General features: G+C 37.9%; 1 protein-coding gene across 1 annotated transcript; it reads left to right on the top strand.

Moving 5' to 3' along the window:
- The first annotated feature begins 33,437 nt into the window (after positions 1-33,437).
- LOC115483022 lies at positions 33,438-44,395 on the top strand. Its single transcript, XM_030223758.1, has 2 exons — positions 33,438-33,737; positions 44,339-44,395. The coding sequence occupies exons 1-2, from the start codon at positions 33,439-33,441 to the stop codon at positions 44,343-44,345; spliced, it is 306 nt and encodes a 101-aa protein (XP_030079618.1). The 5' UTR covers position 33,438; the 3' UTR covers positions 44,346-44,395.
- Positions 44,396-72,089: the final 27,694 nt, after the last annotated feature.

Here is a 72,089-nt window from a genome sequence, read left to right as displayed (position 1 = left end):
TTCTTCCCTTTCAGTAAAGTTGTCAAAGATCTTGCAATCGTGGCAAAATATTAAATAAAACACCTGCAATAGCTGCCTTGGGCTAAAATAAAAGACATAAGTTTAATCTGGGTTCTTGGCTCAAGGCATTCCTGAATGGCTTTTACATTTCCTGGCTCCGTTTTTGCGCCTACCTTAATTACAACGAAACTGATTGAGTTTTTCCCTTGAGACTATCATGTTGGCCTCGTATAGGCTCTTGATCATCTACGTTTCTGACGTGATCTTCATTTTGAGAAAATATTATGACGTCATCAACGTATATATTTACCGATTTATTCGCGTAGGACGTTAGTGCGTCGATTGCTCTTTGGAAGATGCTATCCGCATTCTTCAGCCCGAACGGCAAAATTCATACTTTCCTGCATTTACAGAGAAAGACGTTTTCTCTCTGTTCTGCTCGGCAACAAAGAATTGAGTGTAATCTGACATTAGGTCCAGTGTTGTGAAATTTATGGCCTTGCCTAGGTTTGACAATATGTTTGTATGTTTGTATGTTTGTATGTTTGTATGTTTGTATGTTTGTATGTTTGTATGTTTGTATGTTTGTATGTTTGTATGTTTGGCAGTGGCCATTATTAGCAACAGTCCATTCATTTAGCTTCCTGAAGTCTTTGACGAGACGTACCTTTATCGCATTCACCCTCATGAGTAAGCGCCCCTTGCACTGTATTCTTTACCCGCTGGTGCCTCTGACCTGCGACTCTTTCGCCTAAATCTACCTTCTTAACTTTACCTTCTGTGCACTGAGGGCTATTAACCTGATTTAAGTCCGAGTCTGCTTCCCACGAAGTATGCGATAGAAGTACAGCAAAGCCATAAGCTGAAACTCCTGCTATTAGGTCGAAAGGATTTCGAAAATTAGGATAGCTAAACTTCTTCTTCCCTTTCAGTAAATTTGTCAAAGATCTTACAATCGTGGCAAAATATTAAATAAAACACCTGCAATAGCTGCCTTGGGCTAAAATAAAAGACATAAGTTTAATCTGGGTTCTTGGCTCAAGGCATTCCTGAATGGCTTTTACATTTCCTGGCTCCGTTTATGCGCCTACCTTAATTACAACGAAACTAATTGAGTTTTTCCCTTGAGACTATCATGTTGGCCTCGTATAGGCTCTTGATCATCTGCGTTTTTGACGTGATCTTCATTTTGAGAAAATATTATGACGTCATCAACGTATATATTTACCGATTTATTCGCGTAGGACGTTAGTGCGTCGATTGCTCTTTGGAAGATGTTATCCGCATTCTTCAGCCCGAACGGCAAAATTCATACTTTCCTGCATTTACAGAGAAAGACGTTTTCTCTCTGTTCTGCTCGGCAACAAAGAATTGAGTGTGATCTGACATTAGGTCCAGTGTTGTGAAATTTATGGCCTTGCTATGTTTGTATGCGATAGAAGTACAGCAAAGCCATAAGCTGAAACTCCTGCTATTAGGTCGAAAGGATTTCGAAAATTAGGATAGCTAAACTTCTTCTTCCCTTTCAGTAAAGTTGTCAAAGATCTTGCAATCGTGGCAAAATATTAAATAAAACACCTGCAATAGCTGCCTTGGGCTAAAATAAAAGACATAAGTTTAATCTGGGTTCTTGGCTCAAGGCATTCCTGAATGGCTTTTACATTTCCTGGCTCCGTTTTTGCGCCTACCTTAATTACAACGAAACTAATTGAGTTTTTCCCTTGAGACTATCATGTTGGCCTCGTATAGGCTCTTGATCATCTACGTTTCTGACGTGATCTTCATTTTGAGAAAATATTATGACGTCATCAACGTATATATTTACCGATTTATTCGCGTAGGACGTTAGTGCGTCGATTGCTCTTTGGAAGATGCTATCCGCATTCTTCAGCCCGAACGGCAAAATTCATACTTTCCTGCATTTACAGAGAAAGACGTTTTCTCTCTGTTCTGCTCGGCAACAAAGAATTGAGTGTAATCTGACATTAGGTCCAGTGTTGTGAAATTTATGGCCTTGCCTAGGTTTGACAATATGTTTGTATGTTTGTATGTTTGTATGTTTGTATGTTTGTATGTTTGTATGTTTGGCAGTGGCCATTATTAGCAACAGTCCATTCATTTAGCTTCCTGAAGTGTTTGACGAGACGTACCTTTATCGCATTCAACCTCATGAGTAAGCGCCCCTTGCACTGTATTCTTTACCCGCTGGTACCTCTGACCTGCGACTCTTTCGCCTAAATCTACCTTCTGAACTTTACCTTCTGTGCACTGAGGGCTATTAACCTGATTTAAGTCCGAGTCTGCTTCCCACGAAGTATGCGATAGAAGTACAGCAAAGCCATAAGCTGAAACTCCTGCTATTAGGTCGAAAGGATTTCGAAAATTAGGATAGCTAAACTTCTTCTTCCCTTTCAGTAAATTTGTCAAAGATCTTGCAATCGTGGCAAAATATTAAATAAAACACCTGCAATAGCTGCCTTGGGCTAAAATAAAAGACATAAGTTTAATCTGGGTTCTTGGCTCAAGGCATTCCTGAATGGCTTTTACATTTCCTGGCTCCGTTTTTGCGCCTACCTTAATTACAACGAAACTAATTGAGTTTTTCCCTTGAGACTATCATGTTGGCCTCGTATAGGCTCTTGATCATCTGCGTTTCTGACGTGATCTTCATTTTGAGAAAATATTATGACGTCATCAACGTATATATTTACCGATTTATTCGCGTAGGACGTTAGTGCGTCGATTGCTCTTTGGAAGATGCTATCCGCATTCTTCAGCCCGAACGGCAAAATTCATACTTTCCTGCATTTACAGAGAAAGACGTTTTCTCTCTGTTCTGCTCGGCAACAAAGAATTGAGTGTAATCTGACATTAGGTCCAGTGTTGTGAAATTTATGGCCTTGCCTAGGTTTGACAATATGTTTGTATGTTTGTATGTTTGTATGTTTGTATGTTTGTATGTTTGTATGTTTGTATGTTTGTATGTTTGTATGTTTGTATGTTTGGCAGTGGCCATTATTAGCAACAGTCCATTCATTTAGCTTCCTGAAGTCTTTGACGAGACGTACCTTTATCGCATTCACCCTCATGAGTAAGCGCCCCTTGCACTGTATTCTTTACCCGCTGGTGCCTCTGACCTGCGACTCTTTCGCCTAAATCTACCTTCTTAACTTTACCTTCTATGCACTGAGGGCTATTAACCTGATTTAAGTCCGAGTCTGCTTCCCACGAAGTATGCGATAGAAGTACAGCAAAGCCATAAGCTGAAACTCCTGCTATTAGGTCGAAAGGATTTCGAAAATTAGGATAGCTAAACTTCTTCTTCCCTTTCAGTAAATTTGTCAAAGATCTTACAATCGTGGCAAAATATTAAATAAAACACCTGCAATAGCTGCCTTGGGCTAAAATAAAAGACATAAGTTTAATCTGGGTTCTTGGCTCAAGGCATTCCTGAATGGCTTTTACATTTCCTGGCTCCGTTTATGCGCCTACCTTAATTACAACGAAACTAATTGAGTTTTTCCCTTGAGACTATCATGTTGGCCTTGTATAGGCTCTTGATCATCTGCGTTTTTGACGTGATCTTCATTTTGAGAAAATATTATGACGTCATCAACGTATATATTTACCGATTTATTCGCGTAGGACGTTAGTGCGTCGATTGCTCTTTGGAAGATGCTATCCGCATTCTTCAGCCCGAACGGCAAAATTCATACTTTCCTGCATTTACAGAGAAAGACGTTTTCTCTCTGTTCTGCTCGGCAACAAAGAATTGAGTGTGATCTGACATTAGGTCCAGTGTTGTGAAATTTATGGCCTTGCTATGTTTGTATGCGATAGAAGTACAGCAAAGCCATAAGCTGAAACTCCTGCTATTAGGTCGAAAGGATTTCGAAAATTAGGATAGCTAAACTTCTTCTTCCCTTTCAGTAAATTTGTCAAAGATCTTGCAATCGTGGCAAAATATTAAATAAAACACCTGCAATAGCTGCCTTGGGCTAAAATAAAAGACATAAGTTTAATCTGGGTTCTTGGCTCAAGGCATTCCTGAATGGCTTTTACATTTCCTGGCTCCGTTTATGCGCCTACCTTAATTACAACGAAACTAATTGAGTTTTTCCCTTGAGACTATCATGTTGGCCTCGTATAGGCTCTTGATCATCTACGTTTCTGACGTGATCTTCATTTTGAGAAAATATTATGACGTCATCAACGTATATATTTACCGATTTATTCGCGTAGGACGTTAGTGCGTCGATTGCTCTTTGGAAGATGCTATCCGCATTCTTCAGCCCGAACGGCAAAATTCATACTTTCCTGCATTTACAGAGAAAGACGTTTTCTCTCTGTTCTGCTCGGCAACAAAGAATTGAGTGTAATCTGACATTAGGTCCAGTGTTGTGAAATTTATGGCCTTGCCTAGGTTTGACAATATGTTTGTATGTTTGTATGTTTGTATGTTTGGCAGTGGCCATTATAAGCAACAGTCCATTCATTTAGCTTCCTGAAGTGTTTGACGAGACGTACCTTTATCGCATTCACCCTCATGAGTAAGCGCCCCTTGCACTGTATTCTTTACCCGCTGGTACCTCTGACCTGCGACTCTTTCGGCTAAATCTACCTTCTTAACTTTACCATCTGTGCACTGCTTCCCACGAAGTATGCGATAGAAGTACAGCAAAGCCATAAGCTGAAACTCCTGCTATTAGATCGAAAGGATTTCGAAAATTAGGACAGCTAAACTTCTTCTTCCCTTTCAGTAAATTTGTCAAAGATCTTGCAATCGTGGCAAAATATTAAATAAAACATCTGCAATAGCTGCCTTGGGCTAAAATAAAAGACATAAGTTTAATCTGGGTTCTTGGCTCAAGGCATTCCTGAATGGCTTTTACATTTCCTGGCTCCGTTTTTGCGCCTACCTTAATTACAACGAAACTAATTGAGTTTTTCCCTTGAGACTATCATGTTGGCCTCGTATAGGCTCTTGATCATCTGCGTTTCTGACGTGATCTTCATTTTGAGAAAATATTATGACGTCATCAACGTATATATTTACCGATTTATTCGCGTAGGACGTTAGTGCGTCGATTGCTCTTTGGAAGATGCTATCCGCATTCTTCAGCCCGAACGGCAAAATTCATACTTTCCTGCATTTACAGAGAAAGACGTTTTCTCTCTGTTCTGCTCGCCAACAAAGAATTGAGTGTAATCTGACTTTAGGTCCAATGTTGTGAAATTTATGGCCTTGCCTAGGTTTGACAATATGTTTGTATGTTTGTATGTTTGTATGTTTGGCAGTGGCCATTATTAGCAACAGTCCATTCATTTAGCTTCCTGAATTCTTTGACGAGACGTACCTTTATCGCATTCACCCTCATGAGTAAGCGCCCCTTGCACTGTATTCTTTACCCGCTGGCACCTCTGACCTGCGACTCTTTCGGCTAAATCTATCTTCTGAACTTTACCTTCTGTGCACTGAGGGCTATTAACCTGATTTAAGTCCGAGTCTGCTTCCCACGAAGTATGCGATAGAAGTACAGCAAAGCCATAAGCTGAAACTCCTGCTATTAGGTCGAAAGGATTTCGAAAATTAGGATAGCTAAACTTCTTCTTCCCTTTCAGTAAATTTGTCAAAGATCTTGCAATCGTGGCAAAATATTAAATAAAACACCTGCAATAGCTGCCTTGGGCTAAAATAAAAGACATAAGTTTAATTTGGGTTCTTGGCTCAAGGCATTCCTGAATGGCTTTTACATTTCCTGGCTCCGTTTATGCGCCTACCTTAATTACAACGAAACTAATTGAGTTTTTCCTTTGAGACTATCATGTTGGCCTCGTATAGGCTCTTGATCATCTGCGTTTCTGACGTGATCTTCATTTTGAGAAAATATTATGACGTCATCAACGTATATATTTACCGATTTATTCGCGTAGGACGTTAGTGCGTCGATTGCTCTTTGGAAGATGTTATCCGCATTCTTCAGCCCGAACGGCAAAATTCATACTTTCCTGCATTTACAGAGAAAGACGTTTTCTCTCTGTTCTGCTCGGCAACAAAGAATTGAGTGTGATCTGACATTAGGTCCAGTGTTGTGAAATTTATGGCCTTGCTATGTTTGTATGCGATAGAAGTACAGCAAAGCCATAAGCTGAAACTCCTGCTATTAGGTCGAAAGGATTTCGAAAATTAGGATAGCTAAACTTCTTCTTCCCTTTCAGTAAATTTGTCAAAGATCTTGCAATCGTGGCAAAATATTAAATAAAAACCCCTCCAATAGCTGCCTTGGGCTAAAATAAAAGACATAAGTTTAATCTGGGTTCTTGGCTCAAGGCATTCCTGAATGGCTTTTACATTTCCTGGCTCCGTTTTTGCGCCTACCTTAATTACAACGAAACTAATTGAGTTTTTCCCTTGAGACTATCATGTTGGCCTCGTATAGGCTCTTGATCATCTACGTTTCTGACGTGATCTTCATTTTGAGAAAATATTATGACGTCATCAACGTATATATTTACCGATTTATTCGCGTAGGACGTTAGTGCGTCGATTGCTCTTTGGAAGATGCTATCCGCATTCTTCAGCCCGAACGGCAAAATTCATACTTTCCTGCATTTACAGAGAAAGACGTTTTCTCTCTGTTCTGCTCGGCAACAAAGAATTGAGTGTAATCTGACATTAGGTCCAGTGTTGTGAAATTTATGGCCTTGCCTAGGTTTGACAATATGTTTGTATGTTTGTATGTTTGTATGTTTGGCAGTGGCCATTATAAGCAACAGTCCATTCATTTAGCTTCCTGAAGTGTTTGACGAGACGTACCTTTATCGCATTCACCCTCATGAGTAAGCGCCCCTTGCACTGTATTCTTTACCCGCTGGTACCTCTGACCTGCGACTCTTTCGGCTAAATCTACCTTCTTCACTTTACCTTCTGTGCACTGAGGGCTATTAACATGATCTAAGTCCGAGTCTGCTTCCCACGAAGTATGCGATAGAAGTACAGCAAAGCCATAAGCTGAAACTCCTGCTATTAGGTCGAAAGGATTTCGAAAATTAGGATAGCTAAACTTCTTCTTCCCTTTCAGTAAATTTGTCAAAGATCTTGCAATCGTGGCAAAATATTAAATAAAACACCTGCAATAGCTGCCTTGGGCTAAAATAAAAGACATAAGTTTAATCTGGGTTCTTGGCTCAAGGCATTCCTGAATGGCTTTTACATTTCCTGGCTCCGTTTAAGCGCCTACCTTAATTACAACGAAACTAATTGAGTTTTTCCTTTGAGACTATCATGTTGGCCTCGTATAGGCTCTTGATCATCTGCGTTTTTGACGTGATCTTCATTTTGAGAAAATATTATGACGTCATCAACGTATATATTTACCGATTTATTCGCGTAGGACGTTAGTGCGTCGATTGCTCTTTGGAAGATGCTATCCGCATTCTTCAGCCCGAACGGCAAAATTCATACTTTCCTGCATTTACAGAGAAAGACGTTTTCTCTCTGTTCTGCTCGGCAACAAAGAATTGAGTGTAATCTGACATTAGGTCCAGTGTTGTGAAATTTATGGCCTTGCCTAGGTTTGACAATATGTTTGTATGTTTGTATGTTTGGCAGTGGCCATTATAAGCAACAGTCCATTAATTTAGCTTCCTGAAGTGTTTGACGAGACGTACCTTTATCGCATTCACCCTCATGAGTAAGCGCCCCTTGCACTGTATTCCTTACCCGCTGGTACCTCTGACCTGCGACTCTTTCGGCTAAATCTACCTTCTTAACTTTACCTTCTGGGCACTGAGGGCTATTAACCTGATTTAAGTCCGAGTCTGCTTCCCACGAAGTATGCGATAGAAGTACAGCAAAGCCATAAGCTGAAACTCCTGCTATTAGATCGAAAGGATTTCGAAAATTAGGACAGCTAAACTTCTTCTTCCCTTTCAGTAAATTTGTCAAAGATCTTGCAATCGTGGCAAAATATTAAATAAAACACCTGCAATAGCTGCCTTGGGCTAAAATAAAAGACATAAGTTTAATCTGGGTTCTTGGCTCAAGGCATTCCTGAATGGCTTTTACATTTCCTGGCTCCGTTTATGCGCCTACCTTAATTACAACGAAACTAATTGAGTTTTTCCCTTGAGACTATCATGTTGGCCTCGTATAGGCTCTTGATCATCTACGTTTCTGACGTGATCTTCATTTTGAGAAAATATTATGACGTCATCAACGTATATATTTACCGATTTATTCGCGTAGGACGTTAGTGCGTCGATTGCTCTTTGGAAGATGCTATCCGCATTCTTCAGCCCGAACGGCAAAATTCATACTTTCCTGCATTTACAGAGAAAGACGTTTTCTCTCTGTTCTGCTCGGCAACAAAGAATTGAGTGTAATCTGACATTAGGTCCAGTGTTGTGAAATTTATGGCCTTGCCTAGGTTTGACAATATGTTTGTATGTTTGTATGTTTGTATGTTTGGCAGTGGCCATTATAAGCAACAGTCCATTCATTTAGCTTCCTGAAGTGTTTGACGAGACGTACCTTTATCGCATTCACCCTCATGAGTAAGCGCCCCTTGCACTGTATTCTTTACCCGCTGGTACCTCTGACCTGCGACTCTTTCGGCTAAATCTACCTTCTTAACTTTACCATCTGTGCACTGAGGGCTATTAACATGATCTAAGTCCGAGTCTGCTTCCCACGAAGTATGCGATAGAAGTACAGCAAAGCCATAAGCTGAAACTCCTGCTATTAGATCGAAAGGATTTCGAAAATTAGGACAGCTAAACTTCTTCTTCCCTTTCAGTAAATTTGTCAAAGATCTTGCAATCGTGGCAAAATATTAAATAAAACATCTGCAATAGCTGCCTTGGGCTAAAATAAAAGACATAAGTTTAATCTGGGTTCTTGGCTCAAGGCATTCCTGAATGGCTTTTACATTTCCTGGCTCCGTTTTTGCGCCTACCTTAATTACAACGAAACTAATTGAGTTTTTCCCTTGAGACTATCATGTTGGCCTCGTATAGGCTCTTGATCATCTGCGTTTCTGACGTGATCTTCATTTTGAGAAAATATTATGACGTCATCAACGTATATATTTACCGATTTATTCGCGTAGGACGTTAGTGCGTCGATTGCTCTTTGGAAGATGCTATCCGCATTCTTCAGCCCGAACGGCAAAATTCATACTTTCCTGCATTTACAGAGAAAGACGTTTTCTCTCTGTTCTGCTCGCCAACAAAGAATTGAGTGTAATCTGACTTTAGGTCCAATGTTGTGAAATTTATGGCCTTGCCTAGGTTTGACAATATGTTTGTATGTTTGTATGTTTGTATGTTTGGCAGTGGCCATTATTAGCAACAGTCCATTCATTTAGCTTCCTGAATTCTTTGACGAGACGTACCTTTATCGCATTCACCCTCATGAGTAAGCGCCCCTTGCACTGTATTCTTTACCCGCTGGCACCTCTGACCTGCGACTCTTTCGGCTAAATCTATCTTCTGAACTTTACCTTCTGTGCACTGAGGGCTATTAACCTGATTTAAGTCCGAGTCTGCTTCCCACGAAGTATGCGATAGAAGTACAGCAAAGCCATAAGCTGAAACTCCTGCTATTAGGTCGAAAGGATTTCGAAAATTAGGATAGCTAAACTTCTTCTTCCCTTTCAGTAAATTTGTCAAAGATCTTGCAATCGTGGCAAAATATTAAATAAAAACCCCTCCAATAGCTGCCTTGGGCTAAAATAAAAGACATAAGTTTAATCTGGGTTCTTGGCTCAAGGCATTCCTGAATGGCTTTTACATTTCCTGGCTCCGTTTTTGCGCCTACCTTAATTACAACGAAACTAATTGAGTTTTTCCCTTGAGACTATCATGTTGGCCTCGTATAGGCTCTTGATCATCTACGTTTCTGACGTGATCTTCATTTTGAGAAAATATTATGACGTCATCAACGTATATATTTACCGATTTATTCGCGTAGGACGTTAGTGCGTCGATTGCTCTTTGGAAGATGCTATCCGCATTCTTCAGCCCGAACGGCAAAATTCATACTTTCCTGCATTTACAGAGAAAGACGTTTTCTCTCTGTTCTGCTCGGCAACAAAGAATTGAGTGTAATCTGACATTAGGTCCAGTGTTGTGAAATTTATGGCCTTGCCTAGGTTTGACAATATGTTTGTATGTTTGTATGTTTGTATGTTTGGCAGTGGCCATTATAAGCAACAGTCCATTCATTTAGCTTCCTGAAGTGTTTGACGAGACGTACCTTTATCGCATTCACCCTCATGAGTAAGCGCCCCTTGCACTGTATTCTTTACCCGCTGGTACCTCTGACCTGCGACTCTTTCGGCTAAATCTACCTTCTTCACTTTACCTTCTGTGCACTGAGGGCTATTAACATGATCTAAGTCCGAGTCTGCTTCCCACGAAGTATGCGATAGAAGTACAGCAAAGCCATAAGCTGAAACTCCTGCTATTAGGTCGAAAGGATTTCGAAAATTAGGATAGCTAAACTTCTTCTTCCCTTTCAGTAAATTTGTCAAAGATCTTGCAATCGTGGCAAAATATTAAATAAAACACCTGCAATAGCTGCCTTGGGCTAAAATAAAAGACATAAGTTTAATCTGGGTTCTTGGCTCAAGGCATTCCTGAATGGATTTTACATTTCCTGGCTCCGTTTAAGCGCCTACCTTAATTACAACGAAACTAATTGAGTTTTTCCTTTGAGACTATCATGTTGGCCTCGTATAGGCTCTTGATCATCTGCGTTTCTGACGTGATCTTCATTTTGAGAAAATATTATGACGTCATCAACGTATATATTTACCGATTTATTCGCGTAGGACGTTAGTGCGTCGATTGCTCTTTGGAAGATGCTATCCGCATTCTTCAGCCCGAACGGCAAAATTCATACTTTCCTGCATTTACAGAGAAAGACGTTTTCTCTCTGTTCTGCTCGGCAACAAAGAATTGAGTGTAATCTGACATTAGGTCCAGTGTTGTGAAATTTATGGCCTTGCCTAGGTTTGACAATATGTTTGTATGTTTGTATTTTTGGCAGTGGCCATTATAAGCAACAGTCCATTAATTTAGCTTCCTGAAGTGTTTGACGAGACGTACCTTTATCGCATTCACCCTCATGAGTAAGCGCCCCTTGCACTGTATTCCTTACCCGCTGGTACCTCTGACCTGCGACTCTTTCGGCTAAATCTACCTTCTTAACTTTACCTTCTGGGCACTGAGGGCTATTAACATGATTTAAGTCCGAGTCTGCTTCCCACGAAGTATGCGATAGAAGTACAGCAAAGCCATAAGCTGAAACTCCTGCTATTAGGTCGAAAGGATTTCGAAAATTAGGATAGCTAAACTTCTTCTTCCCTTTCAGTAAATTTGTCAAAGATCTTGCAATCGTGGCAAAATATTAAATAAAACACCTGCAATAGCTGCCTTGGGCTAAAATAAAAGACATAAGTTTAATCTGGGTTCTTGGCTCAAGGCATTCCTGAATGGCTTTTACATTTCCTGGCTCCGTTTTTGCGCCTACCTTAATTACAACGAAACTAATTGAGTTTTTCCCTTGAGACTATCATGTTGGCCTCGTATAGGCTCTTGATCATCTGCGTTTCTGACGTGATCTTCATTTTGAGAAAATATTATGACGTCATCAACGTATATATTTACCGATTTATTCGCGTAGGACGTTAGTGCGTCGATTGCTCTTTGGAAGATGCTATCCGCATTCTTCAGCCCGAACGGCAAAATTCATACTTTCCTGCATTTACAGAGAAAGACGTTTTCTCTCTGTTCTGCTCGGCAACAAAGAATTAAGTGTAATCTGACATTAGGTCCAGTGTTGTGAAATTTATGGCCTTGCCTAGGTTTGACAATATGTTTGTATGTTTGTATGTTTGTATGTTTGGCAGTGGCCATTATTAGCAACAGTCCATTCATTTAGTTTCCTGAAGTCTTTGACGAGACGTACCTTTATCGCATTCACCCTCATGAGTAAGCGCCCCTTGCACTGTATTCTTTACCCGCTGGCACCTCTGACCTGCGACTCTTTCGGCTAAATCTATCTTCTGAACTTTACCTTCTGTGCACTGAGGGCTATTAACCTGATTTAAGTCCGAGTCTGCTTCCCACGAAGTATGCGAAGTACAGCAAAGCCATAAGCCGAAACGCCTGTTAGCTAAACTTTTTTTTCCCTTTCAGTAAATTTCTCAAAGATCTTGCAATCGTGGCAAAATATTAAATAAAACACCTGCAATAGCTGCCTTGGGCTAAAATAAAAGACATAAGTTTAATCTGGGTTCTTGGCTCAAGGCATTCCTGAATGGCTTTTACATTTCCTGGCTCCGTTTTTGCGCCTACCTTAATTACAACAAAACTAATTGAGTTTTTCCCTTGAGACTATCATGTTGGCCTCGCATAGGCTCATGATCATCTGCATTTCTGACGTGATCTTCATTTTGAGAAAATATTATGATGTCATCAACGTATATATTTACCGATTTATTCGCGTAGGACGTTAGTGCGTCGATTGCTCTTTGGAAGATGCTATCCGCATTCTTCAGCCCGAACGGCAAAATTCATACTTTCCTGCATTTACAGAGAAAGACGTTTTCTCTCTGTTCTGCTCGGCAACAAAGAATTGAGTGTAATCTGACATTAGGTCCAGTGTTGTGAAATTTATGGCCTTGCCTAGGTTTGACAATATGTTTGTATGTTTGTATGTTTGTATGTTTGGCAGTGGCCATTATAAGCAACAGTCCATTCATTTAGCTTCCTGAAGTGTTTGACGAGACGTACATTTATCGCATTCACCCTCATGAGTAAGCGCCCCTTGCACTGTATTCTTTACCCGCTGGTACCTCTGACCTGCGACTCTTTCGGCTAAATCTACCTTCTTAACTTTACCTTCTGTGCACTGAGGGCTATTAACATGATTTAAGTCCGAGTCTGCTTCCCACGAAGTATGCGATAGAAGTACAGCAAAGCTATAAGCTGAAACTCCTGCTATTAGGTCGAAAGGATTTCGAAAATTAGGATAGCTAAACTTCTTCTTCCCTTTCAGTAAATTTGTCAAAGATCTTGCAATCGTGGCAAAATATTAAATAAAACACCTGCAATAGCTGCCTTGGGCTAAAATAAAAGACATAAGTTTAATCTGGGTTCTTGGCTCAAGGCATTCCTGAATGGCTTTTACATTTCCTGGCTCCGTTTTTGCGCCTACCTTAATTACAACGAAACTAATTGAGTTTTTCCCTTGAGACTATCATGTTGGCCTCGTATAGGCTCTTGATCATCTGCGTTTCTGACGTGATCTTCATTTTGAGAAAATATTATGACGTCATCAACGTATATATTTACCGATTTATTCGCGTAGGACGTTAGTGCGTCGATTGCTCTTTGGAAGATGCTATCCGCATTCTTCAGCCCGAACGGCAAAATTCATACTTTCCTGCATTTACAGAGAAAGACGTTTTCTCTCTGTTCTGCTCGGCAACAAAGAATTGAGTGTAATCTGACTTTAGGTCCAATGTTGTGAAATTTATGGCCTTGCCTAGGTTTGACAATATGTTTGTATGTTTGGCAGTGGCCATTATTAGCAACAGTCCATTCATTTAGCTTCCTGAAGTCTTTGACGAGACGTACCTTTATCGCATTCACCCTCATGAGTAAGCGCCCCTTGCACTGTATTCTTTACCCGCTGGCACCTCTGACCTGCGACTCTTTCGGCTAAATCTATCTTCTGAACTTTACCTTTTGTGCACTGAGGGCTATTAACCTGATTTAAGTCCGAGTCTGCTTCCCACGAAGTATGCGATAGAAGTACAGCAAAGCAATAAGCCGAAACGCCTGTTAGCTAAACTTTTTTTCCCTTTCAGTAAATTTCTCAAAGATCTTGCAATCGTGGCAAATTATTAAATAAAACACCTGCAATAGCTGCCTTGGGCTAAAATAAAAGACATAAGTTTAATCTGGGTTCTTGGCTCAAGGCATTCCTGAATGGCTTTTACATTTCCTGGCTCCGTTTTTGCGCCTACCTTAATTACAACAAAACTAATTGAGTTTTTCCCTTGAGACTATCATGTTGGCCTCGCATAGGCTCATGATCATCTGCATTTCTGACGTGATCTTCATTTTGAGAAAATATTATGACGTCATCAACGTATATATTTACCGATTTATTCGCGTAGGACGTTAGTGCGTCGATTGCTCTTTGGAAGATGCTATCCGCATTCTTCAGCCCGAACGGCAAAATTCATACTTTCCTGCATTTACAGAGAAAGACGTTTTCTCTCTGTTCTGCTCGGCAACAAAGAATTGAGTCTAATCTGACATTAGGTCCAGTGTTGTGAAATTTATGGCCTTGCCTAGGTTTGACAATATGTTTGTATGTTTGTATGTTTGGCAGTGGCCATTATTAGCAACAGTCCATTCATTTAGCTTCCTGAAGTCTTTGACGAGACGTACCTTTATCGCATTCACCCTCATGAGTAAGCGCCCCTTACACTGTATTCTTTACCCGCTGGCACCTCTGACCTGCGACTCTTTCGGCTAAATCTACCTTCTTAACTTTACCTTCTGTGCACTGAGGGCTATTAACCTGATTTAAGTCCGAGTCTGCTTCCCACGAAGTATGCGATAGAAGTACAGCAAAGCCATAAGCTGAAACTCCTGCTATAAGGTCGAAATGATTTCGAAAATTAGGATAGCTAAACTTCTTCTTCCCTTTCAGTAAATTTGTCAAAGATCTTGCAATCGTGGCAAAATATTAAATAAAACACCTGCAATAGCTGTCTTGGGCTAAAATAAAAGACATAAGTTTAATCTGGGTTCTTGGCTCAAGGCATTCCTGAATGGCTTTTACATTTCCTGGCTCCGTTTTTGCGCCTACCTTAATTACAACGAAACTAATTGAGTTTTTCCCTTGAGACTATCATGTTGGCCTCGTATAGGCTCTTGATCATCTGCGTTTCTGACGTGATCTTCATTTTGAGAAAATATTATGACGTCATCAACGTATATATTTACCGATTTATTCGCGTAGGACGTTAGTGCGTCGATTGCTCTTTGGAAGATGCTATCCGCATTCTTCAGCCCGAACGGCAAAATTCATACTTTCCTGCATTTACAGAGAAAGACGTTTTCTCTCTGTTCTTCTCGGCAACAAAGAATTGAGTGTAATCTGACTTTAGGTCCAATGTTGTGAAATTTATGGCCTTGCCTAGGTTTGACAATATGTTTGTATGTTTGTATGTTTGGCAGTGGCCATTATTAGCAACAGTCCATTCATTTAGCTTCCTGAAGTCTTTGACGAGACGTACCTTTATCGCATTCACCCTCATGAGTAAGCGCCCCTTGCACTGTATTCTTTACCCGCTGGCACCTCTGACCTGCGACTCTTTCGGCTAAATCTATCTTCTGAACTTTACCTTCTGTGCACTGAGGGCTATTAACCTGATTTAAGTCCGAGTCTGCTTCCCACGAAGTATGCGATAGAAGTACAGCAAAGCCATAAGCTGAAACTCCTGCTATTAGGTCGAAAGGATTTCGAAAATTAGGATAGCTAAACTTCTTCTTCCCTTTCAGTGAATTTGTCAAAGATCTTGCAATCGTGGCAAAATATTAAATAAAACACCTGCAATAGCTGCCTTGGGCTAAAATAAAAGACATAAGTTTAATCTGGGTTCTTGGCTCAAGGCATTCCTGAATGGCTTTTACATTTCCTGGCTCCGTTTTTGCGCCTACCTTAATTACAACGAAACTAATTGAGTTTTTTCCCTTGAGACTATCATGTTGGCCTCGTATAGGCTCTTGATCATCTGCGTTTCTGACGTGATCTTCATTTTGAGAAAATATTATGACGTCATCAACGTATATATTTACCGATTTATTCGCGTAGGACGTTAGTGCGTCGATTGCTCTTTGGAAGATGCTATCCGCATTCTTCAGCCCGAACGGCAAAATTCATACTTTCCTGCATTTACAGAGAAAGACGTTTTCTCTCTGTTCTGCTCAGCAACAAAGAATTGAGTGTAATCTGACTTTAGGTCCAATGTTGTGAAATTTATGGCCTTGCCTAGGTTTGACAATATGTTTGTTTGTTTGGCAGTGGCCATTATTAGGAACAGTCCATTCATTTAGCTTCCTGAAGTGTTTGACGAGACGTACCTTTATCGCATTCACCCTCATGAGTAAGCGCCCCTTGCACTGTATTCTTTACCCGCTGGTACCTCTGACCTGCGACTCTTTCGGCTAAATCTACCTTCTTAACTTTACCTTCTGTGCACTGAGGGCTATTAACATGATTTAATTCCGAGTCTGCTTCCCACGAAGTATGCGATAGAAGTACAACAAAGCCATAAGCTGAAACTCCTGCTATTAGGTCGAAAGGATTTCGAAAATTAGGATAGCTAAACTTCTTCTTCCCTTTCAGTAAATTTGTCAAAGATCTTGCAATCGTGGCAAAATATTAAATAAAACACCTGCAATAGCTGCCTTGGGCTAAAATAAAAGACATAAGTTTAATCTGGGTTCTTGGCTCAAGGCATTCCTGAATGCCTTTTACATTTCCTGGCTCCGTTTTTGCGCCTACCTTAATTACAACGAAACTAATTGAGTTTTTCCCTTGAGACTATCATGTTGGCCTCGTATAGGCTCTTGATCATCTGCGTTTCTGACGTGATCTTCATTTTGAGAAAATATTATGACGTCATCAACGTATATATTTACCGATTTATTCGCGTAGGACGTTAGTGCGTCGATTGCTCTTTGGAAGATGCTATCCGCATTCTTCAGCCCGAACGGCAATATTCATACTCTACTGCATTTACAGAGAAAGACGTTTTCTCTCTGTTCTGCTCGGCAACAAAGAATTGAGTGTAATCTGACATTAGGTCCAGTGTTGTGAAATTTATGGCCTTGCCTAGGTTTGACAATATGTTTGTATGTTTGTATGTTTGGCAGTGGCCATTATTAGCAACAGTCCATTCATTTAGCTTCCTGAAGTCTTTGACGAGACGTACCTTTATCGCATTCACCCTCATGAGTAAGCGCCCCTTGCACTGTATTCTTTACCCGCTGGCACCTCTGACCTGCGACTCTTTCGGCTAAATCTACCTTCTTAACTTTACCTTCTGTGCACTGAGGGCTATTAACCTGATTTAAGTCCGAGTCTGCTTCCCACGAAGTATGCGATAGAAGTACAGCAAAGCCATAAGCTGAAACTCCTGCTATAAGGTCGAAATGATTTCGAAAATTAGGATAGCTAAACTTCTTCTTCCCTTTCAGTAAATTTGTCAAAGATCTTGCAATCGTGGCAAAATATTAAATAAAACACCTGCAATAGCTGTCTTGGGCTAAAATAAAAGACATAAGTTTAATCTGGGTTCTTGGCTCAAGGCATTCCTGAATGGCTTTTACATTTCCTGGCTCCGTTTTTGCGCCTACCTTAATTACAACGAAACTAATTGAGTTTTTCCCTTGAGACTATCATGTTGGCCTCGTATAGGCTCTTGATCATCTGCGTTTCTGACGTGATCTTCATTTTGAGAAAATATTATGACGTCATCAACGTATATATTTACCGATTTATTCGCGTAGGACGTTAGTGCGTCGATTGCTCTTTGGAAGATGCTATCCGCATTCTTCAGCCCGAACGGCAAAATTCATACTTTCCTGCATTTACAGAGAAAGACGTTTTCTCTCTGTTCTTCTCGGCAACAAAGAATTGAGTGTAATCTGACTTTAGGTCCAATGTTGTGAAATTTATGGCCTTGCCTAGGTTTGACAATATGTTTGTATGTTTGTATGTTTGGCAGTGGCCATTATTAGCAACAGTCCATTCATTTAGCTTCCTGAAGTCTTTGACGAGACGTACCTTTATCGCATTCACCCTCATGAGTAAGCGCCCCTTGCACTGTATTCTTTACCCGCTGGCACCTCTGACCTGCGACTCTTTCGGCTAAATCTATCTTCTGAACTTTACCTTCTGTGCACTGAGGGCTATTAACCTGATTTAAGTCCGAGTCTGCTTCCCACGAAGTATGCGATAGAAGTACAGCAAAGCCATAAGCTGAAACTCCTGCTATTAGGTCGAAAGGATTTCGAAAATTAGGATAGCTAAACTTCTTCTTCCCTTTCAGTGAATTTGTCAAAGATCTTGCAATCGTGGCAAAATATTAAATAAAACACCTGCAATAGCTGCCTTGGGCTAAAATAAAAGACATAAGTTTAATCTGGGTTCTTGGCTCAAGGCATTCCTGAATGGCTTTTACATTTCCTGGCTCCGTTTTTGCGCCTACCTTAATTACAACGAAACTAATTGAGTTTTTCCCTTGAGACTATCATGTTGGCCTCGTATAGGCTCTTGATCATCTGCGTTTCTGACGTGATCTTCATTTTGAGAAAATATTATGACGTCATCAACGTATATATTTACCGATTTATTCGCGTAGGACGTTAGTGCGTCGATTGCTCTTTGGAAGATGCTATCCGCATTCTTCAGCCCGAACGGCAAAATTCATACTTTCCTGCATTTACAGAGAAAGACGTTTTCTCTCTGTTCTGCTCAGCAACAAAGAATTGAGTGTAATCTGACTTTAGGTCCAATGTTGTGAAATTTATGGCCTTGCCTAGGTTTGACAATATGTTTGTTTGTTTGGCAGTGGCCATTATTAGCAACAGTCCATTCATTTAGCTTCCTGAAGTGTTTGACGAGACGTACCTTTATCGCATTCACCCTCATGAGTAAGCGCCCCTTGCACTGTATTCTTTACCCGCTGGTACCTCTGACCTGCGACTCTTTCGGCTAAATCTACCTTCTTAACTTTACCTTCTGTGCACTGAGGGCTATTAACATGATTTAATTCCGAGTCTGCTTCCCACGAAGTATGCGATAGAAGTACAGCAAAGCCATAAGCTGAAACTCCTGCTATTAGGTCGAAAGGATTTCGAAAATTAGGATAGCTAAACTTCTTCTTCCCTTTCAGTAAATTTGTCAAAGATCTTGCAATCGTGGCAAAATATTAAATAAAACACCTGCAATAGCTGCCTTGGGCTAAAATAAAAGACATAAGTTTGATCTGGGTTCTTGGCTCAAGGCATTCCTGAATGGCTTTTACATTTCCTGGCTCCGTTTTTGCGCCTACCTTAATTACAACGAAACTAATTGAGTTTTTCCCTTGAGACTATCATGTTGGCCTCGTATAGGCTCTTGATCATCTGCGTTTCTGACGTGATCTTCATTTTGAGAAAATATTATGACGTCATCAACGTATATATTTACCGATTTATTCGCGTAGGACGTTAGTGCGTCGATTGCTCTTTGGAAGATGCTATCCGCATTCTTCAGCCCGAACGGCAATATTCATACTCTACTGCATTTACAGAGAAAGACGTTTTCTCTCTGTTCTGCTCGGCAACAAAGAATTGAGTGTAATCTGACATTAGGTCCAGTGTTGTGAAATTTATGGCCTTGCCTAGGTTTGACAATATGTTTGTATGTTTGTATGTTTGTATGTTTGGCAGTGGCCATTATTAGCAACAGTCCATTCATTTAGCTTCCTGAAGTGTTTGACGAGACGTACCTTTATCGCATTCACCCTCATGAGTAAGCGCCCCTTGCACTGTATTCTTTACCCGCTGGTACCTCTGACCTGCGACTCTTTCGGCTAAATCTATCTTCTGAACTTTACCTTCTGTGCACTGCGGGCTATTAACCTGATTTAAGTCCGAGTCTGCTTCCCACGAAGTATGCGATAGAAGTACAGCAAAGCCATAAGCCGAAACGCCTGTTAGCTAAACTTTTTCTTCCCTTTCAGTAAATTTGTCAAAGATCTTGCAATCGTAGCAAAATATTAAATAAAACACCTGCAATAGCTGCCTTGGGCTAAAATAAAAGACATAAGTTTAATCTGGGTTCTTGGCTCAAGGCATTCCTGAATGGCTTTTACATTTCCTGGCTCCGTTTTTGCGCCTACCTTAATTACAAAGAAACTAATTGAGTTTTTCCCTTGAGACTATCATGTTGGCCTCGCATAGGCTCTTGATCATCTGCATTTCTGACGTGATTTTCTGCATTTTGAGAAAATATTATGAGGTCATCAATGTATAAGTTTACAAAACTGATCAGCGGAACATAAATATTAAAGCTGACCATGCATTCTCAGCATAAATGCTTACGACATTATCAACTAACAACCTGGATCTACCCGACGGCATCCCCTTACGAGAACTACTGGAGCGGATAGCCTTAAATAACTGTCGCCCAACGGGATTAACATCTAAGCACCCACACCATAAGAACATGTAAGTGACTGTTCAGTGACAAAAGAAAAAAATTGAAAATTCCAATAAATATAAAACAAAGTGGCAGCGTGAATGTAAGCGCAAGGTAACGTAATAAATAAATCTGTTGAATTATTTCAAACCAAAGTGTCCATACAAACCGCTTTATATAACTAACTCTATAAAATATAAACTGTGTGCGGGTTTATTGTCATTTCGATTGTTTTCTCTCTTATTGTTGGATTTTCGCCAACTGCTTATGAGTTGGACCTATAGGAATATTAAAGTGGAAATCGATAGCGACGAAGAATATAGTTTAGGCTTTGCACCCCTTACATCAAACCAAACAGAAATGGACCCAGAAACAGTTAAAGCTTTCATAGATAACGCTATCAGCAGCGCACTAGCACGCGAACAACAAATTAGAAATGAAATGCATGCCGAAATTCAAGCATTGAGAGATCAAGTGAGCTCACTTAGAGTAGAAACACCTCAAGTTCAAGTATATGAAAGCGTAACGATCGATCCCAACATTAGATGAGAAGTTAGACTAGACGTTACTAAATCGGTACCGAATTTTAGTGGTGACCACGAAGAATATGTGTCTTGGAGACAAGCTGCCGTAGAGGCATATCAAATTTTCAAACGATATGATGGAAGTGAAACCCATTACCAAGCAGTGGCTATATTAAAAAACAAAGTGTGTGGCGCAGCACGCTCAGTGCTCACATCCCACAATACTGTGCTCAACTTCAATGCAATCATTGCTAGACTTGATTGCACATACGCGGACAAAACATCCCTGCGTGTCCTCAGACAGCGATTAGAATTGGTTAGGCAAGGTGACCTAGACATAATGCAATATTATGACGAAGTCGAGAAAAAACTCACGCTCGTTACAAACAAAATTGGCATGACACATAATGAACAGGCAGCAGCTATCCTCAATGCAGAAATTAGGAATGATGCCCTGCATGCTTTTATGGCAGGCCTTAGGAGGCCTCTCAAAGCATTGGTCATACCGGCACAGCCTAAAGATTTGCCATCCGCTTTAGCGTTGGCTCGCGAGGCTGAGAACAGCATAGAAAGAAGCATGTTTGCTGCGACCTATGCCAAAGTAATCGAAGATAGGAACCACTCGAGGGAGCCTAATAAGCAAGGAAATAATCATATACCAAAACAGAGAAAATATTTCGAGAAAAATCCACACTTCAAACAAAACCAAAATAAAACCCAACAAAGCGAACCCGGACCAAGTTCAAGCAACAGGCCCAACAACTCTAACCAAGGTCAGAGCCAGGCGCAACCCATGGACATCGATCCATCAACTTCAAAGTTTAGATAACCGACTAATTGGGGTAAACCTCAGAGTAACCCCACATACGGCGAAGCTCAAAAGAGACAGAACACGTCAGAACGTGTGTCAGGGCAAAGACGCGAAAGAATCAATAATGTAACTCAACAGAACTCTAACCAAGAGGATCAAGACTACACAAGTGCAGCAGAAGCTGCAGTTGCTGAGGCCTCCGATGAGAGTGATTCGCTAGAAGACAATGAGCTATTGAATTTTTTAGGGAACGCTCCAAATTGTCGTTCGTCGAGCGACAATTGGCTGACATTGAAAATCCTAATCGACACTGGGGCGGCAAAAAATTATGTAAGCCCCGTAAAGGAGTTAAAAAACATAACACCTGTCGACACCCTATTCACTGTGAACTCCATACACGGGTCCAGTAAAATTAAAGAAAAATGTTCTATGATTTTTGGAAAAAGTGCCCCATTTTTTATTTTAGACACTCTTGACACTTTTGATGCTATAATAGGCTTCGATTTATTGACACAAGCAGGGGTAAATCTAAATTTAAACAATAATAATATCACCTACGGCAATACGACGGAGGTGCTGCAGCACCACCTATGCGATAATGTAAACTTTACACGCATAGATGACATAGTAGTCCCCGATAATGTAAGGGACAAGTTTAAAAATGTCATACTGAAAAGGATTGGCACATTTTCGACCTCTAACGAGGCGTTGCCGATTAACACATCGGTTGTGGCCACAATCCGCACCATTGACGACAAAGAGGTATACTCAAAACTATACACATACCCGGCAAGTGTAGCCGATTTTGTTAACAACGAAATCGCTCAATTACTAAAAAATGGCATTATGAAACCATCACGGTCTGCATACAGCAGCCCTGCATGGGTTGTTGATAAAAAAGGTACAGACGCAAACGGCAACAAAAATAAGCGACTCGTCATCGATTTCCGAAAGTTAAACGAGCGAACCATCGCCGATAGGTACCCAATGCCGAGCATCCCAATGATTCTAGCCAATCTTGGAAAAGCGAAATTTTTCACAACACTAGATTTGAAATCTGGATACCACCAGATTTATCTAAATGAAAGAGATCGCGAAAAAACGGCATTTTCGGTAAATGGCGGAAAATACGAATTCTGCCGGCTACCCTTTGGGTTGAAAAATGTGGGAAGCATCTTTCAAAGGGCAATCGATGATGTATTAAAAGAACAAATCGGAAAAATATGCTACGTCTATGTTGATGACGTGATAATATTTTCTGAAAACGAAACGGACCATGTCAAACAGATTGACACAGTTCTCCAACAGCTTTACGACGCCAACATGAGAGTCTCTAAAGAGAAGACTAAATTCTTTAAAGAGAGCGTTGAATATTTGGGTTTCATTGTCTCAAGCAATGGAGCAAAAACTGATCCCGAAAAAGTCAAAGCGATCCAAGAATTCGCTGAACCAAAAAACCTCTTCGCATTAAGATCGTTTTTGGGACTTGCTAGTTACTACAGGGTGTTTATTAAAGACTTTGCGTCAATTGCGAGACCTTTAACTAACATGCTTAAGGGCGAAAACGGCATGGTAAGCAAACACATGTCCAAAAAGGTTCCAATTGACTTTGACAATGCACAACGCGACGCTTTTGACCGCCTAAGAAATATTTTGGCGTCAGAAGACGTCATACTCATGTACCCGGACTTTAAAAAATCTTTTGATCTAACGACCGACGCTTCCGCTAATGGTATCGGTGCAGTACTGTCTCAAGGGGGAAGGCCGATCACAATGATATCTCGATTATTAAAGAAAGAATGAAAGAGAATTATTGGCCATCGTATGAAAATTACAGAACTATCTGTATGGCACCAGAGAACTTCACATTTCCACGGACCATCAGCCGCTCACCTTTTCAGTGTCAGAAAAAAACACTAACGCAAAGATTAAAAGATGGAAAGCATACATTGAAGAATATAACGCACAGATTCATTACAAGCCTGGGAAAGAAAACTTCGTGGCAGATGCCCTGTCCCAGCAAAACGTTAATGCCCTGCAAGATGAAACACAATCATGTGCTGCTACCATCCATAGTGAGATATCCCTGACCTACACAATCGATACAACAGACAAGTCTGTTAACCTTTTTAGGAACCAAATCATCCTAGAAGAAGCACGCTACAATTTGTATCGTAGACTCATCATATTCGGCAGAAAAACCCGCCATGTGATACAATTCACAGACAAGAATAACCTCCTCGAATCCATAAAGCATGCAGTAAACAGTGATGTGGTAAACGCATTCTATTGTGATCTCCCGACCTTGGCAGTCTTTCAACACGAACTCGTATCACTCTACCCTACAACGCGATGTTCTGAGGGACACATACAAGTAGACCTAGGGACGGCTGTACTTATTAAGGGGAGGGTGGTCCATAAGGACAATCTTAAATAAACTACAAAATTTTTTTGGTTCCACACAGTTAATATAACTTCGCTTCACATTTCCTACAGGTTGACCATCATTATACTGTCAATTCTAACCGCAGCGGGGGCGCGCATCACCGACTTCTCAAATGCGAAATACATTCCTGTGCTAGACGGTAGTGTTTTACTATGGGAGCAAAGTAAATTCATACGACACTCGACTAACTTGACAGAATTCTCAGCCATCATAGACGATACCATAAAATTATCCGAACTATTTCCCCTCTCTCACATGCGAAAGCTTTTAGAAGTAGACATAGAACATGTCCAAAACTTATTGTCCACTCTAACAATGCACCACAGGATAGCAAGAAGTTTAGATTTCCTAGGCACAGCACTAAAAGTAATAGCTGGAACGCCTGACGCGTCTGACTTGGAGAAAATTCGAAATTCGGAAACACAATTAATAGAATCAAACAATAGGCAGATTGTAATCAACACAGAAACTCAGAAACAAATCAAACTGCTCACAGAGACAGTTAATAGAATAATCAAAGCTAAAAAGTCTGAAACACTTTTAGCAAGAAATAGAATGCTTATGACAGAAATTCAAAACCTTATGCTTACAATTACGCTTGCCAAATAAGATATAATAAAGCCAACTATTTTTGATCATGAAGACTTAAAATCTATTTTCACTGAACAGCTCACAGAGGTCTCCATAGTTAGTTTAATGGCAGTATCAAAAATTAAAAAATTTCAATCCGACAGCACCCTTCATATAATTATAGAATACCCTAATATAAGATTTGTTTGTAAAAAGATCATAATTTTTCCGGTGGCACATCAAAACACTGTGCTACAATTACATGATAACATAGTAGCTGAATGCAAGGACGGAGTAAAAGCTGCCACCGATTGCGTCACAACTAACCACGCGACATTTTGCAAGCTACCCGCGCATTATACATGCGCCCACGGATTACACTCAGGCGAATCAGCCATATGCCGAACGCAGCCCAGTCACCTGGAACCTATTACAAGGGTTGACGAAGGAATGATCATTATCAACCAGCCTGCGAGCGTTAGTATAGATGGAGGCCCCACAATATACGTCAGGGGAACTAATCTCATAACGTTTGAGCGCAACGCCATGGTAAACGACACCACGTATCTCAACCACGATAAAACTGTCGATATGGTTTCTGGCATTCCGACTTCACTTTTACTGAACATTACGGACACGATCACGTGCTAAGCCTACCCCTACTTCAGCGAATGAATGAACACAACCTGCACGCCATTAGGGAATTAAGCGACGACATGTCATCTAACGGATCTCCCAAGTTCTGGTTCGGCATTGGAGTAATTATCAGCCTCCTGTTCTGTAGCCTCATCGTAGTTGGCCTATGTTGGTATCGGAAGAACACCTCGATTAAGTTGCAGAGATTCATCCAGGAGTTGCGCATCACCGAGGACGGCAATGAACTTAAAGGGGGAATAGTTAACAACCAAGTTAACGAACAACCCTCGCGTTAAGTTCGGAGCAACCCACGCAGCTAGAACATCAACGTATCGGATTTCGGTTGCACTGTGAACGCAACGTCTGCAAAATATGCTATTGCGGGCATTAGCAGTTTCCGATATATGTCGCAATCGCAGACATTGTAGCGCTAACATAAATATGCCGGCATAGCTCCGCGCGGTCGACAGCCCATGGCGTGATCTTTATATAATATGTATTTAGGTTTATATACATATTTCCCTTTTATGTACTTAGCTTTAGTCTTTTATTCATTTCATTGTCACGATCAGTTCTGTTCCAATAACGTAAGCTAACGCACGTTGAATAAACATTGCTCCGGCAATTGGCCGTATAATCTTGACTTATTAATTAATAAATCACTGAGCCACAAGGCCAGTGATCTGATACTTAACCGTATCTCAACCTAATCTACATTATCAACTAACAACCTGGATCTACCCGACGGCATCCCCTTACGAGGACTACTGGAGCGGATAGACTTAAATAACTTGCACGCTAATAACTGTAAATTTGCGAAATATTTTGGCAGTTCTTTCTTCTGATTGAAGTGTTTATAAAGAAATTTTTGAGAAATTCTCTTTTGATTTCAGAAATCCGTATATTTATTTCATTTTCTCGGGTTTTTGATATTAAAAAGGTTTAAAATATCTGAGTTAAGTCAACAAACAAGAATAGAAATTGTGACATAACTTGGGTATTTCGGTTATAAAGATCGCTAAGGAATACAATTTGTCACGTCTGACTATTTATTATCAGATTAATAAATATTAAAAATTAAATGAACTAACCAATGAGGCCAGAAGTCGTCGCAAACGAAAGACAAATGCTGATGAAGACCATCTGATCCTGCGCCAATTCAAATGAAACCCTCTCATTACACCAAGGGCTGTGGCTTTGGAGTGGAATAGGATCGCATCTAATCCCATAAGTGAGAGGACTATACGTAGGCGAATAATTTTAACAAATATGAAAACATATATTGCTAAACCAATACCATTTATCACCATTAAAGACAAACTTAAGCGTCTTACTTTTGCGGAGAAGTATTTTGACAACCCTAAATTCTACTGGCGCAATGTACGGATGAGAGCACTTTTGAGTTCCACTCATCGCAGAAGAAAGTTTATGTACGCTTGGACAAAGAAGTTCGCAAAAGAAACGCGCCTGTGTGTCAAAAAGTTAGTCATGGGGGTGGGAACGTGATGTTCTGGGGATCCGTCTCATACAATGGTGTGGGTGACTTGGTTCCTATTGACGGCTTTATGAACCGGGGTCAATATTTAAGAACCTTAACGAACGATTTTGCGTTCCCATCTGGCAACAGATTGATCGGAGAAGCATTTATTCTGCAGCAGGACAACGCCAATGTAGAGTATATTTTCCATTAATTTAAAATTTAAATTGCGTTTTTTACAATAATATTATTTTGTGGATAAACATAACAATGTCAAAATATATATGCCACTATTGAATTTCTTTGTTTTTAGTTACAAAAAAAATTAAAATCAATGTTAAGCTTGAAAATATTTTTAATTAATATTTTCTACATTACACTGTAACCATAAAAAAATAAAATTAAGAATTTATTGCTTTTGAAATAAGAAATATTAAGAAAATAAACTAAGGCAACGCTATATCAAAATATATATGACGACCAGTGTACAAGTTATTGTATTTTTGTATTCTGGTATTAGGGTGGATTAACACGTAAGAAGTAACGGCGTTAACACTTGTTATAAAACCACTATGTTGCGTGAAATGAGAAGACTTGGATAATTCCGTGGCGACGACCGATGTTCTTTATTTCCAAAAATCAACTATTTCTAAGTGACAATAATTCTTATAATCGATGCTAGCCCTAAGCCGTGAAAACGCTGGCATGGCATGTAGTGCGAGGGATCATATATCGCTGGGCAGCAACACTTTTGCGCTTGGACGCTTTCGCCGTTGTTGTGCAATATCCGCTTGAGATGGCTGGTGGCGTAAGCATTCATGCTGAGAATGCATGGTCAGCTTGAATTTTTATGTTCTGCTGGTCAGTTGTGTTCACTCCTCCCCAACTTAGGTGAATGACGTCCTCGGAGTTCTTGAAACTGTTAATTACCGCTTGAAGATCACGTTGACGTTTGTTCCTCTGATGTCTTTGGCAAAGTTTCATCAAGGCGTAGCAGGAAAGTAGAAGGATGACCACGGCTATTCCAGATATTATTGGTCTTCTTACCAGTCGTTCTTCTAATTGGGAAATGTCCCGGAGGCTTCTTATGCTTAGCTTCTGTAGGTACGGCAGGCTTGGTATTCCTGATGATCCGTTATATTTAGAAGCGTGGATGCCGCTGGTCTCGGGGATTTAGTCACGTAGTTTTTAGGATTTCTATATACGGTGTCGTTTACCTTTATCTCGTTGTCAAAGGTATGGAGGAATGTCCCTTTCACCATTTGCTCGATATAGGTTCAAGAGGGCAGGGTCGAGTTGAACAATGTGCAGTTTTCCGCAAACAGCTATATTGTAGTATTCGGCGAAATTTATTATAATGCCATTGTGTTGGACAGGGTATATTGTTAATTTCTTACATACTATGTTAGGCTTAGGGAAATCTATAACAAAGTGTAGAAAGTTGTTAGCAAGACTTTAACTTGAGATACTTCTGTTCGAGTCCATGTGTTCTAAGAAAGGACGCTTTTCAGAACTCACCCTACATTATTCATAATGCTTATCAGCCTGACCAGATGACATGCAGATGTGCCATCTGGTCGCTATCTACATGCACATGTTAGTTTTAAGAGAACCCTTAACCGTCATAAAACCTTGAATTTATGTATTTCTAGGCCACTACATTAGGACATTACATTACATGTCATAAATCATTAGTGATCCTTAGAACCTAAGAAAACTGTAAATAAGGCCATACAATTTACAAAATAAACCGGTATGAATTTAGCACTTGAAAATATAGCACCGTGTCTCGCCCTTCTCTAATTCAACTCATCTCCGTTGTCCAACTGGTTCAAGTATTAGTTGCGACGCCCGTAGTCACTGGTTCTGTTCTAGAGACTTACAATAAAGATCATAAACAAATACTTAGTCTTGGTTCTGTACCAAGGACTGAAATAAACACACAACATTTGGTGACCCCGACGTGATTATTACAAGCATTCTGTAATACAATCACAAGCACTTGGTCAACTTGACGACCAATCTCTTCAAGGAAAATATTGGATTCATTTGGCGAACCCTATTTGTCTACATTGATCAACGACGAAATCAACGGGTAACTCTGGCACCCAGATCTATCAACCCATCAATCTTGTCATTTGGCGGCAAGGCGGCATCTTCGTCAGCTTTATATCATTGTCATTAAAAAAAAAAATATAAAGAAATAAATAAAATGGAAAGATTAAGTCATAATCAGACCTCGATTGGTGAGGAGATCCAAGTTCTTATTAGAAACTACAAAAAGGATACTCAGGAACGGAAGTCACATCCAAAATACTTCCGAAATAAGGCTGCGCATTTAAGTCAGCTCTGGAATAAGGACCCTTATGGCTGTGAATCCCATTGAGAATTCATATTCAAATGAAAATAACTTCTCAAAAATCAAGGAGATTGTTGTAAAATACCAAGAGGAATTTTCCGAAAATTTGATCGAAGTTGACCATATGGAGACAGCACGTTTGGAAATGCTACCTCTCCAAAGGCAACAAGCTGCTCTACTGGCAGCATTGAAAAGAATGCTTGACCAGATTACACAAGAATCACAGGCCCGCTTCAGGCCTCTGGTAAAGGAATTTTGGGAAAAAATTAGCCAAATTCATTTTGAGATCTTCCGAATGTTTGAAGAACCAATCGCGCTTGTGTACAATATGTCAAACTACCTGAATGCAGAGACAGCCATATTCCAAATCCAAGGCACGCCAACTGATGAGAAGCCAACAGTCACTACTTCAACTACGCATCCCCAAGTGCAGCTGTCAAAGGTATCCATACCAAAATTTGATGGATGCTATTTAAAATGGCAGCAGTTTCATGATCTATTCAAGAAAATGATCCATGAAACAATATTGCCAACAATACAAAATATGTAGTATTTAAAAACAAACCTCTCTGAAGATGCAGAAAGACTGCTCAGACATTTGGAGTTGACAGAATCCAACTACAACCAACCGCCTGGACTATGTTGAAGGAGCGCTTCGACAACAAGCGAGTACTGACGACAACGATCCTGAACAAACTGCTGGATCAACCGTCAGTAACAAACGAGGCATCACCTATAAAGAACTTTCACGACAACGTTAAAGAAACGCTTGCTGCACTAAGAAGCATTGAGGTAAACACAAACAATTGGGATGCACTTTTGCAAGTGCTACTAGCAAATAAGTTAGACAGGATGACTCATGTTCTTTTGAGCAATCCATCAAGGAGACTAAAAGAATGCAGCCAATTAAGGAGTTCTTAATCTTCTTGGAACAAAGATTCCTTGCGTTGGAAGCCATCGGATAAACGGATAAACGCATAAGGAAAGGCAAAAAATATGTGCATCTGCCGCATTCGAAAAGGATCAGAATTGTCAATTCTGCAACTCACCAGATCATCGAATTTATCGATGAAAACTTTGCGTCTAAGTCTGTAGACGCACGTTATAAATGGGCACAAAGCCAAAAATTTTGCTTAAATTGTCTGCGGTCAAATCATATGGCAAAATCATGTTTCTTACGCATCTGCATGAAGTGCAATAAAAAACATAATACATTTTTGCCCTTCGAGAAGACACCAGACGTGAAAACAACTGCTACAGCAAACACTGCAAAAAACAATTATGTTCTACTCGCTACTGCTCGAGTTGAAGTACAGGGAACCAACGGCCGAATCGGAGACTTCAGAGCACTTCTGGATTCAGGATCCCAAATCATTATGATTTCTGAAAGAGCCGTAAAGACATTAGCATTAGCAGTCAAAAATTCACACATGCGAATTGAAGGCATCGGAGGAAACTCAAATTCATAAAGGTCTAGGGTAAATATCCTCATCAAATCCAAGAACGGAAACTATACGACACTCGTAGAAGCATTCGTATTACCAAATATTGTGGCGGATCAACCAACCCACAAATTAAATGACGTATCGTGGGTACCAAGCAATCTACCACTGGCGGACCCAACATTTGAGAAACCTGGAAAGGTTGACCTACTACTCGGAGCAGAGCACTATTTCGAGCTCATTCTGCCGGAGCAAATTAAAAGGAGCCCAAAATTCCTAATGATTAAAAACTCCAAATTGGGCTGAATAGTAGCTGGAAAAATGCGCACCACAGCTCCAAGAACTGCTACTTGCTCTGTAGCAACTACAAATGTCATCATTTGTTTCCAGACGATCTATTGGAACGTTTCTGGAAATTAGACATGTTGGAATCAGCACAACCTTTTCGGACCCAGCAGATCCATTTCAAAAATAATCTACAAAAGGCAATGGATGGAAGGTTCATTGTAAAACTGCCATATTCTGAAGATGTTTCTCCTCTGGGAGAGTCTCCTGAGTTGGCTACAAGGCGTATTCTTTCGTTAGAAAAAAGGCTCTGCCGTGATACAGATCTACAAGACAATTACGTAGAGTTCATGAAGGAATATGAAAGACTTGGCCACGTGAAGGATATAACACCGCAGAAGATCCCAAGCTCTCATTACTTCATTCCACATCACTGTGTATTGAAACCGGACAGCAGTACAACGAAACTACGAGTTGTATTCGACGCCTCTGCCAAATCGTCATCCGGCAAGGCCCTAAATGACATCTTGTACGCTGGTCCGACGGTACAAAGTGAACTGTTGTCAATTCTGCTGCGTTTTAGGACTCATAAATATGTTTTTACCGCCGACATCGAAGAGATGTATCGTCAGATATGGATGAATCCGGCAGACCAATTCCATCAGATGATAGTTTAGAGAAACTCACCCCAGGAAGAACTGAAATACTACAGGTTAAAAACTGTCACATACGGCACAACGTCAGCCCCGTTTCTAGCAACAAAATGCTTGGAGCATTTAGCAACTGCTAACAAGCTGCAATATCCATTAGGAGCAAAGACAGTGAAAAATGATTTCTATGTCGATGACTGTCTAACCGGAGCGGATTCATTAACAGAAGCCATGAAAATTCGAGATGAAGTCAACAAAATACTTCTACCAGCAGGATTAAGACTTCGTAAATGGTTCGCTAACCATGACAAACTGTTTCAAGGAATCTCAAAGGAAGACACAATACCACTGGTAAAACTGAATGACGCAGAAGACAACAGCATCAAGACATTGGGTCTAACATGGAGTCCAAAAACTGACAGCTCAAGCAACAGAAGCAACTAAAATTACTAAAAATACTTGACCCACTAGGCCTATTTGCCCCAGTGGTGGTAAGAGCCAAAATATTTATGCAACAATTATGGGAATCAAACCTGGATTGGGATGAGGAGCTATCCACAAGCCTACAAAGGGATTGGAAAACATATCGCGACGACCTGCAAAGCCTTAATAACATCAAAATTCCTCGACACATATTCGATGGAAAAATGCCAGTAGCTAAAGAGATACATACATTTGTTGACGCCTCCGAAAAGACATATGGAGCTGCAGTCTACATCCGAGCGACATACAACGACAACACAACAACCGTCCGGTTATTATGTGCAAAATCCAAGGGTTCTTAAAGCGCTTGTAACTGCGCCTTCTACAATTGCTCTTGACTGTTCGTTAGATAGACATTTTTATTTTTTCACCTGTATCTATACTTTGAAATTGTATTACTAAGTCCTGTATCTCACTATCACTTATAACATGCAAATAATATATGTGTAGTGTTTTTTTATAATTAAAATTTAATTGAGAGGTTGGAATTGTATTTGAATTGGATTTTAACAATTTTTATTAATTTTTTTTTTGAACACCCTACTCACATGTTCTTATATTATGTTAGTAGAGCTGCTGTTTTGATGAACTGCTTCCTCGGTGAACTTTTGCCTAAGTTTTGTATTATTTATAATTTATAATGTCTTTTTTTTTTTCAAATTTATTCGTTGAATATTGGTTTAATTGAATTCGGTTTTTTTTCGATTACGTTGGGCGCCAGTTTTTGTATTTTTGTATTCTGGTATTAGGGTGGATTAACACGTAAAAAGTAAAGGTGTTAACACTTATTATAAAACAACGATGTTGCGTCAAATGAGAAGACTTGGATAATTCCGTGGCGACGACCGACGTTTATTATTTCCAAAAATCAACTAATTCTAAGTGACAATAATTCTTATAATCGAAGCTATCCCTAAGCCCTGAAAACGCTGGCGAGGGATCATATATCGCTGGGCAGCAACACTGTTGCGCGTAGACACTTCCGCCGTTGTTGTGCAATATCCGCGTGAGACGGCTGGTGTCGTAAGCATTCATGCTGAGAATGCATGGTCAGCTTGAATATTTATGTTCGGCTGGTCAGTTGTGTTAACTTACATACATTAATAGAAACTCTGGAGTATATTTAAAAACCCAGATTGGTCTAGTTAAACACACCACACTAAGCTTTTCATAGTCGTTTATTTTAAATTTGGTAACTATGGGAGGAAGTCACCATAATCCGAAATATTCAAAATATGTATCGCATTCCCAGGAAATCTCATTTGTTTGTGGTCTTCGAGCTACCCTTGTAAAATCAAGTTAAACTTTCGATTATTATCGGTATTGAGGTGAGTTATCGAAAAATAGTTAGTATTGCTATATTCACAAGAATCATTTGATTTTTCAACTATTATTGGCTATCTCTTTTATTAGTTTTATATTATTACTTATTTTTGAAACGACTCATATAATGCAATTTAAATTTTTTCTAGGTTTGATGGAAAGCAATCGAAATTTGACGACAGCAGGTGAACAACTTACCAACATTGGACGTGATGATAGCTCATGTAGTGATGACGGAATCGACAATCAATCAGCCCAATTTTATTTTGGCAGGGTAACGCCTCCCAAATCTTTAATAGCAACTGATCGTTTAAAGGCAGCGTGCATATTGGCAGATAATAAAATAGGTAATCATGTTGGTCAGACCAAAGCAGAATTAAGCTCGGATTCTCTAGACGAATTATTAACTGGCTTGGATAAAAAGAAAATGGATATGACAACTTTAAGCAATAGGTAAAAAATATCCCATCATACAATGTTATTATTTCAAACCCAAGTCTTGGCTTTGCCCATTCAACAAAATAAATAGTTGGGCTTTACTATTAGCGTAATGCTTTACTCGAAATATAATGATAAATATCGCGAATAAGAGAAGTTTTTATGGGCGCAACTCTTTCGGCTTGTGGGATGTGGATTTGTTATTTTTATTATATAAAATTATATAGAAATACGTTTTGTAATATAAAAGACCTCCATATAGTCAAGCTCTTTGATTAATAGTTTAATGTGTCAAATGGCGTTATCCATTTAAGGTGCAATATAAGCCAATCAATTATCAACCACTTAACTTGCTAAGTTAATGTCTACACAAACTTATGTGAAACTCTGTGTATTTCGGGAGAACAGTTAGATTCTCGAAAGAACGTCGATAGTTTTAAAGAAAGGAAACTTTTTAACTATACCTATCTGATGCTTCTTGCTCATCTCCTTTATGAATCAAACATTGAAACTACTGAAGCTAATCAAGTGATACAAATTCTTATATTACCATAATCGTTATGGTATATTATGGTATATTTACAAGCTGTACGACATATGATGATATAGTAACAATATGCTGACAGTGATTCCACATTACAGATATCTCTTACCTGATACGATGGGTCGCTACACTTACGATACACAAAGGGTAAAAATGAATTATTGTTTCTCCCATAGCCTTTCTAGTAACAATTATTTATGCAGATTTATTAACCAAGCTAAAGCTGTTTATATATCAATATATCAATAACTGGCTAAAAGTAGGTAAGAAATTTTACAAAATACTTTAACTTGTCAACTTATTGACGCTTGAGACTTTAATATTACAATTATGCTAATCCTAAAAACATATGTCTTGTCCACAGTGAAGCTGTCGCGCAAGTGGTCAGTATTCTGGGTTTTACGCTGTGATTAATCGGTCAGAAGAGATTTATGATGTAGAATTAAGCCAAAGAATCCATCAATTAAATAAAAAGTGACGTTTCGCTAAATCATATTTTGAAGTTCTTGACTACACATTTTGTTTTATATAAGCAAAGAATATTTTGTTATGATAACTCAGATAATAAAATACCCTATAACTTACACATTTTTGGTTCCTCAGCCTACAAAATTATACAGTTACGCTAGTGTAGACTATTAATGATTGACTAAAAATTATATGCCCACGCTTACTGAGAGAATCTCAAATCGGGAAAAATGGTATATTCAACAATTTTACAGTTAGAAACTCAAAAGTTAACAACAAATTTGCTGTTGACTTCCTCCATTCATCTACCAACATTTTTAAATAAGCCTCTTGAGGGTGTGCCAAATTGGAAAAAAAAAAAAACCAATCTTTCAAAGTTTTGGAACTATCAGAGCTTAGACTGCAAATGCAGCCAGAACCGCCCCACTGAAACGTTCTTACTTGTTTTTATTTTAAAACACCGAATATTAAATTACAAGTCACAATTTTCTGTTTACATAATTTATGTCAAACACAGACAAACAGTGGTAGGTACCATATAACTATAAACTACTATAAAGTTAATTTGACCATTCTAACTTTATATGTATGTACTTCCAGATTTAGGTTCCATATGGTGCAATTTAATTTTGGTTAAATATATTTATATATGTATATTATATATATATATATATATATATATATATATATATATATATACAAACTTTAAAAATAATGGTTAAGCGATTATCGATTTAATATTAAGATGACCGACTCTGCATAATTTAGTGAGATCGGTTACAACGATATTGTACTATTTATATCGTTCTAGGTGAGAGTAAGTAATTAACTCTACTAACAATTTATGATTACTCATAGCTTATATCCAATTATTCCATGTAAGTAAGTATTTAGTTAGAATCACCTTTTAATACAGATTTACAAAAGATTCATTCCTATAAAAAAATTTCAATTGTATTTTAAATTGTAATTGAATAGCAATTATAAAGTGAAGAAAAGGAAAAGAAATAAGATTTTAAAAGCGTTTTACTTTGGTATGTATTCGCATGCTCAGCTCAAAGCAGTTGCAAAATTTGGGAATGTACTGTTGTTTTCCGTTGTTTTCTTGTCGCGGTTGAAAATTGAAATAAGGGTATAATGGTTTTGTTTAAATGTACGTAACCGGCAAAAGGAGGCGTGGCACACCCCCTAAAGCTTACAAATTCTTGAAAAGGTCGATGGACTGAGCAGATTTAGTTCCGACTATTTGTCTGTCCACCCGTCCGTCCGTTATTTATTTTTAAAAGATCCGCCTACAGCTTGCGCATATAAAGTTTCTTTCTACTCGGTCACCCCAAAAAACCCTCCTTAATAGTTTTTTTTCTATCTGTAGAAAATAAACAAAATAAATTATTTTGGGGCTTTAGCTGTAAAACTGTGGAAGATAATTTTATCCGATTTTCCAAGCCTGCAATGGCTGTAGATATATATACTATATATTTTTGGTCTCCGGTTAAGTATGTATCAAATTATCAGATAAGATAATCTTCGTAGATTATTATATATACATTCAAATTTTAAGTATGTAGCCTTAATAATGGCGAAATGGTTTGCGTTCATACGAAGAGACGGAGAAATAGCAATACCCTACTTTAAATATGAAGATTTACAAATTATTCATTTCAAATTTAAACATCACAGTCAAGAAAAAATTATGAGATGAAATAAGCCTAATATCTTTAAAAAGGAATTCTGTGAGACCCTAATAAATAAATAAAAGAGTTGTTCTAAATATTGTAGGTACAACATATAATTAGCTTTTTAGACTTATAGACGACGAAGAAAGACTGCATCTTACCACGCCTTGGAATAGGTTAAAATAATCATAACATAATTTATATATTAAAATATGAACCGTTAAAATATTATAAACTCCAATTTTAAGCCTTTTAGGTGTCGGTAGGGTAATGATTAATTAAATACTAGAGAGTACAACTAGTAAGAACAGGAAAATCATGATGGTCGAACGTTGGCTGTGAGACTGTCAACAGTAAAAAGTAAACGAGTAAAATATTTTATTTTATTTAAATTATTTTGTGTTGCTAAGATAAGCTCTTCGAGATCGGTCGCGTCGCGCATTGTAAAGAACTCACTGATCCAATACTATTGCTAATTCGCTTGCTAAAAATAGCACAAGTCATAAACTTTTTAGGCGCTGCCTTGTGCAGTGTCGGCAGCCAGATAAAAAAAAAAAAGTGTACTGAGACAAAACTGCACTCGTTGCCCGTTTGGGCTAAACATTCATCATATTCTAAATTATATTATCATTATATAAATCAAAATGGATAAAAACACTCAGCTTCGAAACAAGCCGATTGATTACGAAAGAATGTACCAAATAGCTGGTAAAACTCCGTTGGAATTAAGGACTGAGTTTAATAATAACCAACGCCTATCACGTGCTGACGCTCAGAACCTCAGCACGACAACAACAACCACTGCAACTTCTGCAATCTGTAGCGCGATCCCTAGCGGAAGCATGACTAGTCATGCAGCCCGCTTCCCAACTGCCTCCTCAAAAATTGACGTTCCAAAGCTCACAGGAGCTGCTACAAAACTGGCGGCGGCCCAAAAAATGCTAAAAACTAAGAGGAAGAAGCCTCTTTCTCCCCATAATAGTTGTAAAAGAGCAAACAGAGATATGGTCTCACACTCCGCTTCAGCTAACATGGCAAAATCCTCCAACAGATTTGCTTTACTAGACACGGACATGGATGTTACTTCCGAAAGCGATGATGAAGTGAATTCCAAAACCACAAGAGCACCCCCAACGTCTGATGCAACTGATGCAGTCAACAACCCTCAACATGAGGAACCGAGCAATAACAAACAGCCTATCCGCTCACCAAAGCCACCGCAAATTGTTGAGAGTATCACTGATCTTAATGATCTATTTGAGGTCATTAGTGAAGTCACTAGTATTGACAACGTGGCAGTCAAAGTCAACCAAGGAGTTACGGCAAGAATATTTCCAAAAGACAGCGACACTTACAGAGCTATTGTAAGTCATTTTGATACAATAGGAATTGAGTTCCATACATATCAGCTGAAGGAAGAAAAACCTTACAGAATTGTGGTAAAGGGGCTTCACCATAGCACTTTGAACAAAGAAATAATTGCCAGTTTTAAAAAATATGGTTTTGATGCTCTGCAAGTACACAACCCAAGATCAAGGACAAACAGGGATGAAAAACTAAATATATTCTTTATAAATATCAAACCATGCAACAAAATTAATGAAGTATATAATATAAAAACACTTTGCCGCCAAATGGTGAGAGTAGAAAGGATGCGCAAAAGTTCTGAAATCGTCATATGTACACGTTGCCAGGATTATGGACATACAGCCAAATACTGCCGCCGACATCCTAACTGTGCGCGTTGTGGCGGGGACCATTCCACAAACCACAAACTATGCACACGTTCAAAAGATGAATCGCCTACCTGCATTCACTGTGGAGGTAGCCACATGGCAAGCTACAAAGGTTGCCGGTGGTACCAGGAGTTCTATAGACGATCAATGGGCTCTTCAATGATCAAGAAGAAGCAAGCAAGGACGCAACAGCCACAACGAAAACAACAACCAACTCACTCGCCAGCAACCGCAACCGCTTCCTAATACTTCCAGAATCGGAACAGGTGGATTATCCTATGCCTCGGTAGCAAGAAGTGGAAATGCATCTGTTCAGAGTCGCATACATAACATTCAAGCGCAAGTCCAGATAGCTAAACCTACTGGAAATAACTCACAGCAGCAGCACCTAGTTGACGTCCAATCTCTATTGGAACAACAACAACAGTTTTTGAAATGGCAACAAGAGCTGCAAGTGCAGCAGCAGCAACAATTTCTCTTGTGGCTTCAGGCGCAACAACGTGAATAACAACAACAAAACAAGAAAAACAGCGAACGTCTAGAACGGCTCGAAAAAATGGTCTACGATATGGCCAGCATGCTAAGGCAATGGACTGGGGATTCATCGAGTCACCAGCTTCATAACAACGCCTCTGATTTACAATGAACTCACAAAAGATTCTCATATGGAATGTCAATGGCATTGCAGGAAAAGCCAGAGATGTGGAACTATTCGCGCACAACAACAACGTCGACATTCTATTATTAAACGTGATCAGACTGAATCACGGAGATACAATCAAAATTTATGGTTATACCTTTTATCCGGCTTACAAACCTTCAAATCACAACCATGGTATGGGAGGAGCGGCTATATTCGTTAGAAGTTCTCTCGGCCACTTCCCACAAAGGGTTATTGAAACTCCAAACATACAAATGTCTGCAATCAAAGTTACCACAGGATTGGGTGACATTGAATTTTGCGCCATATACTGTCCACCAAGGAACAGAATAGAAGAAAGGCAATTCAGCGATATACTCGCTTCTTGCGGCCAAAGGTATCTTATTGGTGGTGACTGGAATGCGCGACATTGGCTGTGGGGAGATACCTATAATTCACCCAGGGGCAGAGAACTAGCAGAAGCCATCACAGCCAGAGGCTCTAATATTCTTGCAACAGAATCACCAACTAGATACCCATATATATCCAGTCACACACCCTCTTGTATTGATTTTGCATTATACCATGGGATACAGGATCATCTAACAAATATCTACGAAAACTGGGACTTAGATTCTGACCATTTAGCCCTCATCGCTGAGCTGCACATTGATGGTTCTAATATCAGGCCAAGCCTAAGGCTAATAAACAACCGTACTGACATCACGGCTTTCAGACAACTGTTGGATGACTCAATTCAATTAAATTCGTGTCTGAGCTCTGGTGAAGACATCGAGAACACGGTTGATCTTCTTTCGGAGAACATATATAGAGCTGCTGCTGCTACAACGCCGCTTAATCCTGCGACTCGTCCTAATTACGGTATTGTATTAACTAGAGAGGCCAAAGAGCTTATCAGAACAAAAAGGCGCCTTCGGAGAAGAGCAATTCGATCACAAGATCCTTGGGACCGAATTTTGTGGAACCGTGCAGCAAGACAGCTACGTAACCTTTTAAGGGAGCTCAGAGGTGATTTCTTCGAGCAAAAATTGGCTTCCATGGACTACACAATAGATGCAAACTACTCTCTATGGAAATGCACAAAATCGCTTAAACGACAACCATTTAGACAGGTACCTGTCCGATGCCCCAGTGGCGAACTTGCTAAATGCGAATTGGAACAGGCTAACGCATTCGGATACCATCTAGAGGATCGTTTTACTCCGTTTAATTATGCTACGATTGAGCAGACCATGGAGACACATCTCAATTTGGAGACCCCATTGCAGATGTCCCTGCCTATTCAGCCTATAAGCATCGAAGAAATAACTGAAGCGATCCAACTATTGCCGAAAAACAAAGCACCTGGAATAGACAAGATTTGCAATGCTACGCTGAAGGCTTTGCCTACTAGAGCGCTGCTTTACATTGAACTAATTTTTAATGCCATCATCAGGCTCCAAGTGTTCCCAAGGCAATGGAAATTAGCTGCGATCTTGATGATTCATAAGCCGGGCAAACCGGAAGAGGACCCAGAGTCATATCGGCCTATAAGCCTACTCCCCGCTCTGTCTAAACTTTGGGAGCGGACCATTGCCAATCGCATTAATGTCATAATAAGACAGTCTAATATCTTACCGGATCACCAATTTGGATTTCGGGAGGAATACGGAACAGTGGAACAAGTTCACAGGTTGGTGAAACACATCCTGCAGGCTTTTGATGACTCAGAATACTCCAACGCTGTCTTCATTGACATGCAGCAAGCGTTTGACAAGGTGTGGCACGATGGATTGCTGTGCAAAATAAAAAACCTTCTACCTGCCCCGTACTATGGCCTCTTAAGGTCTTATCTAGAAGGCCGTGAGTTTATAGTCAAGGTAAAGGATACACTTTCGTCCACATATCCTATGAGAGCAGGTGTGCCGCAGGGTAGTGTTCTTGGTCCGTTGCTGTACTCCTTGTATACCTCAGATATACCTAGCCCGTCCTTTCAACATATGGATGCTCCCTCGAAAGCCCTCATTGCAACTTATGCTGATGATGTTGCAATCATCTATAACTCTAAAAGTCCTATTGAGGCAAGTTATGGACTACAGAGGTATCTTGATACTCTCGCTGATTGGTGCATACGATGGAATCTAAAAGTCAACCCGCTAAAAACATTAAACCCTTGCTTTACCTTAAAAAGGCTGCCAATGCATGCTCCCCTAATCCAGCTGGCGGGAATAACACTACAGCAACCAGCACAGGCGAAATATCTTGGAATCACACTGGACAGGCGTCTCACCTTTGGGCCACACCTCAAAGCTGCGGTGAAAAAATGCCGTCACAGACAGCAGCAACTGCGATGGCTCATCAATAAAAAGAGCACCTTGCCGCTGAGATGCAAAAGAGCTGTCTACGTGCAGTGTATCCTGCCGATATGGCTCTATGGAGTGCAAATCTGGGGAATTGCTGCCAAATCTAATTATAAGCGGGTTCAGGTTTTGCAGAACCGAGTACTGCGACAGATAACCAACTCTCCCTGGTATGTGCGCGGCTCAATACTTCACAGAGACCTTAAGCTGTTTACTGTCGAAGAGCAGACACACAAGCAGATACACGGACAGACTGCAACGACACCGAAGCCTACTTGCAAGAGGTCTAATCCCTGCCAGACCCCTAAGACGACTTAAACGGCAAGGCTTAGCCAGAACGATGGGAATGGTGTAAACTGTCTTCTTTGAATTCCTCATATTGTGACTGGTTTGGCTCTAATTCCATATATATACATGTGTTGTTAAGGTACTAAATTTGATTGTACAGGTTCTACACTTTTAAAATAAAAAAAAAAAAAAAAAAAAAAAAAGGAAAATTATGATAAATATCCTATAAATTGAAAAAAAATTTTAAGAGCGAAGTAGTTTATATTTAGAAAAATGTAGCTCATGTAAATAAAAAAAATGTTGCCGGAAATTTTATCAGAAGAAAATGTAAACAAATTAAATACAGCCTTCCGCTACTTACTACGAAAAATGTATACAAATAATAAATAAATTTATACAAATAAAAAATAAGCTTCCAGCTTACATCATGGCTAAAATTAGATCAATTATATTTTGACACGAAAAGAATGAACACCATTTCATTCAAAAAAATTTCATACATAACGGAATTAACTCAATCACTTAATTTGTATCACCTACATCGCTAGCCTAGCTTAATTAAGCTAAAAATGTAAGCTTAAAATTTAAAAAATTCGGGATTGCTTTGCATTTTGCACTTTTGCATAAACATCACATCGCTTAAACTTAATAAAATAAAAATAGACTAATTGACTTCTATTGCTCTGAGTCGAGATCGACTAAGCACTCTGCTGTGATTGTAAACACATTTTCTGTATATGATCGCAATAAAGCAACTGGTACTATACTTCCTTATCTATGAACTATTTTTAAATTCATATCCTTGGAGCTTTAGAGCTCACTTTGTAAGCCGACAACTCAAGTCTGCATGAGACACGAGTCATTTTAAAGTGGCATGCTCTGTGACAATTGAATACTCTTGCCCTTCAATATAGGTTATAAATTATTGTACTTCTTTGAGGCAGAAATTGATTTAGCCCATATTAATGGTCAAACTCGTGTGTCTCATTTGACTTGCTAGCTCTTAAGAATATTTAACTGACACTCGAAATAATCTGATACCACCAACAACTTGTCTAAATAGATCAAAATTTCACGACACACAGTAGCGGAAATTATTTTGCCCAGAAGCTTCGACATGGCTTGTGTGACAGTACAAAGCTCATAAAAGTGTATTGGTACAACGGTCAACGTGGTACGTTAAATGGGATTTTATTGTGATATTTTGCCTCTAATGGGATTTAATAAATTCGGTGGCGTACTGAGGATTGACGCTCAGATTAATGTAGTGCAACAAGAAGTGAACAGACATCGCTACGGCTCCTCCGCCAGGGACTAGAGATGAAGGGAAATTTTAGCCACATGGAATATTATGATGCACGCTTTCGTCTCCAGACCTGAAATTAGTGGTATTTCGAGCTCATCCCAAGGACTTAGCATCCGCTTTTGCTTTGGTTAGAGAGGTACAAGCTAGCATAGAGCGCAGTACCTTTGCAGCCACATATGCTAAAGATATGGAAGATAGAAGTCAAGCGAATGAGTATAATAGATGCCAGACGCGTTCATAGGAGAATTAGGGAAAAAATCAAGAAAAAAAAAACAAAGCGATACTAATCAGAATACTAAAGCTGAACCCATTGACACAAGATATTCAATGATAAATTTCAAGCAGCCCAAGCTATTTTGTAAAGGTAAAAGCGCTAACATACAGAACGATAATATGTAGGGCCTAAAAAGGCAATGTTCAGATCGTATTATAGGCCAGAGGCGACAGCGGGTGCATTCATTAAAAGACAGCTGGATGGGAGGCGACTGAGAATTTTGATTAACAAAGGAGCCGCCAAAAATTACATTTAGCCTGTAATGGAGATAAAAACATAAGCGAGTTTATCTTTCACTATTACTTCCATCCATGGTTCGAATGAAGTCCATCAAAAGTGTTTAATAATAATCTTTGATAAAAAAGTATGATGTATACTAGGTTTCGATATGTTAATGCAAAAATTAGTTAGTATAAATGACACAATCAATTATGGTTCTAAAGATGTATCCTCACTTTAAAAAAAAAAAAAAAAAAAAAAAAAAACAAGATGGGTCGTAGATAAAATAAGGATAAGACCAATGAGAAAACAAGCATGAGCGCTTGGTTATCGACTTCAAGTTCCCGATGACCAACATCTCTGTGATATTGGCAAGCCTGGTAAAGAATATTTCGCAACGTTGGACTTAAAATCCTTCTATGATCAATATATTTGGCCGAAGTAAAATACGAAGTTGGTCTGTTATAATTCGGCTTAAAGAAAGTAGTTATCATCTTGCAAAAAGCGATCGACGAGTTCTTACATGAGCAAATTGACAAAAATTTCAATGTTTACGTACACGTGATAGTTGTTATAGTTTCCTCGAAAACAAAAAATATCACGTTAAACAATTAGACTGGGTTCTAAAGAGTTTGTGTGATACCAACATTAAATTTTCAAGAGAAAACATACAAAATTTTAAACAAAACGTAAAACATTGGGCTTATAGTAACATTCGGTCTCGTAAAAACTGATCTTGAAAATATCAAGAATCCAAAACCGAAAAGTATATACAAGCTTCGGCCATTCTTGAGTTTGGCCAGCAACTACCGATATTTTGTTAAAGACTTTGCAGCTATTGCCAGGTCTTTAACAAACCTACTCCGATATACTTTGGCATTGCAGAACGAGATGTATTTAAAAGGTTTAGAAATGTCTTATCATCAGAAGACGCCATACGCCAGATACGCAGATTTCAGAAGGTCATTCGATCTAACGACGGATGCTTCTGCCTACGAAATATAATTGTAGGCTATAGTGGGGGCACTGGTAAAGTTTTAACAATACCTGTTCGGAGCACGTGATATATAATTTTGCACTAACCACCAGCCTTTCACATTCCCAGTGTTTGACAGGAACCCAAGTGCGAAAATAATAAGATGCCGCATAAATCCACTCCAAATCAGGTAAGTAAAATAGTTCCGATGCAGCAAAAAAAAAAATATTTGAATTATTTCATGGACCAATAGTTTTGGAAGAAGACAGGGTTTTTCTTAAACAAGATTTTGTATTTATTGGCAAAAAACACGCCACACAATACTTCTTACAAACAGAAATAAGGTACTTAATGAAATAAAGTAGGTAGTCATCCCCAAAGTAGTAAACGCGCTATTCTGTGATCTGCTAACACTGGCAAGCATCCAATGTGAGTAAGTAAAAAGTTTGCCGTCAGCGAATTTTTGGAACTGAAAAAATATAGTGACCGTTACGACAGAACCAATCGTTACAACGGAACATAATCCCTTTATGTTGGAGGAATATTATTTTCCGAAATTACTAAGCTTGCGCCAGAATTTTTAGCCAACAGCAAACTTATACTAGGACCAAATATGACACCCAAAGACACAGGTTCTTAGAGAGACACCAACACCATTCTACTCAGGCTAGAGATTTCACATTGATGTTTTTTCAACTGATAAGAAACACAAGTAAAAACACCTATCATCTAAATTATTTTTCGCAAAAGAAAAGTTATATACTGTGATAAAGAAAAGTTTTTTAACTCAGAGAACATTATCTCGTTGGTGAGATTAAATTTTGGAGTAAATGCTTTACAGTACCTCCAACGGTCATGTAGAACGTATTGACAGCACCTTACCAGAAATTGACAGATCACTGAATACAATGACAAGTAAAAGACTAAACAAATAACACATACGTCTACTAATGAATTTAAGGAGGCCACCGAAAAAAATCTCATCAATACAAATGAAAAGAAATAACCCAAACAGATCCAAATATGGTATCCGATGTAATAGAAGCGGTATTTGTAAAAGTCAACAAAATGTTGCGAAACAAAGAGTTGTTCAAGCAGACTTTAAGGTTGTGCAAATGTATGCAACATGGCAGAAGGAGGCGTGGCAGACCCCATAAAGTATATATATTCATGATCATTACGACATGCCGAGTCGATTGAGCTCTGTCTGTGGGTGAACGCGTGGATTTCAGCATCTATAAGAGCTAGAGACTTGAAATTTTTTGTTGGTCCGTGTATAGCACGCGCAGGTTAAGTTTGTTTCAAATATTTGATAACTATTCGCATTTAATTGTTATCGAATAAAAACATTATTGAAATGCAATAAATAATCTATATCTCGAACGTCTTAAGAGCTAGAGGCTCCAAATTTTTTTTATTTTTGTCGGATTTTGGATACCGGCTCCAAATTTCCCCATATTCTTAAAATTTAAGTTTGGTTGGAATTATGGCCATTATGTGAAGTCGTTTGCATCTCAACCAAGCCAATAGGATATGTAGATCATATCCTGAAAATTTCATTAAAATCAATTAAGTAAAACAGAAGTTATTAAACAAAACGTTTGGCCAATTTGCAAAAGCACATGTCAGCAGCGCCACGCGCACGCATTTTTCCTATACGTATGCACACATACATTCAAATGCGTGTATTCTTTTCTATTCCAAGAATCGAAATTGCGAATGAATACTGTTTGAATTATCAGCTGCTACTCAACTTCAAATGTGCAACTCGTCTCGCAAGAGGTACAGTGGCCCAGGGTTCGAGACCGGTGGTGATTAAATATTTTTATTGTTTGATTTTTTTTTAAAATTGTGAAGTGGTGGTGTTGATAGAGTTGGTGCACGTTGCGCAAACAATCCGGGTTCGAATCCTGGTCTCGTAATGTCGTTTTTTATTTATTTTTTTTATTTTTTTGAATACTCGATACAAACTACGGAAAATATTTATAAACGCAAATAGGACTGGGATCAGAGTATCTCCTAGTCGGGCACCCCGACTAGAGTTTTCTTACTTTTTATACCCTGATCCCATTGAAAATGGGAAATCATATCTTTGTACAAATGTATGTAACAGGCAGAAGGAGGCGTGGCAGACCCCATATAGTATATATATACTTGATCAGAACGACAAGCCGAGTCGTTGGGCCCTGTCCGTCTGTCCGTATGTGTGAACGCGTTGTTCTCAGTATCAAAATTAAAATAAAAAATTCTGAACTTTATTTTTACTTGTGATCAGGTTGATCCCAGATTTTAGACTGATTTATTCTTAAGATGATTGTACCCTAGCTAACTAAAGTCCGAGTTGATGGCGGCAGCGCTGCTGATGACCCTCGCGACATAGTCTGCATTCAGCGACTGGCTGCTGAACTTCGGTACTTTCGCGCTATTGCAGCGGTTCTTGATCGAAGAGAGAGTTGAGCGCCAAATTTGTTGTTAGGAATTGCAAGCTGCTGAGCTGCGGTACATTCGCGCTATTGCAGCGGTTTTTGATCGATGAGAGAGTTGAGCGCCAAATTTGATGTTAGGAATTGCAAGCTGCTGAACTTCGGTACTTTCGCGCTATTGCAGCGATTGTTGACCACCGAGAGAAATGCGCGCCAACTTTGTTGTTGGGAATTCCAGACTGCGGAATTGTGTAACAACTTTGTTGTTAACTTCTATAAGAGCTAGAGACTTGAAATTTGTTTGTAGGTCCGTGTATAGCACGGGCATATTAAGTTTGTTTCATATATTCGATAAGTATTCCCATTTAATTCTTAACGAATAAAATCATGATTGAAATGCAGCTAATAAATTAATCGTACGTAGACATAGAGCCTCCAAATTTTGTATTTAGTTTTATGTATATTTTATGCAATTTTGATTTTGGTTGGACTTTTTTAAAACTGAAATTCAGTGGAAAATAGGGCCATTATGTGAGGGCGTTTGCTTCCCTACATTAGCTTCATATTCATTAAAATCCATTAAGTAAAACAGAAGTTACTAAACAAAACGTTTGGCCAGTTTGCAAAACCACATGTCAGCAGCACCACTCGAATTTTGTTTTGATTTTAAATTATAAAACTCTTATTGCCATTGCTGGACTTCTTCATTCTAGTCGCAGAAGTCAACTAAACTTTGGCGACAGTTCGGCATTGCTATTTTTTAAGAATTTTAATTTCATACTGTGGCTCAATCTTTCATCATGCTTCAACATGTGTACATTAGGTATGAGCTTTGTTTGTTCATCTCTAAGTGATGACAAGTCGCTTAAATATATGCTTATATCGATTAAAATATGTTTTTGTATAATGAGAAGAGTTATACATATACATAAGTCATTTTACATAACTTCTCCCCCATTTAGATAAGAATTCTCCTGAATTCTATTATTGTTATTAATTTTCTTATTTATAGGTAATATATAATATAGGTAATGGTTATAATAATTGGTTTGATTAATGAATAATAACTTCTTTATACTCTTAAAAACAAAAAACATCTTGAGTTTATTGGTTCCTATGTTATTCTTAATTATTTTTAAATTTATGTTGTGCATTTAATAGTAGAGTGGTACCTGTCATTATAATTTCTTACTGACCTTTGCATAATTTGTTTTACTGATATGTTTTCTACTTCTGTTTTATATATCATCCTAAATTGTTCTGCTAATGAGATAAGCAGTCTTTCTACATTTGCATTGCCCGTATGTCTGTTTGGTTTTGTTAAATGTAATTCAATATTTTCTCGGCTTAATAGTTCTTTAATTCTTATTGAATTAAATTCATTATCAGCCACAATCTTATTTGCTCTACAATGGTTATATGGTTTCTATCGTTTTAATGGGTAAACGGCTGCAAATTTTGAAAACTTATCCTTAATAGTTAAAAATCATATTTTTTTATTACGTATGTGTCCATGGGAATTATTTGGTTCTTATCCGATGGAGTTTCTGTTTTAACAAATTTGATTTTAACTGGATTTCTGTTATATTTAATTTCTTTGCAGAAGTCACATTGGTTGATAACTGTCTGTATTAGTTCTAATAACTTTGGACAAAATAGTTTATTTTTTATTTTGTTTTACGTCTCTTGAATACCTGAATGCATACTCTCTTGTACATGGTAGATAGATATTTGTTTTACAGGTTCTGTTGAAGAATATCATCCGTTACAATGCGATATGATATATCGATAGAAAGTATGGTACATATAAGATGATAAGTACCACCTCTAAGTTTTAAGTCAGTCTCTAATAAACCTCTAAATTGAATAGGTTATGGGCCCAGGCAGCGGAAAGTGAAAGCTGTGCTGGTGATTGGAAAAATCACATATGAGACTCGATTTATTAGTTAAAGCGTGTGCTAAACTAAATTGTGCAAAATGAGTTCAATGTTTGCAATTGAGAAACTAGATAGTGAAAACTATAGTGCGTGGTCAGTGCAGATGAAAAGTCTGTTGATTCATTCTGACTTGTGGTCGGTGACATGTGGTCGGTTATTAAAAAATGAGAACGATACAGTGGAACAGAAAGCGTCGTTTGATAGCAAAGATGAGAAAGCTCTAGCTAGCATTTTGTTGTCTGTAAAAGCGTCGGAGATAAACTGTATAAAGCACTGTGGAACCGCGAGAGAAGCATGGACAAAGTTATCCGAGATCTACATGCCTTCGGGACCCGCGCGTAAAGTACAATTGTTCAAGCAATTGTTGCATATTAAAATGTCAGCTACAGACAGTGTTCGTGAGCATTTGAATAATTTTTCTAATGTAGTAGAAAAATTAAATGAAATACAAGTGCAGGTAGCTGATGAAATGCTTGTAATAATATTACTAGCAAGTTTACATGAAGAGTTGGACAATTTCGTAGTCGCTATCGAAACACGGGACACATTGCCTTCATTTAGCGCTATAAAAATCAAATTGTTGGAGGAAGGAGAGAGGCGCAACATAGGCGAAGTGGGTGAAAAAGGCGAGAATACAATTTTTACGTCGCGTCCAGCAAACGGTAAAAGAAACAAGACAAAGAAAGACCCGAAAGACACAAAGTGTTGGTTGTGCGGGCAAAACGGGCATTTCGCGGCGAAGTGCAGATTAAGAGAGAAAAAGGTTGATAAAGACAACGAGAGCGAAAAAACGATCGAAAAGAACAGTAAAAAGTATTTTTCGGTGTTCCCTTTTCTTGGAAATATACAATTGACAAAAAATGTCTGGTGTGTGGACAGTGGTGCTACAGCTCATTTGTGCGCAGACAAATCAATGTTCGTATATATGCGTGACCACAAAGAGAAAATAAAACTAGCAGGCGATAATTACATAGAAACCGAAGGTTGCGGGTCAGTGTTGCTTAAGTGGAAAAATAATACGATCGAATTGGTCGACGTTTTATATGTGAAAGACTTACAATGCAACTTTATATCTGTGTCAAAGGCAACTGAAAAGGGGTTAAAAGTAATTTTTGTGAAAAACAAAGTGTATGTTAAAGACAGAAACAATGACAATTGGCTAGTTGCAGAAAAACATAACGATTTGTTTTTATTTGAAAGTAGCATGAAAACAGTAGTTGCAGCTAATGTAAATGCAAATATGAATCAATTGGTGAAATGGCATGATCGGTTCGGGCATCTAAATTTCGATAGCCTAAATAAAATGATTAAACAGGACATGGTTAATGGACTTCCAGCTAGTGTGTGTAATACAAATGACTTTGTGTGCGAAACGTGTGCAAAAAGTAAAATTTGCGTGAAGAAGTTTCCCAAAGTATCAGAAAATCGCTCAAAAGAATTACTAGGTTTAGTTCATACAGACATATGTGGTCCTATGCGTACGGCATCACAAGGTGGAGCGCGTTATTTTGCAACATTCATTGACGATAAATCGCGTTATATGTCGGTGTACGTGCTAAAACATAAAAGTGATGTATTTGAGAAATTCAAAGACTTTAAAAAATTAGCTGAAAATCAAACTGGAAAACGCATAAAAGCCATAAGAAGCGACAACGGGCGTGAGTACCTGAGCGGTACATTTGAAAAATTCTTATCAAGCCATGGTATAAAAAGACAACTAACTGTTCCCCACACTCCACAACAAAATGGTGTGGCGGAACGCGCCAACAGAACACTGGTGGAGATGGCGCGAAGTATGATGGTGCATGCTGGAGTTGGTGAATCTTTTTGGGGAGAGGCGATAATGACGGCTGCGTATCTACGCAATAGGGCTGAAACTGCAGCCTTGATTGGCAAAACTCCATATGAGGATTGGTATGGGAAAAAACCGAGCGTATCTCATCTAAAAGTATTTGGAATGGAAGCTATTGTATTAAATAAAAAGCATAAAAACAAGTTTTCAGCAAAAGGCGAGCGGCATATACTGGTAGGTTACTCTGAAACTGCCAAAGCTTATCGTCTGTACAACCCTGTCAAAAGAAGCGTTGTGTTATCCCGAGATGTTGTGTTTTTAGAGCACAAGTTCAGGAAAGGATTGGAGCACGATCAAGGGTCATCACATGAGCCAGATGTGCTAATCTTCGAGCCAGATGAAAAACTTAGTTGCGAGCAAAATGATGAAAGTCACGATCCTGATGAGCAGCAGCAAAGTCCAACTGTTGATGGGCAGTGTCAAAGTGGTGACGAAGATGCTGAGGAGGAGCAGGTGACAGGTAAAAGAGGTCCAGGGAGACCACGAATTGTTCGCACTGGGCGTCTAGGTCGTCCACGAAAAGAGTACAATGTTCTGAATGTACTAGACGCTCGAAATGTTGTTGTTCCCACATGTGTTAGGGAGGCATTTCGGTCAGAACAATCTGAAAACTGGAAATCGGCGATGCAGAAGGAGTATGACAGCCTGAAAAACATTGAGACATGGAGTCTGGTCGATCTTCCTGCAGGCGAAAAAGTTATTGGTTGTAAATGGGTTTTTACCACCAAGCGTGATGAGTATGGCAACGTTCAGCGTTTTAAAGCTAGATTGGTCGCGAAAGGGTGCGGACAGCAATACGGAGTTAACTACACGGAAACGTTCTCTCCAGTTGCACGTTACTCCTCAATCAGATTAGTGATTGCGTTAGCTGTCGAGAACGAGATGCACCTGCATCAGATGGATGTCTCTGTAGCATACCTGAACAGCGAGCTACACGATGATGTGTATATGCGACAACCAGAGGGCTTTATCGACGCTGATCATCCCAAGCGCGTACTGAAGCTGAAGAAATCGTTGTACGGCTTGAAACAGAGCGGTCGGGAGTGGAACCAAAAGCTAGAGAGTACTCTTTTGGAGATTGGTTTCGTCCCATGTGCTAGTGAACCATGCATTTATACAAACAAGATCAAAGGGTATTTAAATATTATTGTTGTATATGTTGACGATTTTATACTAGCATGTACCAGAGAAGAAGATGTGGCCCACATTAAGCAGCTCATATCAAACAAATTCGATGTGGTCGATGGTGGTGAACTGCACTACTTTTTGGGAATGGAAATTGAGCGAGATGGCAAGACTGGTAGTCTCTCCATAGGCCATAAACAGTACATTGAAGAACTACTAAATGATACATTTTGTAATCATGATCGCATTGAGGAAGGGTGTTGAAGAATATCATCCGTTACAATGCGATATGATATATCGATAGAAAGTATGGTACATATAAGATGATAAGTACCACCTCTAAGTTTTAAGTCAGTCTCTAATAAACCTCTAAATTGAATAGGTTCCGTTTCATTTTCTATATCTTGAGCTCTAAGTGTGCATTTAGTGAATTCTATTTGTTTAATATTAGAGTATAAATGAACTAATTTTTCTTGCACTATATTATACTCATGATACGGTAGATCTGAATAAATGTCTATTTTTCCTTTTTTTTAAGTATTTTGTAAAAATTTCTTCCATTGTTGGGAAGTCGTGTTTTGCTATGAAATTTATTCTTTTTCCATGAATTGTTTTAAATTCTTCTGTTTTGGAATTTGTTAATATTATTTGTGTTTTATATAAATTTACTATTTCTTCCTTTATGAGAAAATGGTCATATAACTTTTCTTCTGCTGAATGTACAGTTGCAATAGCAAAAAGTTATCTTCTATGTCTTCTGTATTAGTTATTATGTTTTTGTCGGATACATTGTCATTAATATGGGTCTTCTTTGTTGTTATTTGTACAATCGTTATATTTTAAGAATGCGGCTACCCTGTTTTCTTTTCCTTTTAAGTAATTTATTTCAAATTGATATTCTCCTAGCTTTAATAACCATCTTTGAATTTTCTTCCGTAGAGATATGGTCTAAAATAGATTGCACTCCAAAATATTGCAAGAAATTCATTATTTGTGGCTGAATAATTCTTTTCATGGTTGTTCAACGTTCTGGATGCAAAACAAATTGGATGCCCTTCTTGAGAAAGAATTGATCCAATGGCGTAGTTTGACGCATCAGTTGTAAGCGTGAATGCTTTTTTAAAGTAAGGGTATTTTAATATAGGGTGTGAATAGATAAGATGCCTTAATTTTTCAAATACTTCGATGAAAGTTGGATCTTTTGTATTGACATTAGTATTTATCTTTAAATATTTTGTTATTGGGTGCGCTACTTGGGCGTAATCTTTAATACATTTTCTGTAAAAACCTGTTACGCCCAAAAAAACTTTTTATTTGCTTTTCTATTTTTAGTATAAGTAATTTTTCTATAATGCCTATCTTGTTTGGATTTGGCCTAATACCTTGTTTTGTTAAAATATGAGCTAAAAACTCTGTCTCCTTCTTTATGACGTTACACTTGTCGATTTGAATCTTAAAATTCTTTTCTTCTAATATTTTAAATATTTCGTTGATGGCTTCAACGTGCTCTTACAACGATGTGCTAAATATAAGTATATCGTCCAAATATACGTCAAATTTATTATTAATATAATCTCTTAAAATTTCATTCATAAGTCTTTGAAATGTGGCGGGGGCATTTTTCAACCCGAATGGCATTCTTATAAATTCATATAAGCCATGTGGCGTAACAAAAGCAGTTTTCTTTCTGTCTTCCTCTTTTACTAAAATCTGATGGTAACCTTTTGCTAAATCTATCGTTGTGAATTACTGGGCTCTTTCGAGTTTATCAAGCATTTAATTTTTATTAGGAATAGGAAATTTATCGTCAATGGTTATTTCATTAAGTTTTCTATAGTCTATTACAATGCGAAATTTTTTTTGTTTTGAGTTGTCTAATTTTTTTGGTATTAATTCCCTGTTCTTTCATATCTTTTATTTGTTTTCTGACCTCTTCCTCATGCTGTGGTGGGTTTCTATATAGCTTTGAATTATGTTGCTCATATGTAGTTGTCCGTATTTCATGTTTTATTTCGGTTGTACTAGTTAGTTTATCTCCTTCTTTGAAAAATAGTTTACTATATCGTTTTAAAATTTTCTTAACTTCCATTACTTCTTGTGTATTTAAATGATTTAATGTCTAGCTATCATATTTTTCTATAGTGCTATCTAGTGCACAGACTTCTTCATATTGATATGGATTATTTATTATATTGTTTTCTTTGTGATTTAATGTTAAACTGTTTTTTTTTTAAATATTAAAACTGCGTTTAAAAATTGTAGTAGGGCTATGCCTATGATAAAATTATACTTCCTTCCTTTTAGTGGGGCTAACTTCCAGTGGACCCTAGAATTGTTTGGTAAGTTGAATTCTCTAGGTGTTGTTGTATGAATTTCATACTCTACTATGTCTCTACTATTAATTGTGCTATATGATATAGGTTTATTAAGCTTAATCTTCTTTTGTCCATTTATTTGTTTTTTTACTAGACTTAAACTTGCTCCTGTATCTATTAATGCTACATATTTTAGTCTATCAATATTTAATTGGTAGGCATTCCGAGGCTGTTTCATAAAAAAAAACAAGTAAGAAAGCTCTAGTCGGGGTGCAGGACTAGGAGATGCCCTGATCCCAGTCCTCTTTGAGTTTTTTAATATTTTCCGTAATTTGTATCGAGTATTCAAAAAACAAGAAAACAAATAAAAAACGACATTGCGAGACCAGGTTTCTAACCCGAGCCTAAGCGCTAACGAGCGCCGCTTTTACCAACGCAGCCACTGCACTACTTTCTCGAGTAGTTGTAAATTTGAAGTTAAGTAGCAGCTAATAATTCAGCACAATTCAATCGCAATTTCGATTCTTTGAATGGAAAAGAATACTCTTAAGCTATCCGACATATATTTTATTGCCTGCATTTCAATCATGTTGTTCTTTGATAACAATTAAATGCGAATAGTTATCGAATATTTGAAACAAACTTGACCTGCGCGTGCTATACATGGACCTATAAGATTTCAAGTCTCTAGCTCTTATAGATGCTGAGATCCATGCGTTCAAACATACGGACAGACGGACGGACAGACAGACGGACGGACGGACAGACGGACGGAAATGTTTTTTGTAGGTCCGTGTATAGCACGCGCAGGTCAAGTTTGTTTCAAATATTCGATAACTATTAGCATTTAATTGATATTGAATAAAAACATTATTGAAATGCAGTAAATAAATCATATCTCGAACGTCTTAAGAGCTAGAGCCTCCACATTTTGTATTAAGTTTTATGTATATTTTATGCAATTTTGGTTTTTGTTACATTTTGGATACCGGCTCCAAATTCCCCCAAATTCTTAAAATTTAAGTTTAGTTGGAACTAGGGCCATTAAGTGAAATCGTTTGCATTTCAACCAAGCCAATAGGATATGTAGATCATATGCTGAAAATTTCATTAAAATCCATTAAGTAAAACAGAAGTTATTAAACAAAACGTTTGGCCAATTTGCAAAAGCACATGTCAGCAGCGCCACGCGCACGCATTTTTCCTATACGTGTGCACACATACATTCAAATGCGTGTGTTCTTTTCTATTCCAAGAATTGAAATTGCCCTTGAATTGTGCTGAATTATTAGGTGCTACTTATGTTCAAATTTGCAATTGATAGTGTAAGCAGTGGCTGCGTTGGTAAAGGCGGCGCACGTTTGCAGCTAGGTTCAGGGTTCGATACCGGTGGAGATGAAACATTTCTTATTGTTTTATTTTTTTTTAATTATGAAGTGGCGGTGTTGATAGAGTTGGTGCACGTTGCATAAATAATCCGGGTTCGAAACCTGGTCTCGCAATGTCGTTTTTTATTTGTTTTTTTTTTTTTTTTTGAATACTCGATACAAACTACGGAAAATATTAAAAAACTCAAAGAGGACTGGGAACAGGGTATCTCCTAGTCGGGCACCTCGACTAGAGCTTTCTTACTTGTTTTTATAATTTTGTTGTTGGATGTTTTCGTTTTTGTAGTCATGATTTTTCTTGCTGGACTCTGCCTCAGCATTATACCTATTGGGATTAGTTTTCTTATATTGGAATCTTATACAACTATTTTCTTATCTGCATAACATCGTTATTTTTAAAATGGCATTTAAATTTCTTTCTTCGTATATTTTATCAAGGAAAGTGCCTTGAGTCATTTCTTTAGCTGCATTTACTAATAAACTTTCAACATTACTTAATTCTATAAAATGATCGTTTAGATGGTAAACTGTTAACTAGTCGGTTTTATCCTTAATATTTTGTTATTCTACCACCAGTTCGCTTACTGTGTCTACTCTTAACTCATAAATTCGACGGTAAATTTAATGGGGTTCCGTGTCCGCTGTATACCTCAGCTTTAGGGTTGACTTGATTAGCTCCCAGTTGTCTGGTTCCGGCACATTGATGACCACATCCTTCGCCTGTCCTTGGATGGTCTTGTGGAAGATTGTTCTAGTGGCATCTCGTTTTAGTTGAGAGTCCTCTACTCCTTGAAGAAGGTACTCTATGCTGCTGAAGAACGAGTTAACAGAAATATGACCTGTTCCCGTGAACTTTGCCAAATAATTTATATTTTGAAAGATCGTTCCTTTTGAGCCGCACTCGTGTTGCCTTGTAACATAGCGTAAGCCTGAAGCCCGAAAATGAACGGAAATTTTTTTCTCTGTGAGCAGCGCTGTGAAACTTAATTGCTTTATTACTTTTGGGCAAAAGTATGCAAAACTAATGCAAAAGGGTGATTGCATTATTAAAGCAAATAATGTTGGAGGCTTGGACATGTTTCAAGGAAAGCTATGCTATGCTATGTTATGCTGCGGTTAAGGCAGATGGTGTGCTGTGGCATAAACAGTATGGCCATCTGAATGTCAACAGTTTGATAGAACTGATCAACAAAGGAATGGAGCGCGGTATTGAAATTATGTTTTTCAATGATAACATGAATTGTAAGACTTGCATGCTATCAAAATTCAAGTGCAGCCATTTCCTGATGCAACTTTCAATAGAGCGCAAGACATATTGGAGTTGGTTCATGCTGATGTGTGCGGGCCTTTTAGCACACAGTCTCTGGCTGGATCGAGATACTTTTTAACCTTTATTGACGACAAATCAAGGCGTATCTTCGTATATTTCCTTCAGAGGACGGATGAAGTCTTCAAGAAGCTCGTCGGGTTCAAAACGTTGGTTAAACGGCAAACAGACAAAAGGCAAGGAATATCGGATGATTGGGTATTCGGTAGCAAGCAAAGGCTATCGTTTGTATGACCCAATATCTCACCAGGTGATTGAGAGGCGAGATGTTCATTTCAACGAGACTCAAGATGACAAGGATTCATTTGTACATGTGTTGCCACCATCTTATGTTACCATGCAGCCTGGTAGCAGGAGTGATGACTCTGGGAGCGATGGACGTAGCAGCGATCGGGAGAGCAGCGTTGGACGCAGCAGCGATCGGGATAGCAGCCATGGGCGCAGCAGCGAACGGGAAAGCGGCGCTGGACGGAGTAGCGATGGGAATCACAAAGACAAAGTAAGCGAGGACGCAATTGTGAAAGTTCCTCGCATTGGTCCTGGCAGACCAATGTTGATTCGAACCGGCAAGCCAGGCCTGCCTCGAAAGCAGCACAACGTACTTGGGCTCTGGTTGCCAGCAACGCGAAGGTTCCATCATCCTCTGAGGAGGCGTTGAAGAGTGTTCATGCATCAGATTGGTGCGATGCGATGAAACGGGAATATGACGCACTAGTGGCCAACCAGACATGGCAATTGGGAGCGGGCTGTTGGATGCAAATGGGTATACAACCTGAAAGGCTGTTAGGTTTTGCTAAGGTTTTGCTGCTGAAGAAGGCGATATATCGATTGAAACAATCAGAATCTTTGTAAGAACCCGCATGTTAAATTTACTGAAATGTTAAGTTTGAAAATAATTATGTTAAATTTATTGAAATGTTAAGTTAATTTTAAATGAATGGCTCTATTTCCCACTGACCTTAGATTTTAAGATTTTGGTGAAACTTGGAGCCGGTATACAAAATCTAACAAAAATCAAAATTGCATGAAATATACATAACAATAAATACAAATTTGGAGGCTTTACCTCTTAAGACGTACGAGATATATGTATTAACTGCATTTTGATAATATTCTTAATCGACAACAATTAAATGGGAATATATATCGAATATATGAAACATATTTGATAAGCGCGTGCTATACACGGAAGTATAAAACAAAAATTTCAAATCTGTAGCTCTTATTAGCTCTTAGCTGAGATCGACGCGTTCACACATGCGGACAGACGGACGGACATACAGACGGACAGGGTTCAATCGACTCGGCTTGTCGTCCTGATCAAGAATATATATTCTTTATGGGGCTTCCCACGTCTCCATCTGCCTGTTACATACATTTGCACAAAACTATTATACCCTGTTTTTCCATTTTCAAAGGGATCAGGGTATAAAACGTAGATGGCTTAACAAAAATGTGCAAACAACCATTCTGGCTGAGTTTGTCAGAACCATGGATGGAACTGACAGTGAATAGGTATTTTACCGACATTACATCTCTCACCTCCTTTATGGGTTTGATTTAATTAATAATTCTTTTCCGCACCCATCTCTATAAGAAACTTTAGTTTAGGCGGGAGCGTTCGCTAAACAATTTAATGGGTTATCATACAGAGACTCACATTCATCGTCCATCTATGACCTACATTATCGCTTTCACCATCATGAGTAAGCTCCCCTTGCACAGTATTCTTTACCCGGTGGCGACTCTTTCCGATAAACTTGCCTGAACTTTGACACTTAAAGGTGACTCTGGCGACTTGGCATGGCATTGGTTTTTCTGTGCACCATTAAACTGTGCATTGCTGTTTTGTTGTCCCTGTTTCTAATAGTAGTAATTCTCTTCTTCCATTTGCCCTAGAACAGATCGTTTGGTTGAGCTGGAAGAACTAAAGCGCTCAACCGTTTTCGAAGTCCTGTGATAAATAAGCAAAACGCATCTTTTCTAACCTCCTCGCTCAATGGAGCGGCTATACGGTCTACGTCGTACGATGCTACGACCTTGTTGGTATCCAGTGTAAGCTTCTGCTGGAGGCTATCATAGAACTCCATTACAGACTCATTCATAATAAGAATTTAATGGTGTCTGATACGACACCAACAGCGACTTTGCGCCACACCTAATTTTGTTTCTCAGCCTCTCTCCACCCTAGGTACTCACCAGGAAAGTCTGGAAGTCTTCGTGATGTCCAAGGGCACATCGCTCCTGACCTCTGTTCTGATACACCTGAATTCTTGTTGTTGTCAATCTTTGGGCACCCATTCTTTGCTTAAGTGCAGCTGCGCGCTGACCTGTACCTTCTGTGCATTGGTTATTGACCTGATATAAGTCCGAGTATGCTTCCCACGCAAAAAAAACACACTTGCCGTTAGATCTGTTTTCCCATTAAAAAATCAGGAATCCATTGGGAAATCAGGATATAATGGTTTTGTGCAAATGTATGTAACATTCAGAAGAAGACGTAGCAGACCCCATAAAATATATATATTCTTGATCAGGACGACAAGCCGAGTCGATTGAGACCTGTCCACCTGTCTGTCCGTCCGTTTGTCCGTATGTATGAACGCGTCGATCTCAGCGTCTATAAGAGCTAGAGACTTGAAATTTTTGTTTTGTACTTCCGTGTATAGCACGCGAATTTTGTTAAACTCTTCTTATCATGGCTGGACTTCTTTCTTCTAGTCCCAGAAGTGAACTGATCTTTATTTATTTTTCTTCTTATTTCTAGTTAATCATACAATGTAGCTAGACTATCCTGGCGCCAGTTTAGCATCGCTGTTTTCTCTGAATTTTAATTTCATAATGTTGCTCCATATTTTATCATGCTTCAACATGTATACTTTAGGTATGGACTTTGTTTGTTCATCTCTTAGTTATGACAAATTGCTTAAAAATATGCTTATATCGTTTATGTATGTTTATGTATAAAAGTTATACATAACTTTTCGCCCACTTAGATAAGAATTCACCTGAATTCTATTATTGTTATTAATTATCTTATTTATAGGTAATATATAATGTAGGTAATGATTATAACAATTGTTTTGATTAATGTTAATGGCTTGCATATATGTTTTGGTCAAGTAATTGATGAGTCTTCAATCCTGTTGTCATTGTTGTCTTCTGTACATTTGTAAGCACGTTTTATATTTATTGGGTTGATATCCTTAAGTTTAGCTTTTTTAAACTTTCGTACCTCTTTGTGTCTGACTGCTCTACAGTTTTTAATAAGCCCCTCATTTCTTTTTTCCTCATAATTATACCCTGATCCCATTGAAAATGGGAAATCAGGGTATAATGGTTTTGTGCAAATGAATGTAACAGGCAAAAGGAAGCGTGGCAGACCCCATAAAGTATATATATTCTTAATCAGGATGACAAGCCGAGTCGATTGAGCCCTGTCCGTCCGTCTGTCCGTCTGTCCGTCCGTCTGTCCGTCTGTATGAGACGCGTGGATCTCAGCATCTATAAGAGCTAGAGACTTGAAATCTTATAGGTCCATGTATAGCACGCGCAGGTCAAGTTTGTTTCAAATATTCGATAACTATTTGCATTTAATTGTTATCGAATAAAAACATAATTGAAATGCAGTTAACAAATTACGTCTTGAGCGCTAGAGCCTCCAAATTTTATATTTATTAAAATTTCATAAAATATACATAAAAATTTTATGAAATTTTAATTTTTGTTGGATTTTGGATACCGGCTCCAAATCTCCCCAAATTCTTAAAATTTAAGTTTAATTGGAACTAGTGCCTTTGTGACGGCGTTTGGATCTTAATCCATCCAATAGAATATGTAGATCATATGCTGAAAATTTCATTAAAATCCATTAAGTAAAACAGAAGTTATTAAACAAAACGTTTGGCCAATTTGCAAAAACACATGTCAGCAGCGCCACGCGCACGCATTTTTCCTATGCGTGTGCGCTCATACATTCAAAAGCGTGTATTCTTTTCTACTCCAAGAATCTAAATTGATATTGAAGTCTGCAAGAATTATCAGTTGCTACTCAACTTGAAATTTGCAACTCTTCTTGCAAGAGGTACAGTGGCTGCGTTGGTTGAGGCGTCGTTCGTATGCAGCTGGGCCCACGGTTCGAGACCGACGGAGACGAAATATTTTTTATTGTTTTATTTTTTTTTAATTATGAAGTTGGTAGAGTTGGTGCACGGTGCGCAAAGAATCCGGGTTCGAATCCTGGTATCGTAATGTCGTTTATTATTTGGTTTTTTTTTTGTTTTTGAATACCCGATACAAACTACGGAAAATATTAATAAACGCAAATGGGACTGGGATCACGGTATCTCCTAGTCGGGCACCCCGACTAGAGCTTTCTTACTTGTTTTCTCTGTTTTGGTTGTATTTATCAAGCATCGTGATTTAAGTGGTTTCTATGTTATTCTTAATTATTTTTAAATCTATTTTATTATTTTGCGCTTCGAAAGGTGTGCACTTAATAGTAGAGTGGTACCTGTCATTATAATTTCTTACTGCCCATTGCATAATTTGTTTTACTGATATGTATTCTTCTTCTGTTTTATATATGATCCTAAATTTTTCTGCTAATGAGTTATGCAGTCTTTCTACATCTGCATTGCCCGTATGGCTGTTTGGTTTTGTTCATTTTTTTCTCGGCTTAATAGTTCTTTAATTCTTAGTGAATTAAATTCATTATCAGACACAATCTTATTTGGTTTGCCTATTTTTGTTAAATGATTTTCGATCTGCTCTACAATGGTTATATGGTTCCTATCGTTTACTGGGTAAACAGCTGCAAATTTCGAAAACTTATCTATAATAGTTAAAAAGTTACGTGTTTTTTATCACGTATGTGTCCATGTGAATTATTTGGTTCTTATCCGATGGAGTTTCTGTTTAAACAAATTTGCTTTTAACTGGATTTCTGTCATATTTAATTTCTTTGCAAAAGTCATATTGGTTGATAACTATCTGTTTTAATTCTAATAACTTAGGATAAATTATTTTATTTTTTATTTTGTTATACGTCTCTTGAATACCTGAATGCATACTCTCTTGTACATGGTAGATAGATATTTGTTTTACAGGTTCCGTTTCATTTTCTATATCTTGAGCTCTAAGTGTGCATTTAGTGAATTCTATTTGTTTAATATTAGAGTATAAATGAACTAATTTTTCTTGCACTATATTATACTCATGATACGGTAGATCTGAATAAATGTCTATTTTTCCTTTTTTTTAAGTATTTTGTAAAAATTTCTTCCATTGTTGGGAAGTCGTGTTTTGCTATGAAATTTATTCTTTTTCCATGAATTGTTTTAAATTCTTCTGTTTTGGAATTTGTTAATATTATTTGTGTTTTATATAAATTTACTATTTCTCCCTTTATGAGAAAATGGTCATATAACTTTTCTTCTGCTGAATGTACAGTTGCAATAGCAAAAAGTTATCTTCTATGTCTTCTGTATTAGTTATTATGTTTTTGTCGGATACATTGTCATTAATATGGGTCTTCTTTGTTGTTATTTGTACAATCGTTATATTTTAAGAATGCGGCTACCCTGTTTTCTTTTCCTTTTAAGTAATTTATTTCAAATTGATATTCTCCTAGCTTTAATAACCATCTTTGAATTTTCTTCCGTAGAGATATGGTCTAAAATAGATTGCACTCCAAAATATTGCAAGAAATTCATTATTTGTGGCTGAATAATTCTTTTCATGGTTGTTCAACGTTCTGGATGCAAAACAAATTGGATGCCCTTCTTGAGAAAGAATTGATCCAATGGCGTAGTTTGACGCATCAGTTGTAAGCGTGAATGCTTTTTTAAAGTAAGGGTATTTTAATATAGGGTGTGAATAGATAAGATGCCTTAATTTTTCAAATACTTCGATGAAAGTTGGATCTTTTGTATTGACAGTAGTATTTATCTTTAAATATTTTGTTTTTGGGTGCGCTACTTGGGCGTAATCTTTAATACATTTTCTGTAAAAACCTGTTACGCCCAAAAAAACTTTTTATTTGCTTTTCTATTTTTAGTATAAGTAATTTTTCTATAATGGCTATCTTGTTTGGATTTGGCCTAATACCTTGTTTTGTTAAAATATGAGCTAAAAACTCTGTCTCCTTCTTTATGACGTTACACTTGTCGATTTGAATCTTAAAATTCTTTTCTTCTTATATATTAAATATTTCGTTGATGGCTTCAACATGCTCTTACAACGATGTGCTAAAAATAAGTATTAGTCCAAATATACGACAAATTTATTATTAATATAATCTCTTAAAATTTCATTCATAAGTCATTGAAATGTGGCGGGGGCATTTTTCAACTCGTATGGCATTCTTATAAATTCATATGAACCATGTGGCGTAACAAAAGATTTCAAGTCTCTAGCTCTTATAGATGCTGAGATCCATGCGTTCAAACATACGGACAGACGGACGGACAGACAGACGGACGGACGGAAATTTTTTTGTAGGTCCGTGTATAGCACGCGAGTTATGCAACCAATTAAAGTCGCACAAACAAATAAAATAATTGTACAAAAAGCCAAAGCTGGACAAACAAATAAGCTTATGCATGGAAATGCTGATAACGACGAGATCAGCATAATCATGCAGAGGTACTTGAACCGAGATCAAATTTCAAAAGCATAAAGAACGGAAACGTCGCCGTCGCTTCCGTTGCAAATGTTCGATCAGCAATTTATGAAACAAACGAAATGGGCATTTGCATATGCCAAAGCAAATTATACGCTAGTCTTAAGATTCAATTGTAACCGGACAGAAGTTCCAGTTCTAAAAGCTAATATAGAAACCCACGATATCTAAAGATATCTGTTGTCATTCAATTCAACAAACTTAATCAAAATTTAAATCTAAATTTAAATAAATAAATAAAGATATCTAAAGATATCTAGCGAATAAAAATTCGTTCTTTCAACAAATATAATTGGCGCAGTCGAAATCGGACAAATACGTTCAGAATTAACCAAAGTTAATCCGCGAGAAATTTTTTAATTTAAACTACAATGGAAGCAGAGATGGATAATTTAAAAACAATATTGCTTCAACAAGAAGGAGAGTTGAACCTATTAAGGCAACAAAATCAACAACAACAACAACAACTACAACAGCAGCAGCAACAACAACAACAACAACTACAACAGCAGCAGCAACAACAACAACAACAACCAATCCAGTGGCTGTCAAACAAAGATATCATCCAGCAGTTTCGCCAGCTAAGGCAGCTCGACGACCAACATGATGTGTTGGCTTTTATAAAATCTGTGGAGTTCCTCATGACATTATGCCAGGGAGACGCATTACTGATCCGGTTTGGCACTAGCATCGTCGCTAATGAAAAGGTGTCGGGAACAGCAGCAAATTTCATCAGACAATTGGGGATGGAGCCTAGCTGGGACCAAATGAAGACCAAACTGATGGAGCAAATGCGACCCAGGATGACCTACGAGGACGTATTCGATAGATGTAGATTCATCAAAGTGAGTAGTTTAAGAGATTTGTTCCAGGAGTTTGAGAAAGCAAAGTGCGAAATAAATAAAATATATATGTTCGATGAATCCAAACCAGCCATGTATGAAAATGATAAAGTAGATAGAGATTTGTTAAACATGCTAATGAATAAAATAGACACTCCATTCAGGATTCATGTCGATCAGGGCATATCTATGCATGCTTTACAAACGAAATATTCAAATATTAAAGCACTGGACGATCCCAGAGCTATTTTACAGAAGTATAGAAAAAATTCGAACAATACCTATAACAAACAGGCTAACACTAACACTAGCACCACTCATAACAACGCAACCCAGAATAATCAGTTTACTAGTAATAATAACAATACCAAACAGAATCAGGGTGGCCGACCAAACACCAATAATAACGCCGGCCCACCTCAGAGTGACCAAGTCAACCAACAGTCGTATAACAGGTCACAACCCACCCAAAACCCAAATTTTAAACCTAACTATAACAACAAGAGTAACAGCTCAAGACAGACAAGAATGTCTCATATGAGCGTAGACACTCAAAAGAATGATCCCACACCCATGGAGATTGGGACTTTAGAAGAAAATCAGGCAGAAGAAGAACAGGTAAATTTTTTGATTCCTTGCCTAGAGCAACCTTACCCATAATAGTGTGGACAATAGGAAAAGAAAAAATTAAATGCTTAGTCGACACTGGTGCGACGGCAAGCATCTTAAAATCAAGAATTCTCGAATTCCAATACCCCAAAACAGAACTCACCAAACCATGCTCTTATAAAACTCTTAACGGCATTAATGTCGTGAAATACACCGTAACAACACCATTTCCAAAAGAGATACCCTACTCGGGGACACTACAGTGGAAACTTATAGATTTCTCAAACAAAAATTTCTCTGCAATAATAGGCCAAAATTTCTTAAAAGCCTTCAATGCTCAAATCAACAACACAGAGCAATATGTACAATTACTCGATAGAAAATTTTATTTTTTGGATTACGAATACCCAGAAGCAATGTACAATTCTTGTGCTCTGCAACCCGTGAACAGAGAAGATATACGAGATCGCTTCAACCTCGCTCATTTAAATGACGAGGAACGTCGAGCCGTCGAAACCCTATTCGCGGAATTTGACGACTTATTTTTTCAAGAGGGGGACGTTTTGTCAGCAACAAACCAGATTTCCCATGAAATAATTACCACAGTGGATAGGCCTTTATATTCTAAAATATATAGATATCCCCAAATACATGAAAAAGAAATAAATAGACAGATAAAGGAAATGCTTGAGCAGAACATAATAAAAAAGAGTAACTCACCCTACAACAGTCCCTTATGGATCGTCGAGAAAAAACTCGATAATTCAGGGTCAAAAAAGTTCAGAATCGTCATAGATTACCGTAAATTAAACGAATTCACGGTCGATGACAGATTTCCAATCCCTAATCTAAACTCTCTATTGGATAAATTAGGTAGATCCCAATATTTCACAACCCTCGATCTGGCGAAGGGTTTTCACCAAATTCTCGTAAGAGAGGAAGACAGACCAAAAACGGCATTTTCAACACCGTCAGGTCACTATGAGTTTGTCAGAATGCCGTTCGGACTAAAAAATGCTCCATCGACATTCCAGAGGCTCATGAATGAAGTCTTGAAAGATCATATTAATGACAACTGTGTCGTCTACATGGACGACATATTAATTTTTAGTACCTCCCTTCAGGAACATATGACCACCCTAAGGAAAATATTTAGAACCTTGAAGGAGGCAAATTTGAAAATTCAAGTAGATAAGTGTGACTTTCTTAAGAAAGAAACACAATTTCTTGGCCACATCCTGACCACTCACGGTATTAGACCGAACTCAGACAAAGTAAATATTATACAAAATTTAAAATTACCCAAAACGGCAAAACAAATTAAATCATTCCTGGGAATGACAGGATTTTACAGAAAGTTCGTTAGGGATTATGCAAAAATAGCATTCCCCATGTCAAGGTATCTGAAGAAAAACGAGACGATCAACACTGACGACCCAAGCTATATAGCTGCATTCGAAAAGTTGAAGACACTAGTTACAAACAGTCCAGTCCTACGATACCCAAATTTTTCCAAAAAATTCACTGTCACTACAGACGCCAGTAATTTCGCGGTGGGAGCAGTGCTATCTCAAGAGAGCCACCCAATCGCATATGCATCCCGAACATTAAATCAACATGAATGCAACTACTCGACTATAGAGAAAGAGCTTCTAGCCATAGTGTGGGCCGTAAAGTACTTTCGACCGTATGTTTATGGTAGAGAATTCGACCTCGAGAGCGATCACCAACCCTTAAAATGGCTGATGGCTAAATATACGGGCAAAGATATAAGCCCAAGATTGCAGAGATGGCTCATTAATCTAGGGGAGTACAATTTCCATATAGAATACATAAAAGGAAAAAATAATAATATTGCTGATTTTTTGAGTAGGATTAAAGAAGACGAAATTAACCTAATGGAGGCCGAATCAACAGACGAAGAAGACAACAAATCCCTGACTGAAACAGTTCACTCTAACGAAGAGGATCAGGGTTTTAACATGTCCATACTAGAAACGGCAGTCAACAGATTCAAAACACAAATAATTTTCACAGAAAAGAAACCCAACACCATAGTACAAGTGTTTGGCAGAAAGAGAATTTATATTAGCAAAAAAGACTTGGAAAACAACCAAGCAGTAAACCTCCTCAGACGAGAAATAACAGCAGGAAAGATAGGAGTTTTTTCACACCTAAGCGACCATGAATTTTACCAATTTCAAAAAATATTAACAAAGGAATACACTTCCAATCCAAAAGTAAGGTTCGTAAAATGTAGGTTCGTTACAGACATAGAGTCTGAAGATGAGTTGCACACCCAAATAGCTCTGTTTCATAAAAACGAGAGTGGCCATTGCGGGATAGTTGCTACCTATCAGAAACTTAAACTTAAAATTTACCATCCCAATCTTAAAACACATATCCACAGAATAATAAATAATTGCGACGTTTGCAGTGGTGGGAAATATGATAGGAAACCCATTAAAAACAACTTCCACCTAACAGAAACACCAAAAACCTGCAACGAGATAATACATGTGGACACATATGTGAATTCAAAACAATCTTTCACAATATTCATTGACAAATTCTCAAAACACGCCACTTGCTTGCCACTGACCGATAGAAATAGTATCACAATAGTAGAACACATTCAACAGTTCTTGTCCATAAAAGGGAAAGTCCAGAAATTTGTCTTCGACAACGAATTCAATAGCTTGAACGTCAGAGAATTCCTGGAAAAAGAAGGCATAGAATACCACTCAACAAAGCCAAATAGTCATACTGGCAATAGCGATGTCGAAAGACTTAATAATACATTGACAGAGAAAATTCGTACACTAAATATAGAAGAGAAAAGACCTATAATTGAACAAATGGCCAGAGCTGTATACTTTTACAACAATACACACCACACCACCACAAAATCTACACCGTTCGAAGTACAAAACCATAAAGTCGATCACAAAGAATTATATGACAGAATGACAGCACAAAAAGCTGGAAAAATAGCAAAGCTAAACAATAACAGGGAAACTTACATAGAAACCAGAACAGAAGGATTTATAAAAAATTACAAAAACTTAAGACACAAGGAGGAACCCAAATTTAGGAAAACAAAATTACAAAACATCCATACAACAAACATTAAAAGACCTACAAAAATTTCAGATAACGTTGACACTCCTCATCATGTGCCTGTTGCCAACACTGTCGACGGCAATGATCAACATAACCCCGATCCAGGTTGAAACCGGATTCATATCGCTGGGGGAAAGTACGGTGGAGCTGGTTAGCGAGTTCAAAATGGTCCTACATATAATAAGTCCAAAAGAAATATTAGAATTAACCAACATAATCCAGAATAATACGAAAATTCTGGTTAAGAAAGATAAGCATAGGCTAGATACAGAGATAGAAACTATAAAAATCAAAATAAGATCCATAACCCCACTAACTAATCAGAAGAACAAAAGAATCGACATGAGTCCCGAAAGAGTAATAAAAATAGAGAACAAAACTTATACATACGAGGAACAGAAAACAATAAATGAACTCAAGCTTAGCTCTAACTGTATAATTAAAAGAAATTGTAAAATGATAGAAGATGTAGAATTTAAGACAAAATTAATAAACGAAGGTACATTGTTAATAAGTAATGCACAAGATAATGAAATTCAATACAATTGCAACAATACCACCAAGAGCGAAATATTAAGAGGAAACTTCCTCATAGAATTCACAAATTGCACAGTCCTCATACATGAAACATACTACAAAAATAGCCAAGAAATTTATATACAATCATTTGCCAATGAAGAAGAGGAGGAAAACTCATTTAACTTCACCGAAAAGCTGACGTTTAAAGAAATCGTATTAAAAGAAATAGAAAACACAAAAACAATTAAAAAAATAAAAATACAAACAATAGTTTCCAACAGTTTTGGCATAGTATCAATTACTCTTGTACTCCTCTTCATAGGAATATATTCCTATAATAAATGTAAAAGAGGAATCCAGGAGAATCCCTCATCAAAGGGGGGAGGAGTTATGCAACCAATTAAAGTCGCACAAACAAATAAAATAATTGTACAAAAAGCCAAAGCTGGACAAACAAATAAGCTTATGCATGGAAATGCTGATAACGACGAGATCAGCATAATCATGCAGAGGTACTTGAACCGAGATCAAATTTCAAAAGCATAAACAACGGAAACGTCGCCGTCGCTTCCGTTGCAAATGTTCGATCAGCAATTTATGAAACAAACGAAATGGGCATTTGCATATGCCAAAGCAAATTATACGCTAGTCTTAAGATTCAATTGTAACCGGACAGAAGTTCCAGTTCTAAAAGCTAATATAGAAACCCACGATATCTAAAGATATCTGTTGTCATTCAATTCAACAAACTTAATCAAAATTTAAATCTAAATTTAAATAAATAAATAAAGATATCTAAAGATATCTAGCGAATAAAAATTCGTTCTTTCAACAAATATAATTCGCGCAGGTCAAGTTTGTTTCAAATATTCGATAACTATTCGCATTTAATTGTTATCGAATAAAAACATTATTGAAATGCAGTAAATAAATTATATCTCGAACGTCTTAAGAGCTAGAGCCTCCAAATTTTGTATTAAGTTTTATGTTTAGTTTATGCAATTTTGTTTTAAGTTTAGTTGGAACTAGGGCCATTATGTGAAGGCGTTTGCATTTCAACTAAGCCAATAGAATATGTAGATCATATGCTGAAAATTTCATTAAAATCCATTAAGTAAAACAGAAGTTATTAAACAAAATGTTTGGCCAATTTGCAAAAACACATGTCAGCAGCGCCACGCGCACGCATTTTTCCTATGCGTGTGCGCTCATACATTCAAAAGCGTGTATTCTTTTCTACTCCAAGAATCTAAATTGATATTGAAGTCTGCAAGAATTATCAGTTGCTACTCAACTTGAAATTTGCAACTCTTCTTGCAAGAGGTACAGTGGCTGCGTTGGTTGAGGCGTCGTTCGTATGCAGCTGGGCCCACGGTTCGAGACCGACGGAGAGGAAATATTTTTTATTGTTTTATTTTTTTTTTAATTATGAAGTTGGTAGAGTTGGTGCACGGTGCGCAAAGAATCCGGGTTCGAATCCTGGTATCGTAATGTCGTTTATTATTTGGTTTTTTTTTTTTTGATTACTCGATACAAACTACGGAAATATTAATAAACACAAATGGGACTGGGATCACGGTATCTCCTAGTCGGGCACCCCGACTAGAGCTTTCTTACTTGTTTTCTCTGTTTTGGTTGTATTTATCAAGCATCGTGATTTAAGTGGTTTCTATGTTATTCTTAATTATTTTTAAATCTATTTTATTATTTTGCGCTTCGAAAGGTGTGAACTTAATAGTAGAGTGGTACCTGTCATTATAATTTCTTACTGCCCATTGCATAATTTGTTTTACTGATATGTTTTCTTCTTCTGTTTTATATATGATCCTAAATTTTTCTGCTAATGACTTTTGCAGTTTTTCTACATCTGCATTGCCCGTATGGCTGTTTGGTTTTGTTCATTTTTTTCTCGGCTTAATAGTTCTTTAATTCTTAGTGAATTAAATTCATTATCAGACACAATCTTATTTGGTTTGCCTATTTTTGTTAAATGATTTTCGATCTGCTCTACAATGGTTATATGGTTCCTATCGTTTACTGGGTAAACAGCTGCATATTTCGAAAACTTATCTATAATAGTTAAAAAGTTACGTGTTTTTTATCACGTATGTGTCCATGTGAATTATTTGGTTCTTATCCGATGGAGTTTCTGTTTTAACAAATTTGCTTTTAACTGGATTTCTGTCATATTTAATTTCTTTGCAATAGTCATATTGATTGATAACTATCTGTTTTAATTCTAATAACTTAGGATAAATTATTTTATTTTTTATTTTGTTATACGTCTCTTGAATACCTGAATGCATACTCTCTTGTACATGATAGATAGATATTTGTTTTACAGCTTCCATTTCGTTTTCTATATCTTGAGCTCTAAGTGTGCATTTAGTAAATTGTATTTGTTTGTTATTAGAGTATAATTGAATTAAGTTTTCTTGCACTATATTATACTCATGATACGGTAGATCTGAATAAATGCATATTTTACCTTTTTTTAAGTATTTTGTAAAAATATCATCGATTGTTGGGAAGTCGTGTTTTGCTATGAAAATTATTGTTTTTCCATGAATCGTTTTAAATTCTTCTGTTTTGGAATTTGTTATTATTATCTGCGTTTTATATTTATTTACTATTTCTTCCTTTATGAGAAAATGGTCATATAACTTTTCTTCTGCTGAATGTACAGTTGCAATAGCAAAAAGTTATCTTCTATGTCTTCTGTATTAGTTATTATGTTTTTGTCGGATACATTGTCATTAATATGGGTCTTCTTTGTTGTTATTTGTACAATCGTTATATTTTAAGAATGCGGCTACCCTGTTTTCTTTTCCTTTTAAGTAATTTATTTCAAATTGATATTCTCCTAGCTTTAATAACCATCTTTGAATTTTCTTCCGTAGAGATATGGTCTAAAATAGATTGCACTCCAAAATATTGCAAGAAATTCATTATTTGTGGCTGAATAATTCTTTTCATGGTTGTTCAACGTTCTGGATGCAAAACAAATTGGATGCCCTTCTTGAGAAAGAATTGATCCAATGGCGTAGTTTGACGCATCAGTTGTAAGCGTGAATGCTTTTTTAAAGTAAGGGTATTTTAATATAGGGTGTGAATAGATAAGATGCCTTAATTTTTCAAATACTTCGATGAAAGTTGGATCTTTTGTATTGACATTAGTATTTATCTTTAAATATTTTGTTTTTGGGTGCGCTACTTGGGCGTAATCTTTAATACATTTTCTGTAAAAACCTGTTACGCCCAAAAAAACTTTTTATTTGCTTTTCTATTTTTAGTATAAGTAATTTTTCTATAATGGCTATCTTGTTTGGATTTGGCCTAATACCTTGTTTTGTTAAAATATGAGCTAAAAACTCTGTCTCCTTCTTTATGACGTTACACTTGTCGATTTGAATCTTAAAATTCTTTTCTTCTTATATATTAAATATTTCGTTGATGGCTTCAACATGCTCTTACAACGATGTGCTAAAAATAAGTATTAGTCCAAATATACGACAAATTTATTATTAATATAATCTCTTAAAATTTCATTCATAAGTCATTGAAATGTGGCGGGGGCATTTTTCAACTCGTATGGCATTCTTATAAATTCATATGAACCATGTGGCGTAACAAAAGATTTCAAGTCTCTAGCTCTTATAGATGCTGAGATCCATGCGTTCAAACATACGGACAGACGGACGGACAGACAGACGGACGGACGGACAGACGGACGGAAAT

The sequence above is a fragment of the Drosophila hydei genome, unplaced genomic scaffold, assembly GCF_003285905.1.
Source record: "Drosophila hydei strain 15085-1641.00,03,60 unplaced genomic scaffold, DhydRS2 tig00000271-arrow-arrow-pilon, whole genome shotgun sequence".
In the NCBI taxonomy this organism is placed as follows: Eukaryota; Metazoa; Arthropoda; class Insecta; order Diptera; family Drosophilidae; genus Drosophila; species Drosophila hydei.
Note: the sequence above shows the minus strand (reverse complement) of the source record. Positions and strands in the feature narration are given on the sequence as shown.

Excerpts from the sequence above, each read along its gene's own strand:
- LOC115483022 (XM_030223758.1), top strand. The coding sequence starts at position 33,439 with ATGGAAAGCAATCGAAATTTGACGACAGCAGGTGAACAACTTACCAAC.